This window comes from Aegilops tauschii, chromosome 3, assembly GCF_002575655.3.
Source record: "Aegilops tauschii subsp. strangulata cultivar AL8/78 chromosome 3, Aet v6.0, whole genome shotgun sequence".
Lineage (NCBI taxonomy): Eukaryota > Viridiplantae > Streptophyta > Magnoliopsida > Poales > Poaceae > Aegilops > Aegilops tauschii.
Genome location: NC_053037.3, coordinates 137,675,288 through 137,747,376, shown reverse-complemented (window position 1 = coordinate 137,747,376; position 72,089 = coordinate 137,675,288). Strand labels below are relative to the sequence as shown.

Here is a 72,089-nt window from a genome sequence, read left to right as displayed (position 1 = left end):
CCGGGATTACTTTGGTACCTTCCTACCAAACTTACGGCAAGGTTTACATCAGGTCTGGTACACAGCATGGCATACATAATAGACCCTATGGCCGAGGCATAGGGGATGACACTCATCTTTTCTCTATCTTCTGCCGTGGTCGGGCATTGAGCCGTGATCAATTGCACACCTTGCAATACAGGCAAGAACCCCTTCTTGGACTGATCCATATTGAACTTCTTCAATATCTTGTCAAGGTACGTACTCTGTGAAAGACCAATGAGACGTCTTGATCTATCTCTATAGATCTTGATGCCTAATATATAAGCAGCTTCTCCAAGGTCCTTCATTGAAAAACACTTATTCAAATAGGCCTTTATACTTTCCAAGAATTCTATATCATTTCCCATCAATAGTATGTCATCCACATACAATAAGAGAAATGCTACAGAGCTCCCACTCACTTTCTTGTAAACACAGGCTTCTCCATAAGTCTGTGTAAACCCAAACGCTTTGATCATCTCATCAAAGCGAATGTTCCAACTCCGAGATGCTTGCACCAGCCCATAGATTGAGCGCTGGAGCTTGCATATTTTGTTAGCATTCTTAGGATCGACAAAACCTTCCGGCTGCATCATATACAATTCTTCCTTAAGGAAGCCGTTAAGGAATGCCGTTTTGACGTCCATCTGCCATATCTCATAATCATAGTATGCGGCAATTGCTAACATGATCGGACGGACTTCAGCTTCGCTACGGGTGAGAAAGTCTCATCGTAGTCAACCCCTTGAACTTGTTGATAACCCTTAGCGACAAGTCGAGCCTTATAGATGGTCACATTACCATCCGCGTCTGTCTTCTTCTTAAAGATCCATTTGTTTTCTATGGCTCGCCGATCATCGGGCAAGTCAGTCAAAGTCCATACTTCGTTTTCATACATGGATCCTATCTCGGATTTCATGGCTTCTAGCCATTTGTCGGAATCCGGGCCCGCCATCGCTTCTTCATAGTTCGAAGGTTCACCGTTGTCTAACAACATGATTTCCAGGACAGGGTTGCCGTACCACTCTGGTGCGGAACGTGTCCTTGTGGACCTACGAAGTTCAGTAGTAACTTGATCCGAAGCTTCATGATCATCATCATTAACTTCCTCCCCAGTCGGTGTAGGCACCACAGGAACATCTTCCCGCGCTGCGCTACTTTCCGGTTCGGAAGGGGTGACTATCACCTCATCAAGTTCCACTTTCCTCCCACTCAATTCTTTCGAGAGAAACTCCTTCTCCAGAAAGGACCCGTTCTTGGCAACGAAGATCTTGCCTTCGGATCTGAGGTAGAAGGTATACCCAATAGTTTCCTTAGGGTATCCTATGAAGACGCATTTCTCCGACTTGGGTTCGAGCTTTTCAGGTTGAAGTTTCTTGACATAAGCATCGCATCCCCAAATTTTTAGAAACGACAGCTTAGGTTTCTTCCCAAACCATAATTCATGCGGTGTCGTCTCAACGGATTTCGACGGAGCCCTATCTAAAGTGAATGCGGCAGTCTCTAAAGCATAGCCCCAAAATGAGAGCGGTAAATCGGTAAGAGACATCATAGATCGCACCATATCCAATAGAGTGCGATTACGACGTTCGGACACACCGTTTCTCTGAGGTGTTCCAGGCGGCGTGAGTTGTGAAACTATTCCACATTTCCTTAAGTGTGTACCAAACTCGTGACTTAAATATTCTCCACCACGATCTGATCGTAAGATTTTTTTTTTCCTGTCACGTTGATTCTCAACCTCACTCTGAAATTCCTTGAACTTTTCAAAGGTTTCAGACTTGTGTTTCATTAGGTAGACATACACATATCTACTTAAGTCATCAGTGAGAGTGAGAACATAACGATATCCTCCGCGAGCCTCAACACTCATTGGACCGCACACATCGGTATGTATGATTTCCAATAAGTTGGTTGCTCGCTCCATTGTTCCGGAGAACGGAGTCTTGGTCATCTTACCCATGAGGCATGGTTCGCACGTGTCAAATGATTCGTAATCAAGAGACTCCAAAAGTCCATCTGCATGGAGCTTCTTCATACGCTTGACACCAATGTGACCAAGGCGGCAGTGCCACAAGTATGTGGGACTATCGTTATCAACTTTACATCTTTTGGTATTCACACTATGAATATGTGTAACATCACGTTCGAGATTCATCAAGAATAAACCATTAACCAGCGGGGCATGACCATAAAACATATCTCTCATATAAATAGAACAACCATTATTCTCGGATTTAAATGAGTAGCCATCTCGAATTAAACGAGATCCAGATACAATGTTCATGCTCAAAGCTGGCACTAAATAACAATTATTGAGGTTTAAAACTAATCCCGTAGTTAGATGTAGAGGTAGCGTGCCGACGGCGATCACATTGACCTTGGAACCATTCCCGACGCGCATCGTCACCTCGTCCTTCGCCAGTCTCCGTTTATTCCGTAGTTCCTGTTTTGAGTTACAAATATGAGCAACTGCACCGGTATCAAATATCCAGGAGCTACTACGAGTACTGGTAAGGTACACATCAATTACATGTATATCACATATACCTTTGGCGTTGCCGGCCTTCTTGTCCGCTAAGTATTTGGGGCAGTTCCGCTTCCAGTGACCACTTCCCTTGCAATAAAAGCACTCAGTTTCAGGCTTGGGTCCATTCTTTGACTTCTTCCCAGTAACTGGCTTACCGGGCGCGGCAACTCCCTTGCCGTCCTTCTTGAAGTTCTTCTTACCCTTGCCCTTCTTGAACTTAGTGGTTTTATTCACCATCAACACTTGATGTTCTTTTCTGATCTCCACCTCCGCTGATTTCAGCATTGAATATACCTCAGGAATGGTCTTTTCCATCCCCTGCATATTGAAGTTCATCACAAAGCTCTTGTAGCTTGGTGGAAGCGACTGGAGGATTCTGTCAATGACCGCATCATCCGGGAGATTGACTCCCAGCTGAGACAAGCGGTTATGCAACCCAGACATTCTGAGTATGTGCTCACTAACAGAACTATTCTCCTCCATTTTACAGCTGAAGAACTTGTCGGAGACTTCATATCTCTCGACCCGGGCATGAGCTTGGAAAACCATTTTCAGCTCCTCGAACATCTCATATGCTCCATGTTTCTCAAAACGCTTTTGGAGACCCGGTTCTAAGCTGTAAAGCATGCCGCACTGAACGAGGGAGTAATCATCAGCACGCTGCTGCCAAGCGTTCATAACGTCTTGGTTCTCTGGGATTGGTGCTTCACCTAGCGGTGCTTCTAGGACATTAACTTTCTTGGCTGCTATGAGGATGATCCTCAGGTTCTGGACCCAGTCCGTATAGTTGCTGCCATCATCTTTCAGCTTGGTTTTCTCTAGGAATGCGTTGAAATTGAGGACAACGTGGGCCATTTGATCTACAAGACATAGTGTAAAGATTTTAGACTAAGTTCATGATAATTAAGTTCATCTAATCAAATTACTCAATGAACTCCCACTCAGATAGACATCCCTCTAGTCATCTAAGTGAAACATGATCCGAGTAAACTAGGCCGTGTCCGATCATCACGTGAGACGGACTAGTCAAGATCGGTGAACATCTCCATGTTGATCGTATCTTCTATACGACTCATGCTCGACCTTTCGGTCCTCCGTGTTCCGAGGCCATGTCTGTACATGCTAGGCTCGTCAAGTCAACCTAAGTGTTGCGTGTGTTCCGAGGCCATGTCTGTACATGCTAGGCTCTTCAACACCCGTTGTATTCGAACGTTAGAATCTATCACACCCGATCATCACGTGGTGCTTCGAAACAACGAACCTTCGCAACGGTGCACAGTTAGGGGGAACACTTTTCTTGAAATTATCATAAGGGATCATCTTACTTACTACCGCCGTTATAAGCAAATAAGATGCAAAACATGATAAACATCACATGCAATCAAATAGTGACATGATATGGCCAATATCATTATGCTCCTTTGATCTCCATCTTCGGGGCACCATGATCATCTTCGTCACCGGCATGACACCATGATCTCCATCATCATGATCTCCATCATTGTGTCTTCATGAAGTCGTCACGCCAACGATTACTTCTACTTCTAAGGCTAACGCGTTTAGCAACAAAGTAAAGTAATTTACATGGCGTTATTCAATGACACGCAGGTCATACAAAATAATAAAGACAACTCCTATGGCTCCTGCCGGTTGTCATACTCATCGACATGCAAGTCGTGATTCCTATTACAAGAATATGATCAATCTCATACATCACATATATCATTCATCACATCTTCTGGCCATATCACATCACATAGCACTTGCTGCAAAAACAAGTTAGACGTCCTCTAATTGTTGTTGCAAGTTTTTTACGTGGCTTGTATAGGTTTCTAGCAAGAACGTTTCTTACCTACGTAAAACCACAACGTGATTTGCCAATTTCTATTTACCCTTCATAAGGACCCTTTTCATCGAATCCGTTCCGACTAAAGTAGGAGAGACAGACACCCGCTAGCCACCTTATGCAACTAGTGCATGTCAGTCGGTGGAACCTGTCTCACGTAAGCGTATGTGTAAGGTCGGTCCGGGCCGCTTCATCCTACAATACCGCCGAAACAAGATACGACTAGTAGCGGCAAGAAGAATTGGCAACATCAACGCCCACAACTGCTTTGTGTTCTACTCGTGCATAGTAACTACGCATAGGCCTGGCTCATGATGCCACTGTTGGGAATCGTAGCATAATTTTAAAATTTTCCTACACTCACCAAGATCCATCTATGGAGTATACTAGCAACGAGGGGAAAGGAGTGCATCTACATACCCTTGTAGATCGCGAGCGGAAGCGTTCCAATGAACGTGGATGATGGAGTCGTACTCGCCGTGATTCAAATCACCGATGACCGAGTGCCGAACGGACGGCACCTCCGCGTTCAACACACGTACGGTGCAGCGACGTCTCCTCCTTCTTGATCCAGCAAGGGGAAGGAGAGCTTGATGGAGATCCAGCAGCACGACGGCGTGGTGGTGGATGTAGCGGGTCTCGGCAGGGCTTCGCCGAGCTTCTGCGAGAGGGAGAGGTGTAGCAGGGGAGGAGGGAGGCGCCCAAGGCTGTAATACTACTGCCCTCCCTCCCCCCCTTTATATAGGCCCCCTGGGGGGGGCGCCGGCCAGAACCCATCTGGATGGGGGGGCGGCGGCCAGGGGGGTAACTTACCCCCCAAGTCAAGTGGGGCGCCCCCCACCCTAGGGTTTCCAACCCTAGGCGCAGGGGGGAGGCCCATGGGGGGCGCCCCAGCCCACTATGGGCTGGTTCCCTTCCCACTTCAGCCCATGGGGCCCTCCGGGACAGGTGGCCCCACCCGGTGGACCCCCGGGACCCTTCCGGTGGTCCCGGTACAATACCGGTGACCCCCGAAACTTTCCCGGTGGCCGAAATTGGACTTCCTATATATAATTCTTCACCTTCGGACCATTCCGGAACTCCTCGTGACGTTCGGGATCTCATCCGGGACTCCGAACAACTTTCGGGTTTCCGCATACTCATATCTCTACAACCCTAGCGTCACCGAACCTTAAGTGTGTAGACCCTACGGGTTCGGGAGACATGCTGACATGACCGAGACGCCTCTCCGGTCAATAACCAACAGCGGGATCTGGATACCCATGTTGGCTCCCACATGTTCCACGATGATCTCATCGGATGAACCACGATGTCGAGGATTCAATCAATCCCGTATACAATTTCCCTTTGTCAATCGGTATGTTACTTGCCCGAGATTCGATCGTCGGTATCCCAATACCTTGTTCAATCTCGTTACTGGCAAGTCTCTTTACTCGTACCGCAATGCATGATCCCGTGACTAACGCCTTAGTCACATTGAGCTCATTATGATGATGCATTACCGAGTGGGCCCAGAGATACCTCTCCGTCATACGGAGTGACAAATCCCAGTCTCGATCCATGCCAACCCAACAGACACTTTCAGAGATACCCGTAGTGTACCTTTATAGTCACCCAGTTACGTTGTGAAGTTTGGTGCACCCAAAGCACTCCTACGGTATCCGGGAGTTGCACGATCTCATGGTCTAAGGAAAAGATACTTGACATTGGAAAAGCTCTAGCAAACGAAACTACACGATCTTTTATGCTATGCTTAGGATTGGGTCTTGTCCATCACATCATTCTCCTAATGATGTGATCCCGTTATCAATGACATCCAATGTCCATAGTCAGGAAACCATGACTATCTGTTGATCAACGAGCTAGTCAACTAGAGGCTTACTAGGGACACGTTGTGGTCTATGTATTCACACATGTATTACGATTTCCGAAAAATACAATTATGGCATGAACAATAGACAATTACCATGAACAAAGAAATATAATAATAACAATTTATTATTGCCTCTAGGGCATATTTCCAACACAAAATACGTAACGTGCAAGAAAACGGAGTCCGGAGAGCGCACGAGGTGCCCACGAGGCAGGGGGGCGCGCCCAGGGGGTAGGGCGTGCCATCCACCCTCGTGGAGCCCTCGTGTCCTTCCCGGACTGCTTCTTATTTTTCTATTTTTCTAAATATTCCAAAACGAAGAAAAATTGCCATTAGAACTGTTTTGGAGTCGGTTTACATACCGTACCACATACCTATTCCTTTTCGGAGTCTGAAACTTTCCGGAAAGTGTCCCTTATGTATTCCTTCGGGGTTACGGTTTCAATAACATTGGTTTCAACATTTATAGGATTACCTGAGATATAGTGTTTGATCCTTTGACCATTCACCACCTTTGGATTTGTGCCTTCGAAGTTGTTGATTTTTATGGTACCGGAACGATCGACCTCCTCGATAACATAAGGACCTTCCCATTTAGAGAGAAGTTTTCCTGCAAAAAATCTTAAACAAGAGTTGTATAGCAATACATAATCACCTACATTAAACTCACGCTTTTGTATTCTTTTGTCATGCCACCTTTTAACTTTTTCTTTAAACAACTTGGCATTCTCATAGGCTTGGGTTCTCCATTCATCGAGTGAGCTAATGTCAAATAACCTCTTCTCACCGGCAAGTTTGAAATCATAGTTGAGCTCTTTAATAGCCCAATAAGCCTTATGTTCAAGTTCTAGAGGTAAGTGACATGCTTTTCCATAAACCATTTTATATGGAGACATACCCATAGGATTTTTATATGCAGTTCTATAGGCCCATAATGCATCATCAAGTTTCTTGGACCAATTCTTTCTAGATCTATTAACAGTCTTTTGCAAAATTAATTTGAGTTCTCTATTACTCAATTCTACTTGGCCACTAGACTGTGGGTGATAAGGGGATGCAATTCTATGATTAACATCATACTTAGCAAGCATTTTATGGAAAGCACCATGAATAAAATGTGAACCACCATGAGTCATTAAATATCTAGGGACCCCAAACCTCGGAAAATAACTTCTTTAAGCATCTTAATAGAAGTGTTATGATCAGCACTACTAGTTGGAATAGCTTCTACCCACTTAGTAACGTAATCAACAACAACTAAAATATGTGTATATCCATTAGAGGCAGGAAACGGTCCCATATAATCAAATCCCCAAACATCAAATGGTTCAATAACAAGTGAATAATTCATAGGCATTTCTTGATGTCTACTAATATTACCAATTCTTTGACATTCATCACAAGATAAGACAAACTTACGGGCATCCTTGAAGAGAGTAGGCCAATAAAAACCGGATTGCAATACCTTATGTGCAGTTCTATCTCTAGCGTGGTGCCCTCCATAAGCCTCGGAGTGACATTTGCGTAGGATCTGTTCATGTTCATGCTCAGGTACACAACGTCTAATAACACCATCTACTCCTTCTTTATAAAGATGTGGATCATCCCAAAAGTAATGTCTCAAATCATAGAAAAACTTTTTCTTTTGCTGGTATGTGAAACTAGGTGGTATAAATTTAGCAACAATGTAATTAGCATAATCAGCATACCACGGAGTAGTACGAGAAGCATTTATGACATTTAATTGTTCATCAGGGAAGCTATCATCAATAGGTAGTGGGTCATCAAGAACATTTTCTAACCTAGACAAGTTGTCTGCAATGAGGTTCTCAGCTCCCTTTCTATCAATAATATGGAAATCAAATTCTTGTAACAAGAGAACCCATCTAATAAGTCTAGGTTTAGCATCTTTCTTTTCCATAAGATATTTAATAGCAGCATGATCAGTGTGAATAGTTACTTTAGAATCAACAATATAAGGTCTAAACTTATCACAAGCAAATACAACCGCTAAGAATTCTTTTTCAGTAGTAGCATAATTTCTCTGGGCATTGTCTAGAGTTTTACTAGCGTATTGAATAACATTTAATTTGTTATCAAATCTTTGCCCTAGAACAACACCTACAGCATAATCACTAGCATCACACATAATTTCAAAGGGTAAATTCCAATCAGGTGGCTGAACAATAGGTGCAGAGATCAATGCTTTCTTAAGTATTTCAAATGCTTCTACACAATCATCATCGAAGACAAATGGTATATCTTTTTGTAATAAATTAGTCAGAGGCCGAGAAATTTTTGAGAAGTCCTTAATGAACCTCCTATAAAAACCGGCATGACCAAGGAAACTTCTTATACCTTTGATGTCCTTGGGACATGGCATCTTTTCAATAGCATCAACCTTGGCTTTATCAACCTCAATACCTCTTTCAGAAACTTTATGCCCCAAGATAATACCTTCATTAACCATAAAGTGGCACTTCTCCCAATTCAAGACAAGGTTAGTTTCTTCACATCTCTGCAAAACTCGATCAAGGTTGCTTAAGCAATCATCAAAAGAGGATCCATAGACGGAGAAATCGTCCATGAAAACCTCACAAATCTTTTCAAAAAAATCAGAGAATATAGCCATCATGCATCTTTGAAAGGTAGCAGGTGCATTGCATAAACCAAAAGGCATACGTCTATAAGCAAAAGTACCGAAAGGGCAAGTAAAAGTGGTCTTTGATTGATCATCGGCTGACACAGGTATTTGAGAGAAACAAGAATAACCATCTAGAAAGCAAAAATGTGTATGTTTGGATAATCTTTCTAGCATTTGATCAATAAAAGGTAAGGGGTAATGATCTTTTTTAGTAGCTTTATTTAATTTGCGGAAATCAATTACCATCCTATAGCCTGTAATAATTCTTTGCGGAATCAATTCATCTTTATCATTAGGAACGACGGTAATACCTCCCTTCTTAGGGACACAATGGACAGGACTTACCCACTGGCTATCAGCAACGGGATAAATTATACCTGCCTCAAGGAGCTTTAGTATTTCCTTTCTTACTACCTCTTTCATTTTAGGATTAAGCCGTCGTTGGTGATCACGAACTGGTTTGTCATCTTTCTCCAAATTTATTTTGTGCTGGCATAGAGTGGGACTAATGCCCTTAAGATCATCAAGAGTATATCCAATAGCAGCGCGGTGCTTCTTCAGAGTTTTCAATAATCTCTCTTCTTCATGCTCTGAAAGGTTAGCACTAATAATAACAGGATATATCTTTTTCTCATCAAGATAAGCATATTTAAGGGTATCAGGTAACGGTTTAAGCTCAAACACGGGATCACCCTTGGGTGGAGGAGGATCCCCTAGGATTTCAACAGGCAAATTATGTTTCAGGATGGGTTCCTGTTTGAAGAATACTTCATCTATTTCCCTTCTTTCATTCATAAACATATCATTTTCATGGTCTAGCAAATATTGTTCTAAAGGATCACTAGGAGGCACGACAATAGAAGCAAGACCAATAATTTCATCTTTACTAGGCAATTCCTCTTCACGGTGTTGTCTACGAAATTTAGAAAAGTTAAACTCATGAGACATATCACCTAGACCAATGGTAACAACATCCTTTTTGCAGTCTATCTTAGCATTAACAGTGTTCAAGAAGGGTTTACCAAATGTAACGGGACAAAAGCTATCTTGTGGGGAACCGAGAACAAGAAAATCAGCAGGATATTTAGTTTTCCCACACAAGACTTCAACATCTCTAACAATTCCTATGGGTGATATAGTATCTCTATTAGCGAGTTTAATTGTGACATCAATATCTTCTAACTCAGCAGGTGCAATATCATGCATAATTTCTTTGTATAGGTCAATAGGTATTGCACTAGCACTAGCACCCATATCACACAAGCCATGATAACAATGATCTCCTATTTTAACAGAAATAACAGGCATGCCTACCACAGGTCTATGTTTATCTTTAGCACAAGGTTTAGCAATTCTAGCAGTCTCGTCACAGAAATAAATAACATGCCCATCAATATTATCAGCCAAGAGATCTTTAACAATAGCAATATTAGGTTCAACTTTAACTTTCTCAGGAGGTGTATAGGTTCTAATATTTCTCTTACGAACCACAGTTGAAGCTTTAGCATGATCCTTTATTCTAACAGGGAAAGGTGGTTTCTCTACATAAGCAGTAGGAACAATGGGATCATTACAAGTGATAGTCTTTTCTTCAACTTTAATAGGTGCAGCTACTTTTACTTCTATGGGAGGATGATATTTAAACCACTTCTCCTTAATGAGATCAACATGAGTAGAAAAAGATTCACAAAAAGAAGCTACTATCTCAGAGTCAAGTCCATATTTAGTGCTAAATTTACGGAAAACATCGGTATCCATAAAAGATTTAACACAATCAAACTTAGGTGTCATACCTGACTCCTTACCTTCGTCGAGATCCCAATCTTCAGAGTTGCGTTTAATTCTTTCCAATAAATCCCATTTGAATTCAATAGTCTTCATCATAAAAGAGCCAGCACAAGAAGTATCGAGCATGGTGCGATTGTTATCAGAAAGCCGAGCATAAAAAATTTGAATAATTATTTCTCTTGGGAGCTCATGATTGGGGCATGAATATAACATTGATTTAAGCCTCCCCCAAGCTTGAGCGATGCTTTCTCCTTCGCGAGGCCAAAAATTATATATATAATTGCGATCACGATGAACAAGGTGCATAGGATAAAACTTCTGATGAAATTCCAATTTCAATCATTTGTAGTTCCATGATCCCATATCATCACATAGCCTATACCATGTCAATGCATCTCCCTTCAATGATAAAGGGAAGACCTTCTTCTTAATAACATCATCGGGCACACCTGCATGCTTAAATAACCCACAAACTTCATCCACATATATTAGGTTCTCATCAGCACTACAGGAAACAGCTACTTTGCCGTCTGCCACGGCGGACGGCAAAGACCTTTGCCGTCAGCCGCGGACGGCAAAAGGCTCCGGCAAAGAAGGCTATGGTAAACAGCTGCTTTGCCGTTTGCTTCCTGGCGGCGGAAGGCAAAGGCTCTTTGCCGTCTGCCGCGGACGGCAAAGAGGGCGGACGGCAATAATTGCGCTGTCAGTCCGTTAAGTGGCTAACGGCAGACCTTTGCCGTCCGCCGCTGACGGCAAAATTTCTCTGGTCTTTGCCGTCCGCCGTATGATGTCATCTACACGTCACTAGATGGCAGGTTCTTTGCCGTCTGCCGCTGATGGCAAAGTGCAGGTTCTTTGCCGTCTGCCACGGATGGCAAAGTCTTTGCCGTCTGCCACTGTAGGCAAACTGACCAAATGGGTCAGCTCCCAGGAAGCACAGTTGGCTGCCACGTGGCTTCTTTGCCGTCCGCGGCAGACGGCAAAGAGCCTGCATATTGGGTTTTTTTCTTCTGTTTTTTATTAAATCCCACAATTTTCACAGAAAATATATATGACATATAGATATATTTCACAGGCATTCATAAGCAAGTCCATAAGCAAGTTCCATCCGTACATATTACATAAGCAAGTTCCATCCATCATTTCATACATAAACAAGTTCCATCCATACATAAACAAGCACTCCATAGCTAAGGTGACTAGAATGAGAAGACAAGAATGAGAAGACAAGAACAAGAAGAGTAGAACAAGCACTCCATCCAGCACATAATGAAATCTGCAAAATGGCAAAATAAGAAAGTTAGAAATGGATCGTTTTTTAGCTCACTTAGGTGAAATGGATTGTTTTTGAGGTAACTAAGGTGAAATGGATCGTTTTTTAGCTCACTTAGGTCAAATGGATCGTTTTTGAGCTAACTTAGTTGAAATGGATCGTTTTTTAGCTAACTTTGTTGAAATGGATCATTTTTTAGCTAATTTAGTTGAAATGGATCGTTTTTGAGCTAACTTAGGTGAAATGGATCATTTATGAGCTAATTTAGTTGAAATGGATCTTTTTGAGCTAACTTAGGTGAAATGGATCATTTAAGAGCTAATTTAGGTGAAATGGATCGTTTTTAGCTCACTTAGGTCAAATGGATCGTTTATGAGCTAAATTAGTTGAAATGGATCGTTTATGAGATAACCTAGGTAAGATGGGTCATTTTGGAGTTAACCTAGGTGAAATGGGCCATTTTAAAGCTAACGTAGGTAAAATGGATCATTTAGGAGCTAATCTAGGTAAAATGGGTCATTTTTGAGCTAACTTGGATGAACTGCATCATTTATAAGCTAACCTAGGTAAAATGGGTCATTTTGGAGGAAAAGAAGCTAACTCTAGGTCATTATGGTAAGCATATTGGAGGAAATAAAGCTAAGTCTAGGTCTTTATGCATTTGTTAAGCAAAACACTAGAGAAACTTACCGTGATCAGGGAGGTGTAGGAGCGGGGTGGCTAGTGCCGCTACCTGGAGAAGGATCGTGCGATGCGTTTCTGGAGTTAAGCTGCACCAAAGATCATTTCCAATGTCTCGTTAGCATTACGACACTCAAATGTTAAGACTAGCAAGTAATGTCCATTCAAATTAAACTCACCGTGCTCCCGGGAGCAATCACTGGCATCGGCGGAGCGGGCTGACCGGACTTCTCGCACACAGACTGCACATTTGGTTTTCAGAACAGAGTCATACTCGTTAGTAATGAGACTCAAATGTTAAGACTAGCAAGTAATCTGCAGAAGAAACTTACCACAAGGAGCTCGTACATGGCCCTTGCCTGCATGTCATTCCATGCCCTCTCCTCCTCCATCATCTTTCTCGTCCTCTCCTCCATCTCCCGCTGCCTCTCCGCCGCCTCCGCCAGAAGTTTCTCCGTTCTATCTCTCTCAGTCTGTATAGCAGCCTGCAACACCACTCACATGACCATTTGTAATCATTGATGGAAGCGCACACAATGTAATGGAGAAAGATAACTGAGTACGTATCACTAACCTTGATGGCGAGTTGCACTGGCCGTTCACGAGGCCTTATCTCAGGAGCGGAGCTCGACTGGCGCGCCTTGATCTCCGGGAGTGTGCTAGGACAACGGATAAGTCCATCTCCAATGGCTATGGAGCCATGGGACCTCCCGCCACCAGATATCATCACCAGCTCTGGATCAATGGGACCCTGGCTCGGGTTAAAGTCCTCCCCTTTCCTCGCCTTCCCCTCATCTCTATATCTCACGAGCTTGTTGTGGGAGGAGATGTTGGTGAAGTTGTTTGCATCATCGAGGTCAGACTGAGAGAAAGCCTTGACTTTCTTGAAAGAGCCAGTGTGGGCCATGGCATACAGGTCGTACACCTCTGGCACCTTATCCGCCTTATTGTAGCATGCCTGAAAGAGAGAAACAATGAAAATTAGTAATTAAAGGGCTCAAGCTAGCATGATGAATGAATTGCATGAATCATGAAGCAAACCACATACCCAGTTGCGCCCGAACTGATATAAGTTGGAGCTGCCTTGATGGTGTGGCACACCTTCCATTTGGGCACGTTTGTCCTTGGCCTGGTTGTGGAGGGCTAGCCATTCTTTTGAGCACCACTCATCGACCAACACCTCCCAACAATCCATCCGATCCGCACACCATCTCGGAGGCGCCTAAGTTAGCAAATAGAAACTTGAGTGCTACGGCTAAGAATTACTAAATGAAGGAACTTAAGTAGAAGGCCTTAAGAATTACCTTCATGTACTGCTCCTTACTCAGGAACTTATCGCGGCACGCCGGCTTGGTATTCTTGATACCACGCAAGGCGTAGTAGTCTCGAACAGCCTGCACCCGAGCCTCGTGCCGTAAGTTCTGGAGTAGGCGCTTGCAGACGTTCTGGATAACATTTGCGCTGTCCTCCTCGTATCCCTCCTCACACCTGTAGAATGTCTGCAATCAAATGAGACAATATTGATTAGTACAATTAATAACTAGCTAGTTGAAGATTTTGAAATGTGTAAAGGAGAAATTACCCAGAACGTCCTGATCACCATGTCTGCCCTCGTGTCGCACACGACACCGTCGATAATGACATCCGGCGGGGCCGGGGCAGCCACGTAGTGCTCCCAGCTCAACCCAAGCTCTGGAAGCCGACCCTCACCAGGCAACGTGACAAACCCCGGGAAGTTTTGCCGGCAAAGAACTCCAAGGACGGAGTTGGGCCGGCGGACACTATGATGGTGGTCCCAACCCCTGCAGCATGACAAGGCCAACGCATTAGTTATTTGAAGAAACGTGAATGCAGAAGGTACAAAAATATTAAATGCACTTACGTACCTCTCCCCATCAGGGAAGATCAACCACCTCTGCTCGCGGGTCGCCGGCACGGACGGGAGCCGTGTAGCACCACGCTGGTAGACGGTGCCACCCTCCTCCTCAAGATCAGTCGGCTCCCCGCCATCATCAGCATGGCCACTCGGCTCCTCGGGCTGATCCGGCCAGGTACCCCATCCGGACGTGTGCTCCTCCGGGGTCTCGTGGGCCGAAGGCCAGTCGACCCGAGGCTCGTGGGCCCAAGACCCGTGGACCGGAGGCTCATGGACCGGAGTCCGTGTAGCCTCCTCCTCGGACGAGTTCACCCTAGCAGTCACGTGCTCGGGTGAAACAGCTGGGGGTGGCGGCGAGGAAGGCGCCGTAGCAGTCACCCTACCTCCTCTCTCGCGACCACGTGCCCCACCTCCTCTCTTCCTACCTCGTCCCCTGCTGGGCACCGTGGTCGACGAAGAAGGGCCCGGCGGTGTGGACATACTGTCCAGCAACGCTCGGCGGAGAGGTGCGCTGGAATCGAAGACCTCAGACCACGCGCCGACGAAGAAGGGGCCTTGGCGCGTTCCCGACCAGCGCCCACCATCTTTCAACACCTGCCATGACAAACAGTAAACGAAATTAGTACAACATAAAAAAAAGACCGACATGAATAATAATATGTGTATCACTTAAGTGTATCATCATCAAGTACAACATTACAAAATTTAATACCTAACACTACTAATAATCTCGATCAGTATCATCAATAAATGCATAATCATCATCATCACTATAATCAATGACGGGCTCATAGGGTTCAGTGGCATCAACATGTGCAAGGCCACCTTGACGTAATCGGTCAAGCAATGACAGGTCATCCGCAGCAGTAACCTCTTCTTGTTCCGGCTCTTCTTGTTCCTCCTCTGGGGTGATGTCGGATTCACTGTCGCTGTCTACTTCAATGTTTTGGGGTGAAGTATAGCGGTTCTTGAAACGCTTTTTGGAAAGACGTGTCTCTTGGAAGAATTCTCCTTCATATGTGTCTGGGTTAATGTGAGGTTCATAATCCTCTTCCTTTGGGGGAGATAGTCTAGCACGTGGCGGCACTTCATAAACGACATCCCAACCTTTCAGATTTGGATTAGTTTGGCAGGCCCACGGTAGATAGAATACTTGGGTCGCCTGTTGAGCCGTAATATAGACATCAGGAACATCTAAATGGGTGCTTTGGTTGATTTCAACTAGCCCTATATGTTCATGAGTCCTTCTAGTCTCCTTCGGCTGAAACCAATAACATTTGAAGACTACGACATTCGGTGAGTTTTCACCATAGAATAGAAGTTCATAAATTGCTTCAACTCTCCCATAATACTCGGTACCTCCTTCGCCGATAGCAGATACACAACAATTTGTAGACTTTCGATCGGCCATAGATAGCTCTTTGCCATAGGTACGAAAGCGATACCCGTTGATGTCGTATTTGTTAAATGAACGGACCTTATAGTCAAAACCATTAGCGACTTGTCTCAATTCGGCGTCCATAGACTCTGAATTAGCCTACAAGTTTAATATGAAAGGATTGTTGCATTACGCACAAATTAGCGAATGAAACCGGGATAGCCGCCTACAAATTAGCCTACAAGTCTAATAGAAATTACCGTTTGTTTGAACCAAGAGATGAAACCGGGATAGCCGCCTCCTTGCTTTGCGAGAAGCTCATACTCTTCGACAGAATCCTTTTGGATCACCACTCCATACGAGAATAAGGCGACGTATCGACTGTATGAAATATCCAGGAATAAGAGCAGTTCAAAGGAAATAGAAGTTGTGAAACTATGTACCGAGAACTAACTCGATGTACGGCCGCACTTCTATCAGGTTGTTGAAGATATACAACGAAATGGTCCGCCATTGTTCGTTATCCAAAGATACTGGATTTGAAACACTGGCTGGTGCGAGATTCCCTTTGAATAGGCTGAGGTTGGATCCACCCTTTTTAGGGTCGTCAGCATTGTACCGAGGCTTCGGATTATGCAAATGACGATTTTTGGCTTCGTAGTGTGCTGTCACGAAGTTTGCTGCCTCCTCAATGACGAATGCCTCAGCCATCGATGCTTCAATTCTACGTTTATTTTTACATTTTTGTCGAAGCGTCTTCTGCATCCTCTCAGTTGGGTAGCACCAACGATTTTGCACGGGCCCCCCAATCTTGCCTCGGTCGGGAGATGCAAAATCAAATGTTGCATTGGATTAAAGAAGCCCGGTGGAAAGATCTTCTCTAACTTGCAGATCAACTCCGGCGCCAACTCTTCCATTTCTTCTAGCACGCCAGGCGATAGTTCTTTCGCACAAAGAACACGGAAGAAATAGCTGAGTTCTGCCAGTACTAGCCATTCATCCTTAGGGATGAAGCCACGCAACATCACCGGCATTACCCGCTCAATCCATATGTGCCAATCATGACTCTTGAGACCAAATATCTTCAATTTATCAAGACTGGCTCCCCTCTATAGATTCGCTGCATACCCATCGGGGAACATCAACTGCATTTTCACCCACAAGATAATTTCCCGCATAGCTAGCCTTCCAAGATTGAACCATGCCTTTGGCTTCGTCCAGTTCTGCTTTCCTTTTGGTTCTTTCATGTTTTGTAACGGCCTATCACATAGCGCCTCCAGATCGACTCTAGCCTTAGTATTATCCTTTGACTTCCCATCTATGCCGAACAATGTACCAAAAAGTGCCTCGGCGATATTCTTCTCAGTGTGCATCACGTCGATGTTGTGTGGGCAAAGGAGGTCTTTGAAGTAAGGCAGATCCCATAAGCATGTTTTGTGAGTCCAGGCGTGCTTAGAATTATACCCCTTGAAGTACCCTGGACGCTCTGGATCTGGCTCGAGAGCGTTTAACTGATCCAGGGTCTGTTGGCCTGTCAATGCAGGTGGTGCAGAGTTTTTGACAACTCAACCTCTGATGAAGTTCTTCTTGTCTTTCCTGAACTTGTGGCGAGGATTCAGGAACTGTCTATGCATGTCGAAGCAAGAAACTTGCAACCGGCCTGAAGCCAACGAAACTCAAGAGCTCCCTTGCATGTGGGGCACGGGAACCTTCCATGCACACACCAGCCAACGAATAGCGCACACGCCGGCAAGTCATGCGTCGAGTACATGTACCAGACACGCATTATGAAGTTCCGTTTGCTATAGGCATCGTATGTCTTGAACCCATTATCCTAGGCTTCTTGCAATTCGTCCTTAAGCGGTTGCATGTACACATTCATATTTTTCCCCGGATAGTTGGGCCCTGGAATTATCAACGTCAGGAAAATGTTCTTTCTTTGCATAATCTGTCCGGGGGGGAGATTGAGTGGAAAGACAAATACGGGCCAACAACTGTATTGGGCTGCCGTCATACCAAACACACTGAACCCATCCGTGCTGATGCCGACTCGAGGATGCCTCGGATCTGCCGCTTTGTCACCATGTAATTCATCAAACTTTTTCCACGCAACACCATCCGATGTGTGTACAATCATCAGATTCCCATCTGCATCTAGTTCGGTTCTTTTGCCCGTTTTGTGCCATGTCATCTGTCTGGCCGTCTCTTCGACCATGAAAAGACGTTGAAGTCTTGGTACGATTGGCATATACCGAAGAACACTAACGGGGATTTTGGTCTGTGTCTTCTCACCCATACCGTTGTCTACCACAACATACCTGGAAGACTTGCAAATGGGACAATAGTTCAAGTCCGCATAGTCAAGCCTAAACAAGACACATCCTTTCTCACAGGCATGTATCTTATCATAGGGCATCTTCAGTGCACGGAGGATTTTGTCCGACTGGTACAGGTTTGCAGGCATTACATGGCCTTTGGGTAGAAAGCGTCCAAATACTGTCATCATTGCATCGTAGCATTCTCTGCCCAAGTTGAACTGAGCCTTCAGAGCCATTACTTGTGAGATGGCATCCAACTGACAAAGCTCAGTGTGCTCATGGAGCGGACGTTTTGAAGACTCCAACATTTCATTGAAGGCCTTTGCAGATTCCTCCATCTCCTCGTCCGAATCCCGAGCATCATCAAAGTCTTGCACCATGTTTTCCATCCCGGTACCATGCTCGTCGGTGCGACGACGATCCACCTCAGCTCGGCCACGTTGGGTAGACTCACCATGAAATGTCCACACCGTATAATCGGGCGTAAAACCACTCTTCTGCAGGTGTTTGCCCATTTCAGCCTCTGTCCTCTTTTCCCAATTGCCGCACCGTAAACAGGGGCACCCGGTTTTCCTCTGGCCATTTGCAAATGCGGCTCGCACAAACCCCTTGGTTTTTGTGAACCATTCAGTGCTCCATTTGTTCTGACCAGTGTGACCGGTGTACATCCACGCACGATCACTCATCTTGACTTTCAGAGCTACTAGACACACAACAAATATATATATATATATATATATATATATATATATATATATATATATATATATATATAATTCACCATGTATATATTCATCAGTTGATCTACTTTGTCAATTTTATTACGTCCATGCAACCTACACTCTAATAGGTAATGATAGGTCCTAATCCCACCCGAGTATGTTTAGATTGGGTTCATTTTCCCATGCTATGCCCCGGATCCTACGCAAAATTTCGGCAGCACCTCCCCGTTGTTCTCCTGATACACGTCTCTGCAATAAACAGAGAGGATGTGTACCCGGAGAACAACAGGGGAGGCACTGACGAAATTTATGCGTCGGATCCGGAGCAAAGCATATGGGAAAACGAACCCAATCTAAACATACTCGGGCTGTCCATGGATAGCGTTGGACAATTCGAAAGAATCAAGGTTATAAATATGCAAATGCATGCATATTTATAACTATGACGCTTTCGAACGGGAGACACATATTGGTTACGCATACTGATGATTCAAGACACATATGTAGCTAGCTATCAAGTTTCATCGGAATAGATCAAATAATTAATGGGGGAGGAGGACATGTCATTTGTGCTCACCCACGAACGAAGGGGCAGAGCTCATCAAACGCACGGCGAGGTCGTCGAACACCAAACCTCGCAGCGATGAAACAACTGCACATTTAAAACTACCCGATCAACACAATTATATATATATATGATGTTTTTCATAACAAAATCGAAAGATATATGACCTAACTAATAATTCACAAATATATGACCCCGTCGGCTTCTGGAAGGCCAAAGAACACCTTTTCGGGAGGTGTCGGGGGTCGGGGTGTCGTGTCGGTCTCGGGGTGCCGTGTCGGGGTCGGGGTCGGGGTCTCGGGGTCGGGGTGTCGGGTCGGGGTGCCGGGTCGGGGTCGGGGTGCCGTGTCGGTGTCGGGGTCGGGGTGTCGGGTCAGGCTCGGGGTCGGGGTATCGGGGTTGGGGTCGGGGTCGGGGTGTCGCCTCCTCATCCTCCTCCTCCTCTCCTCTTTCTTCTTCTTCTTCTTCTTCTTCTTCTTCTTCTTCTTCTTCTTTCTTCTCCTCCTCCTCCTCCTCTCCTCTTTCTTCTTCTTCTTCTTCTTCTTCTTCTTCTTCTTCTTCTTCTTCTTCTTCTTCTTCTTCTTCTTCTTCTTCTTTCTTCTCCTCCTCCTCCTCCTCCTCTTCTTCTTCTTCTTCTTCTTCTTCTTCTTCTTCTTCTTCTCCTCCTCCTCCTCTTCTTCTTCTTCTTCTTCTTCTTCTTCTTCTTCTTCTCCTTTTTCCTCTTCTTAAACCTACCAGTAAGTAACCTAAAACAAAACTAAAACTAAACTAAAAGTAATCTAAACTAAAAATATAAAACTAAACTAAACTAAAACTAAAACTAAACTAAAAGTAATCTAAAACTAAAAATCTAAAACTAAAAAACTAAACTAAACTAAAAAAACAGAAAAAACAGAAGAAAAAAAGGAGAAGAGGGGTGGGGCTCACCTGCGGCAGGGGTGGGGCGCTCGCCGACGGAGGGGCGTCGGAGGGGCGCTCGCCAACGGAGGGGCGGAGGGGCGGCGGGGTGGCGCTGGCCGGGCGGAGGGGTGGGGGCGACGGGGCGGAGGGGTGGGGGGCGACGGGGCGGAGGGGGCGACGGGGCGGCGCCGGGCGGCGGGTGGGGGGCGACGGGGCGGAGGGGGCGACGGGGCGGAGGGGTGGGGGCGGAGGGGTGGGGGGCGGCGGGTGGCGGGGTGACGGGGCGGCGGCGGGCGGGCGGGATGTGCACGGTGGCGGGGCGCGTCGGGGAGGAGAGAGAGGAGAGAACAGAGAGTAACGGGCGGGGGGGTACGGGCCGTTAGGTAATCGGCTCTTTGCCGTCCGCTAATCTTTGTCGTCCGCCTTTTTGCCTCTTTGCCGTCCGCTGGCGGACGGCAAAGAGGCAGAGGCGTTAAGTTTTTTTCAAATGGGCGGGGGGTGGGGGCCACCTCCCTCTTTGCCGTCCGCCAGCGGACGGCAAAGATTCTTTGCCGTCTGCCAGCGGACGGCAAAGAGCTGGCTGATGGCAAAGAGCTTCTTTGCCGTCTGCCATTTCTTCGCCGTCCGCTTTTTGGTAGCTGATGGCAAAGAGCTTCTTTGCCGTCAGCTAGCAGACGGCAAAGAGCTGGCAGATGGCAAATTAGCTGATTCCAGTAGTGCAGGATGCATTGTTCCGTCTCCTGCAAAAGGATTAGCTAGCAGTTTTTCTATCATACCCGAAGGAATCTCAAAGTAGACATTTTCATTTTCAGTATGTTCAGTAGGTTGAGGAGCAACTCTTTGCTCTACTGGTCGGGGTGAAGATACCCCGAACAAGACCCTCAGAGGATTACTTTCCATAGTAACAAGTGACAGTAAATTTCAGCACACTATATAAATTTTTCCTTACCAAATTCCACCTACCAAAGGCACTTCACTCCCCGGCAACGACGGCAGAAAAGAGTCTTGATGACCCACAAGTATAGGGGATCTATCATAGTCCTTTCGATAAGTAAGAGTGTCGAACCCAACGAGGAGCAGAAGGAAATGATAAGCGGTTTTCAGCAAGGTATTTTTTTCAAGCACTGAAATTATAGGTAACAGATAGTTTTGTGATAAGATAATTGGTAACGAGCAACAAGTAAAAAAAGTAAATAAAGTGCAGCAAGGTGGCCAAATCCTTTTTGTAGCAAAGGACAAGCCTGGACAAACTCTTATACAGAGAAAAGCGCTCCCGAGGACACATGGGAATTATCGTCAAGCTAGTTTTCATCATGTTCATATGATTCGCGTTCGGTACTTTGATAATTTGATATGTGGGTGGACCGGTGCTTGGATGCTGTCCTTACTTGGACAAGCATCCCACTTATGATTAACCCCTATTGCAAGCACCCGCAACTACAAAAGAAGTATTAAGGTAAACCTAACCATAGCATGAAACATGTGGATCCAAATCAGCCCCTTACGAAGCAACGCATAAACTAGGGTTTAAGCTTCTGTCACTCTAGCAACCCATCATCTACTTATTACTTCCCAATGCCTTCCTCTAGGCCCAAATAATGGTGAAGTGTCATGTAGTCGACGTTCACATAACACCACTAGAGGAGAGACAACATACATCTCATCAAAATATCGAACGAATACCAAATTCACATGACTACTAATAGCAAGACTTCTCCCATGTCCTCAGGAACAAACGTAACTACTCACAAAGCATATTCATGTTCATAATCAGAGGAGTATTAATATGCATAAAGGATCTGAACATATGATCTTCCACCAAATAAACCAACTAGCATCAACTACAAGGAATAATCAACACTACTAGCAACCTACAGGTACCAATCCCAGACTTAGAGACAAGAATTGGATACAAGAGATGAACTAGGGTTTGAGAGGAGATGGTGCTGGTGAAGATGTTGATGGAGATTGCCCTCTCCCGATGAGAGGAGCGTTGGTGATGACAATGGCGATGATTTCCCCCTCCTGGAGGGAAGTGTCCCCGGCAGAACAGCTCTGCCGGAGCCCTAGATTGGTTCCGCCTCGTGGCGGCGGAGTTTCGCCCCGAAAGCTTGCTTATGATTTTTCTTCGGACGAAAGACTTCATATAGCAGAAGATGGGCACCGGAGGGCCAACAGGGGGCCCACGAGGCAGGGGACGCGCCCCCCACCCTTGTGGCCAGGGTGTGGGCCCCCTCTGGTATTTCTTCCGCTCTGTATTTTTTATTATTTCCAAAAATAACTTTCGTGGAGTTTCAGGACTTTTGGAGTTGTGCAAAATATGTCTCTAATATTTGCTCCTTTTCCAGCCCAGAATTCCAGCTGCCGGCATTCTCCCTCTTTATGTAAACCTTGTAAAATAAGAGAGAATAGGCATAAGTATTGTGACATAATGTGTAATAACAGCCCATAATGCAATAAATATCGATATAAAAGCATGATGCAAAATGGACGTATCAGTGGTCGTATCTGATGTCGGCATGGTTGTTCGACTTTGCTGGCAGGACTGATGTAGCTCCTCGGACTTCTGCAGCTCGGCTGCCCTCCTCCCCAAGCGTCTGTTTTCCTTGGTAACCTTATTGAGGGTCTCCGGGACTTTCACTCGGACTGCCTGTTGTGCCATATTGTCCAGGATTGACTCGTCAATTGCTTCAATGTCACCATCATTAATTTCCTCCACCTCGCCTCTTTCCTCCTGGCTAGGATCCGGCATGCCCACCATGCAGCAAGCCTGGACAAGGTCACCTACCATGGGCAGAGAGGCATTATGGCTGGCGGGTGACTATCGGCTGAGCCGCCCATCTCCACGTTGGGGTCGTCCGGCTTCTCAGCCCCCTCGAGGATGGTTGTGAGTTAATATGGTGGAGATGAAGTGGGTGGTGTGTGGGTCAAAAAATTGGCATGCCGCTCTGGGTCCCAACATGACATTAGGCCTTCGAAGACAAGCTCGCAACATGAATCCACGATGTATTCCGGATTGCAGAAGTGAACGATTCAATATGGAGCGTAGGTCTAAACTTAGCCAAGCCGGTCGGCTGAGTCGGCAACATAGCACATGGTGCCAAAAACAAAGATATTAGCCGACATGCAGATCTTGCCGACGTCAACTGGAGATCCCTGATACGTCTCCAATGTATCTATAATTTTTTATTATTCCATGCTATTATAGTATCAATCTTGGATATTTATTAAGCAATTATATGCAATTATATATAATTTTTGGGGACTAACCTATTAACCTAGTGCCCAGTGCCAGTTCTTATTTTTTGCTTCTTTTTGGCTTTTCAGAAAATAAGTACCAAATAGAGTCCGAACGCTACGAAACTTTTTGATGATTTTTTCTGGACCATAAGGGACCCTAGAAGCTCTGAGAGAAGACCTGAAGAGTCACGAGGCAGCGACAAGCCTGCCAGGCGCGCCCCGGGGGCGCCCCCAGGCTTGTGGGCCCCTCATGGCACCTCTTGAACTAATTCCAGCTCTATAAATTTTCAAATATTCCTAATACATCAAATAGCCACCTAAAATACTTTCTTCGACGCCGCAAATTTCTGTTCTTCGGAGATTCCATCTGGAGACCTTTTCCGGTCCTCTGCTGGAGGGGGAATCGATCACGGAGGGCCTCTACATTAACCTTGCTGCCCTTCCGATGATTTGTGAGTAGTTTACCACAGACCTACAGGTCCATAGCTAGTAGCTAGATGGCTTCTTATCTCTCTTTCATCTTCAATACAATGTTCTTGGAGATCTATTTGATGTAACCCTTTTTACGATGTGTTTGTTGGGATCTGATGAATTGTGGGTTTGTGATCAGATTATCTATGAATATTATTTGAGTCTTCTCTGAACTCTTTTATGCATGATTGTTATAGCTTTGTATTTTGCTCCGATCTATCCTTTTGGTTTGACCAACTAGATTGATTTATCTTGCAATGGGAGAGGTGCTTTGTGATGGGTTCGATATTTCCTTGCTCAATCCTAGTGGCAAAAAGAGACATGACACATACTTGTATCATTACCATTAAGGATAAAAAGATGGGGTTTATTCATATTAATTGGGTTTACTTTGTGTACATCATGTCATCTTGCTTAAGGCGTTATTCCGTTCTTTATGAACTGTGATGCGTGGTTCTTTCTAGCCCTCACTGCTGGCCTCCGCACCACACTAACACCACTGAGAACCAGCACGACGAAGCCGCCCCGCTTCTGCCATCTTGTTCAATAAGTAGCTATAACGTTCTCATGTCTGTTCGTTGATTCCTGAGGAGACTGGTTGATATTGCGGACAATTTTTGAACGTATTTAAATTGGCAAGAATTCATTCAATGGAGCAAGGTGGGACTATGCAAGATATATGACCACGCATCTTTGTTGACGCAGAATTTTTACCGCGGGCGCTGGCCTAGCCTGGCCCATCTAAGCAACGGAAGAAGCCAGGTGGCAGTCCACACATACGGAATTACCCTACAATCGAAGAAACGAGATCAGGACCACGGATTGAATACCTAAAACAACATGTACTATTCTATAAAATTGCTGACGGTGAATCGGGCAGAAGCAATCAGTACTATATTAGTGTAGTATAAATATTACAAAGGTGAGTCGGGAAGAGGCAAGAGGAAAGAAAACTAATTAACAATACAAAAGGGGAGCGAAGGAGGGAGAAAAGTGCAAGGGGAAGTTCACAAATGAAATGAGTGAAGCGAAAGGAAGAGAAAAGAAAACAAAAGCCCAGATTCCTCTCCAAACAGGTCCTATCCTTTTCCCCTCTCTCTCTCTCTCTCTCTCTCATTGTTGTTTTCTCTCACTGGACCCTCCATTTCTAAAAAAGAGAGAGGAGATGAGGACATGCAAAGCTACCATACCATAAAGATTTGCATAGGAATTTGCGGCAGCCAAGATCCTCTGGAAATTTGATTGGTGCAGCCGCAAGAATTATTTGTTGTCAATTGTTTGGTGCTCAAGGATGGTAGGTGGAGGAGAATTCAAGGGCACCATGGTGCAACAGATGGTGTGTGGTGGCACAAGCAACGCCAACAATATCATGAGTGGGCTGAGGCCTTGTGCCGTGGAGGAGCAAGAGGAATCCACCAAGATGCCTATCCTGTCTTCTTCTCCTTCTATGGCTTGCTCCCATGATCATCAGCTCCTTCACCACTCGTCAGGTCAAGTTCCTGAGGTTCGTGACAGCGCTGCAACTTCCCCTGCAAGTTTTCAAGGTGGGCAGGAGGAGGGCCAGATGCCAGAATCATGGAGCCAGATGCTTCTGTAAAGACCTTCGTCTATACCCCCCACCCTCGGTCCTCTATGATTTACTTACTACTAATGCAAGAATTAGTGCTAGCTAGGGTACCCTTCAATTCATGCAGATTTCTTCATCAGTACAAATTAAGTAGCTGCGCGCTTTGTCCTGTTATTGATCAACCCCCTCTCTAATGGTCTTTTACTGAAAATCTCACATGCATGTTTCTTCTTCCTAGTACTAACTTGTTGTTTTTTCCTGTATGGATGATGCATGTGTACGTACTCATGCGTCGCTAACCACAAAGCAGAGGGGGATTAGTTGCAGACCATAAGTCAGATCTACTGTCAAAAGGATTAGAGGGTCCTATGGCGGCTCAGGCTGGAGCCCCAGCTTACAGTTTCTATGGCCATGGCGGTGGTGAGGAGATCCAGCCGTCGGGGCCCAACTCTCGACTGAGCCAGATGCTCTTGGCTTTCTCTCCAAGGTCATGCATCACCTCGAACCTCGACGGCGGCTTGCTGGACTTCTCCAAAGGCGCGGCGCCGGCGCCCGCACCGGAGCTGTGGAATCAACAATCGGATAACTCGTCTGAGGTGATCAACTGAATTTCTCTTCGTGGCTGAAATCCCCTATAAACTGTTTGTCGTTTCCTCCAATTAATTGCAAGCTATATTTCTTTGCTTGCAGTTGTTCCACGTACAATTCTATGTGTTCTTAGATGCTTTTAATTAGTAGAATCGATCTTTGCTTGATCATACAATATTAAATCTTTAACTCTATATGTGTGACGTCTACTCTCTCTCTCTCTCTCTCTCTCTCTCTCTCTCTCTCTCTCTCTCTCTCTCTCTCTCTCTCTCTCTCTCTCTCTCTCTCTAAAGCTATTGTCCCAAATTCTCAAAAAACAAAAGAAACTTTTCATTTGCATACTTCACATATATCTTCATAAGGGTGTAGAGATCCTTTCTTTTTCTTGTTCGTGGTGGAGGCCGTAGAGATCCACTTATATATGTAGTGTCACATGGATTCAATCCGTGTTAATTTGGGCAGAATCGATCATGGGATTAATTAACTTCTGTTCTTTTGAAAAAATAATTAACTTCTGTTGACAGTTTCTTTTGTACTAAGATGAAATAGCTAGAGTCATGATTCGATTTTGCTTTTTTTCTTTCTACCTTCCAGAGTAACAGCACTACAACTGGATCAACTCCCAAGAAGGCTAGGGTTCAAGCCGCTTCTTCTTCGGGACAGTCTATTCTGAAGGTTTTATTCTTCACGCACTCCTTTCTGATTACTAGCTTAGAATCTCGATTCTCTCTCAGGAGTATGTAATTTTCTGTTTACTAGCATAAGGACCTGTCAAAGCTTGTGACTCATCTCACTAGTAGAAAAACGACTTTTAGTATCGGTTCGTAAGGACCTTTAGTACCGGTTCTGGAACCGGCACTAAAGAGTGGGGACTAAAGGTCCCCCCCTTTAGTACCGGTTCAACACGAACCGGGACCAAAGGCCCACCACGTGGCACGAGGTGCGCCGTGGTCTGGGAGACCTTTAGTCCCGGTTGGTAAGGATTTTTTTATTTTTATTTTTGAAATAAAGCAAAAACAGCCGGCCTACTGGGCCGGCACGGCCTGCATACGACTAGAAACCCAATCTCTAGTTGGGCCAGGATGCAGGCCCGTACGGCCCAGTAGGCCCCACAAGGCAGAAGACTTGCAATAGGCCCACAAAGACCTGCTTAGAGAGGAGCTCGACACGGTAGCCGCGGCGGGGCTTATAAACCGGTGCGAGCTCCTCTCAACTAGCGAGGTGGGACTAAACATTGTGCACTGCGGGTGGCAGCGCACCACCTTTAGTACCGATTGATGGCTCCAACCGGTACTAAAGACCCCCCTTTAGTACCGGTTGGAGCCACCAACCCGTACTAAAGGCCACCACCTCTTTAGTACCGGTTCGTGGCACGAACCGGTACTAAAGGGTTGCCACGAACCGGTACTAATGAGCGCCGCCCGTCTGGCCGTTGGAACCGGCACTAATGTGACCATTAGTGCCGGTTCAATTACAAACCGGGACTAATGAGTTTCACATTAGACCCTTTTTCTACTAGTGTCTCCCCCTCCTAGATATATAATACATTGCACATTTGCACCACATATAAAAATGTAAACCCTCTATCGATAAATGTAAAACCCACCAAAGTGCGGAAAGTCAATCCTGTGAGCATTTGCTCCCGGGGCCAAAAAAGATTTTTGAAATGAAAAAAATCAAGACCATTTTTTGTGTGTGTACTTAGTCACATCCAAATGCTATCTGCATATTTTGAGGCAAAAAGATTAAACATTTTGGCTTGTACAAAAAACAAATCGAACACCAAAAGTTACCCCAAATCTGTTTTTTTTTTCGACGAAACACCGCCGCTCCGTTTCACATAAAAATTGTCATGGATGTTTGCGACACTAATACAATCATCTACAAATAATTTCAGAATTTTTTGAAAACATTTAATATTTCTTTCGTGTTACTGTTCAGCCGGGAGCAAATGCTCCCGGGAGCCAAAATGCCAGCCCCACCAAAGTGTGCCAATGTTCAACTTTGCGTGTAAAAATCTGATGGAATATTTTTCCCGTAGTCACACAAGGATCAGGTAGTGCTTTTTAACTGGAATGCAACAACAAGTATTTTTTTGTATCCATGCAAAAATAAAAAAGTATTTTGTATCACACAATCCGCATATTATTGTACACCTCCAATCCGATCCATGGATCGAGGGAGTACTGCTTATTGACAAAATGAGAAGACCATTTATCCAGAACAATAGCTAAGGTTGCCCCGATCGATACTATCACTTGGATCTCAAATCCAGAGCTATTAATGAAATGTTCAAAACGTGATTCAGTTTAAATGTATTGATATTCTAGATTCGCTAAAAAGGGGATATATGAAGTTCAAGGCCTTGCCATAGCAAAAAGGTCAATAGGTTGGCTTTATTTGGTAATATCTTTGTTTGATTGCGTATGGCTTCGACCATTCCTAGCGCAAGGCAATTACTTAACCATAGGCATAGATAGAATTATTTGTTCACACAGGTTATCTAGTTGATATACCAAATTCCCGCTGCAAAGCTCAAGAAACTAAGAGCTTTCATCCATATTTTCTCATTAACGTATCACAAAAGGATCTATAGTAAGATTGTTTTTCTTTTTTTCCTAAATTTTACGTACCAAAGTGATTAATTTAAAAAGAATCACCCTTGGAAAACATGGGTGTGTATGGCCTCTGTTTATGCTGTTTATACTACTTCGGATATTGGATACTCTATTTTAATAAAGATGGTTGTGTGCATCACACGAAACACATACCGGAATTTTAACCTCATTTTCAAAAGAAAATTTAAACATATATTTTACTGCACAAATATGCTGACAGTTTCAGATATATGGAAAAGATATAGAACACAATAAGATACAACAAAATGTCCTTGTTGCCTTACATATGCATATTGGCAAAAAAACAGTGTGTATTCATATTTGCATCCCATCAATTTTATCATTTCAGGTAAGGAAGGAGAAGCTCGGGGATAGAATAACAGCGCTTCACCAAATAGTTTCCCCATTTGGCAAGGTATTACACAATTTTAGTTGTACGTTAATGTTAAACCTCACTGCCCTGCACTCTAGCCAGCACTTGATGTCAAATATGCTTATGCATGATCTCACCTGCGAGCTCATCCCTCTAGTGCATCAGTGTGTAATTAAGCTTCAGGTCCCAAAAAGCTAGCAATATATTCTTTTGCGGCCGCTGACACATAAAATGGGAACGCATATATGTGCAGCTTTTGCCCATGCCCTTTATTTTTAGCTGCACATTCTTTCACTTTATTCAGCAAAGGAAGTACACTGACATATATGCACACTTGTTCCCATTTTACCAGACCGACACTGCGTCCGTGCTGCAAGAGACTATTGGCTATATCGGATTCCTCCTGGGTCAAATAGAGGTCCAACGTCCTTAACTTGTCTCTCTCTTCCCCACGAGCGCCCCTAACTTTTTCTTCATATTCATAGTGTGTTTGATTCCTTAAGAGTTGAGATTTTGTTCGTCTCCTGGTGTCTGCGTCAAAGGGTGCAGACAGCGGCTTGCCATTGTTTGATGCAACTTTTTGATATTCAGTTCCAGTTGCTAGCTTCTACGTATAATTTTTACACATGCATGCATGCAATGCTTCCTTTACTTTAATATTGGTGGCATTTTCATGTAATATGCAAGTATGTGTGCTAAACAAATACGCATGACACCTACCATGCAAATGGTGCAGTGCCAGGGTAATGTATAGACGTGTGTGTGGGGCGGCAAATTTTACCTGTGGTGCCTGGCTACCTGTAAAAGCGAGACGTGAGCTGCAGGCGAAACAAAAAGGGGGAGGGGTGGGGTTGGGTGTAAGAGCACGCTCTTAAAGTGCGTGCGTGGAAACCAGCACAACAGCAAGTTGCATGTGCGTGTGTGCCTGTGTTTTCATGCTTTGGATGTGCTTCGTCTATAGCTCTCTCTATTCTTCTCTACCGCTCGTCTCTGTCTCCCTTCTTCACAATCTTGTTTACGTTAACTACGACTTCATGTGCATGATTGATGTTCACTCGTTCTTCCGTGTACATGCATGGTGCGCAGGCGCTCAGCTACCCATACTTGGGACATGGCACTGGTGCCTCCGTACGTCACCAAGCTGTAAGTAACCCATGACTCTCTCTCTCTCTCTCTCTCTCTCTCTCTCTCTCTCTCTCTCTCTCTCTCTCTCTCTCTCACACACACACACACACACACACACACATTTATGGATGTTTTTCTTGAGAATGACATATTTATGGATGTTGTTAACGTCATTGCTTTAACTAATTGTGACACAAATAGTTCAATTAAGTTGCCGAGTCCTTATTATTATTATTTGAGAAAATCCTACATAGTATATATGACACCCACTGACCTGGGCATACCTTGGGCCGGGTTGGGTTCATGCCAAACTTATAATAGTCGAGGATGCATTACATGCACCCGCCAAATTTATGCACGGATGGCCCGATTCTAGTGCAGCCATTGGATGTGAAACCGAGGGAGAGGATCAAGTTGGAAGATGGGTAGATGGCCTATTTGCAAACTAGTCCTTCTGTTTTGTTTGAATTGACCCACACTCCACATCCCTCTCCATTAATAATTCCATGTGTTTAAATTTTGGTCTAACTATAAAAAGTGTGGGTCATATATGCCAGATTTTTTGATCCGTTTTGACTAACATGTTCATCTTGAGAAGCACTTAAAAATAAGATCGGTGTTGAATATATTTTTGAATTATTTTTCTTGCCTTTTGAAACTTGATAGGCCAGTTTTGTAAATGGGGAGCTTACATAAGAACTTAATAAGTACACATGTTTTAGTAAATTTAATGAAACACTATCCTACATTTTGTAGTTGTTTCATAAATATTTCGGTCAAGTGTCAAAATAATATTTTGAAAATGTTTCAAAACATATTCAATATTGGTCTTGTTTCGAACATTTCATCAATACAAAACAAAAAGGATGGTCAAATCAGATCTAAATTTGGGCTTGTGGTTTTAAATATAATACCCTTTTGTGTTTGGGACTAGAAATAAAGGCATACATTTACTAATGTGATTGGGGCAAAGTGTGGAGTGTGAGTTAAATTTTATATATTATGAGGTATGTTTCGTAAAATGCCAACAATCCATCTTCTAGCCCGACTATGCATGTCTCTTAGATGTCCATTCAATGGTCTCAAAAGCTTTGGTGCATAGTGTGCACGGATTGCTCCATTTCACTAGATACGTTCTCTTTAATAGTCAGTCCTGAAATGTCAAGCTCAGTCGAGCTCAGCTCAAAACATACAAACGGGGGCTTTACTCAATTAAAATATATTACTAGCAGTCATATTTTGAATATAAAATACATTGCTACATCTATATTTTACTAAAACCCTAGATTTTACCTTGTTAAAAAAAGAACCCCAGATTTTAGGTAATTCGATATTTTATTGGGCTTTCGGGCCAAGCCTCGACAGGAAACTAGAGCTTGAGTCCGGCCCAGCTGTCCGACATTTGGGCTCAAGTGTTAGGCCAGGTTGCCCACACATAGGTTTACGTACATGAGACATAGCTGCAAGAGGAAGTAAAAAAACTAATTAGGCGTCATAGTCACAATATATGCTAGATTTCACTAATTATGGGCAGTCGTGGACCTGGCAGCATGACGTACTCTAACAATGACCTAGATTAAACGAAATAGTTATCATTGACGGGCACCAATAAAAGGGGCCACCGGTGATGACATTGTGTGGACTGTCACTATTGTTCAACTCAGTAGTGGCCATCATGTATAATAAGACATGTTAGTAGCAACTTCGTCCAACTGAAAAAGCCTGTCCGAGAATGGTCCTCTCATCTAGTTGCCTTTGTATACAAGCCTAACTAACCCTAACCCTAGCCTATCTATTGAGATGATCCCTCTCCACCACCACTCCTCGTGATCTCCTTCCTCTATTACTCTTCAGAACCCCTCTGCTCCCATTTCCTTCCTCCATTACTTATCTCTCATCTACCTCTCATCAACGCCACTACATCGACTTCCTTTATGCCAATGTCAAGATCACGCTCCTCTGCCACAACTTCTTCTTCCACGACGAGATCAACGTCGTGTGTTGAGGAATCGTCGGATGCGGCACGTAAGGAGGAACGACCGGAGTCGCGTATAGTGTGTCATGTACCATTGTGGCCTGGGCGCCATGGGCTCGTCACCAAGGTTGACAAGAATTTCCTTTGCATTTGGCCTACTCTTCAATGTCTATGACCTACACCAAACGTCCATGACACCTTTGGCCTCCACCAACCGAATTCGACATCTCCAACATCCTCCTCGAATAGTACAATGGGTGGCTAAGACAGTGATGTATTCTTGAGTGACGTTGGGCCTGCCATATAGAGTGGCCTCGATTGAGCGGCGGCTTGACCTCCTCCGGCTAGCGATGGTGGAGGATAGTGGCAACACAAGATGATGGATGAAGCACCCCCTTGGCATGGTTGAAAACCCGATCCATGAGTTTTATGCACTTAATCACCAATGGCACGTGCATTGTGTCCTTTAGTAGTAACAAATATCTGCAGTAACATTTTGTCGATGGCCGCAAAATGCCAACTCATAAATGTAGACGGTGAAGTGTGGTTCGTGGTTAAGTTGTAGAAGAAAACCTCTCACTTCATGAAAGGAGAGCTCAAGGGCAGACATTGCTTTTTAAGCCTAGCCATTGGTAACCAACTGAACATCACAAATGGAAACTAGTGACAATCTTAGAATGTTTATCATAAAGTTCACAAAAAATACTATTCGTCATTAATTTGCTATGACTCTTTTTACCATCAAAAAAGTTTTTACAATCTTTTTCATCATGGACTAGATGCCACGTGGACTCACTATTTGGACTGGATGACGTGGTAGCCACGTCAAACCATACACCCTACACAACAAATAATGATGATAACCAATTTCATCACAAAATTAGATGGCCCAATCCATCTAACATAGCCTAATTTAATTTTTTTAAAGCGATGTCATAGAATTTTTTGGAGGATTTGTGCTCTTATGGTTTTTTCCTATATAAATCATTTAATTTGCGGGGTTGATATCTTTACAATAAATGCCCCTGGATTGCCTTGCACCCTAGTTTTTGGAAATTCCCATCCATTCAAACACCTTAGTACGTACAGTTCCTTTGTTTTTCCTAGAATCTCTCTCTCTCTCTCTCAAATTCATGTGGCTTGAATCAAAGAAGCTTTAAATATTTATTACTCCCTCCGATCCATATTAATTGCCGATGATTTAGTACAAGTTGTACTAAATCAGCGACAATTAATATGGACCGGAGGGAGTAGCTATAGCTGTGAGCCTGTGATGATGATCCAAGCCCATTTCACAATCCAACTTGTGAAATGGGTCATGGATAAGGCCAAATGGTTTTAGGAATATAAAGAATGGGTAAATAGACTTAGAGAAAAGGTATGTGTGTTTTACAATTAATAGAATGTTTGAATTTAGAGGTAGCCACTTCAAACTGGACACTGGGTGCACCTATCTAGCGTGGACGCCTCTCCACTAGGGCCCACATGCCACCTGTTTTCAGTCCAAATTAGATGCCAAAAATGTACATTTTTTGTAAACATGGTGAAGTTGAAATGAAAATTACGAACTGATCACGTTTATGAAAAATACCTACTGACCAGAGTGGTGAAAATCTGAATTCATTGACAATTTCACTATCCACAAGTCCAAAGTTTGTAATCTGATAAAACACAAAATAATGACCAGAAAGGGTTACTCCTCTGGTCAGGTGCATAGGGCAATGTGTGGTTACAGGTCACCGAATTGGCTAACTAAATATGTGGCATGTGTCATCAGAAGCATACCATTGGATTCATATATGGATAATGTTTTTAAACATATGTTTTTCTTCATATGTAATGCATATTTGATTAGTCAAACTGCCGACCTTGAAGCACGTGTACGCCCTATGCACCGTGGATGGGGTATGCTTTTACCCCTAAACTTGATATCAGATTGCCGGAGGTTTGTATTTTTATCTATCAAAGATGCAGTGCAATTTATCGATTTAAAATTTAAACCTGATAAAAAATAATATAACATACCCAATATCTCATTTTTATAATAATTTAGAGCAACTTCAACGCAGCGACCCAAATCGTCCGCCTGCGTCCGTTGGGTCGGCGTGGACAAAAGTGGAGGCCCAACGCGCCGACCCATTCCCAAAAACCGTCTGCTTCGCGTCCGCGCGGACGCATTTCCGGCCCAAAATTGCGCCTAAAATGCGTCGGCGTGGACAAGACACGGACGTGCCGTGCGTCCCCTCGGTGTCTGCCCCGGCCCCACATGTCGGCCGCCCAACTACCACCCGCGGTCATATGTATGACGCCACCGACACCGGGCCCGCCTGGCAGTGTGCAGAAGGGTCGCGTGCCCATCCTTTTTAATGGACGCGTGCGGCGGGGCTGGCCTCATCCACAACCCCCGTCCGCGTCTAGCCACATTTGCTCCCTCACCGGCGACCAGGAAACCCTAGCCAGCCAGCAACAAAACCCTAGCCACCCAGCCATGGGACTCTTCAACGGGAAGGGAGGAAAGAAGGGGAGGTTCAGCGCCGGAGCGAGCTCTTCCAACGGGCGCTCTGCATCGTCGCCGCCGGCTAGGCGCGGCACGCCACCGCTGGAGCGGGAGCGGCTCCACATCCCAATCCACCAGGCACGGGGGCACTGGCAGTACCGCCAGTCCTTGCCGTATCCAGATGTGAACTTGCCGCACAGCTAGCATCTGGACCCAAAGCGCATCCCCATCCCGGCGGCGCCACGGTCCGCGCGGGCGCACGCTGAGGAGGTTCGCCGGCGGCGCGAGCTCCTCACGCCGGAGCAGCGCGCCATGCGTGACTACGCGCCAAACTCCCCCAACTGGGAGCACTGGTTTGCGCTAGAGCGCGAGGAGGAGCGCCGCCTCGACGTCCACATCGACCACGACCTTCCACCACCCACCCTGCGGGTAGAGCCGGAGGAAGAGGATGCAGAGTACCAAGCCACCCTCGAGGTGGCCCTGCAGCACGCACGGGAGGCGAGCCGGATCAAGGAGGACGCCCATTGGGATGGGCTGGTGCAAGCCCTAGCTTTGTCCATGGTGGGGGACTCCGTCCAAGCGCCCCTGTTCATGCCACGACGGCCGCCGGCGCCACGCCTCGTCGAGACCAAGGCCGAGCCAGAGCGCAAGCCAACTCCCACACACAAGCGGTCACCGTCGCCCCCCACTTGGCCGGAGGAGTCCTATTCGTGGACCGTCCAGCTCCGCGAGTGGGTGAGCGCGTCTCCCTGCTATTTCGCCTCCACGTCGGAAGAAGAGGCGGCCCACCTTGAGCGCTGGAAGGCGCATTGGCTTGCCGAGAAGAGGGCCGACGGCGAGCGGCAAATGCATATGAGCGGATGCTGCGCCGTGACGAGGAGGCTCTACGACTTGAGGAGGAGGACGAGGAGGAGGAGGAGGAGGAGCGCGCCTGCCTCGCTGCTATGCTGCCACCATAGCAGACGCCGGAGGAGGCTGCCCTAGCAGCCTATCACGTCGCGTTCGGGTGGGCTGGGCCTCCCCCGTCTTCATTGACCTCACCGGCGGCGACGACGGTGACAGGAAGGGCAAATGCAAGGGCAAGGCGGTCTACTAGGGCAGCGTGCGGGCGTTTATTAGAGTTTTTTTAATTTTTTTATGTTTAAGTGGACTTTGGCCGGCGTTTGACCGGTCATTTATGTATAATTATGTTTAATTCGTTAGTTTCGGTCACGTTGGCATAAATGGGTCAGTCTCCCGTTGGGCGAACCTGCCAACCCAAATAAAAAACTGAACACACATGTCCGTTTAGCCGACCCAAACGAACGAAAAGCGGACAAAGCACGTGTCTGTTTGGGTCGGCGCGTTGGAGTTGTTCTTAAAGTGTTTAAGTTGGATTTTCACGGAATTCCCACCAGTGGTCATCTTCGTTTTAGGGCGCCAACTTTGGCGTCCAGATTTTTAGCGGGTAACAGTGATTGACCGGTGACAAGATACCACAGCGTGCATATTGCCGGAGCAATTAAGGTAGGGACATGCACGCGTGTGCTGCCTACCGCATGTGAGCCAATGATGTATGCACGTCCGCTAGATGCCTATATCATTTCAGGCAAACTTTTTGCACGCCTGTACGTGCAATGCTGAAATGCGGATTGTGCACATGCTTCTGTTGGCTAGCTTTAAAAGAGAGCATGTGCACATTTCTAAGAATTGCGAAATAAACCATACGATATACTCCCTCCGTTCTCAAATATTTGTCTTTCTAAACATTTCAAATAGACTACAATATATAGACATATTTTAGAGTATAGATTCACTCATTTTACTTCGTACGTAGTCACTTGTTGAAATCTCTAGAAAGACAAATATTTAAGAACGAAGGGAGTACATAAATAGTGCAAAAGTAAGTTTGGTAGCAAGAACTTGTTACAAAATGTATGCCCGTTTCTGATGGGTCGGAGAAGATATTAGGTGAATGACTGCCTACTACTCCCTCCGTCTAATAATATAAGAGCATTTTTACACTACTACTTCCTCCGTTTGATAATATAAGAGCGTTTTTGACACTGTCAAAAACGCTTTTAATTATCAGACGGAGAGAGTAGTATATGAGGCACTATAACTTGTTACAAAATGTATGCCCATTTCCATTTCTAAAGCGAGAGAGCGCACGTACTTCTATCCAACTTTGCTCCGAATATAATCAACCTTAACTATAACTGGTCTTTCTTTTGTGCGTGCAGCAGCTGAACCATGGCGATCACATAAATGCCTCGGCAGAAGCAGCCCGTCCCCAGCAGGTTTGTACAAACATGTGTAGACGCATTTGCACTTGTTTGCTTCGTATACGTTGATATCGATCACATCTCCAAATACTAATTAAACTACTCGATTGGTACATATGTAGGATGCACAAGATGGCGAGGGCAAGAAGTCGGATCTGAGGAGCAGAGGGATGTCCCTGGTGCCCGTGTCGTGCATTACCTCGCGTCTGGGCGCCGACAGCGCCTCCGACTTCTGGCAGCCGGCGCCGCCGCTCGGCGGCATCATCCTGCGATAGGATCGTCAAATTGTCTACACACCGCGCGCTTGTGTGCGCGCGTAAATATATACCATTGATTAGCATTCATGTATCCATTGTTGATATACATATATAGTTGTTGAGGTATTTGGAAACACATATCATTAGGAGCAGTCATTCTTTGTGCAAGAGTGATTGCTCATGATGCTATGCAAGATGTATGTCTGCACACACAATATACACAAACTGCTGTTCTCCACCTGTTGTGTATGCATGTAGTACCTTTTTCTACGGAATATGTGTGTCTACTTTGCAACGGACGGTTGACTTATTTTAGGACCCGGGAAGCTTTATTGATTCACAAGTTGAATATGAGCAACTCCGACTGAGGTTTTAAGGGGATTTCCTGTACGAAGCTCACCACGTCAAAGTGATGATCAAACGCACATCGGATACGCGCACTTGGCTGGACCATTTGTAATCGCTTTTTATCTTTTTTTTCTTCCTTTTGGATTTTTTATGGTTTTTGGTTGGGTATTCTTCGGGCTTTTCTTCTTTATTTTCTTTTTCTCATTTTTTCAATTTTCCCATTAAGTCTCTTCTACTCTCTTCGTCTTATTATTTTTATTGCTTATTGTTTTATTTTTACTTACTGCAAAATATATAGAATTTTATAAAATTATATGAATATTTAGTAATTTGTGTAGACACTTTCTAACATAAGAGAACAATTTTAAAGATGTGCAAACTTTTAAAATTACATGAATATATTTCAAAAATACATGAATAGTTTTAAAAGGTTTGAACACTTTCAGAATTATACATGAACATTTTTACACAGGTGGTACACTTTTTATATAATATTAAAATAAATTGAACACTATTAATTACATGTTTTTTTAGAAAAATTATCTAAACAATTTTTAGTTACACTGCCATTTTGAAAAAATGCGAATAAATTCTAATTACTTGAAGCTAATGTTTTTCAAATTACATGCATTTTTCAAAATAACATTATAGCTTTTATTTTTATTTTTAATATTTTTGAAACAACATATTTGAAATATATATTTTGGAAAAAATATAAACAGCAGAAATACTAGCTAATTGCCCCCTCATTGCAATGGGGGCATACATATTCTGGTGGTTGAGTATCAGTTTTGTCCGACATATACCTTACGACCACCATATTCTATAATTTGGTAAGATTTAATTTGATTTTGAGTACAGGTAAGGGAGCCAGTGAAAGTTTTGATATAGTTGGGATTTATTATGATTTAATTTTATTTGATTGAGTTAAGGCATGACGTGGTTTTGGTAAAGTACCGCTTTGCTTAGATTATTCGTTGATTTCTATTTTGTGCGGCATCAGTTGAGATTATTAAAAAAAATCAACAGAAAAATCAAAGTGGGGGAGTGGGTGTTGGGCGAAATACCAAGGGAGACGGTGAGGTGAACCTACCAATCCCCCTTTAATTATAGTAGAGATATAGCAACAACCATCTGCTATGGGCCCCTATTTGAGGGCTCGGTTGAGAACTACACTTGACAACCGAGCTCTTACTCAAAAGCTTTAAGAAATTGTTATATAAATTTAAAATGATAAAAAAATAAAAAATCTATAACTTCGATGGCATTCCCTGATTTTGATTGTTTTTGTTTTATTATTTTTCTTTTTTCTTTCGTCAATTCTTTTTTATATATTTATGATTTTTTTGAGATTTTTAAGTTTATGAAGTTGTATTAAATTCAAGAACATGTTTTCAAGTATATGAACAATTTTAAAATTTATGAAGATTTTTTTAATTCGAGAACTATTTTGAATTAACAAACATTTCTTAAAATTCACGAAAAATTTCTACATTTTACGCACTGGGAACTTTTATGAAGATGACGATTTAAAAAAATCCATGAACCATTTCAAACATTTACAAGTACTTTATAATTCACAAATTTTCAAATCTATAAGAAAAGAATAGACGGGTTTCATAGGAACTGGTATCTGGCGGATTTATTTTCGTATGTGCGACCTAGAAATAACAAGCGAGACATTAGCGTAGCAAGCGATGGTTGTTATTCGATCTGGGTGGAGTGTGTGTGCTTCGTACCACTAGTGGTGTATCCGGCGGCTGAGGCGCCAAGGTTGACTGAGATCCCATCTCACGCTCTCTGCAGCCAATAGCTACCCAAACGCACAGGGAGGCCACGATGGGGCCGACCCATTTGCCGCGGAATGTAGGAACATGTCACTGTAGCAGCGATTCCAGGGTTTTTTAATTTCCGTTTGGCTTATTGAAGTAACATGAAAAAAATATTTATTTTAAAAAAATTAGAACTATTTTAAAAATGTGAGAACATTTTTTGCAAATTGTAGGACGTTTTTAGGAAAACAGGAACAATATTTTAAAACCTGGGCATTTTTTGAAATACTAAATATTTTTGGAAACACAAACATTTTTGAAATTGTAAACAAGAAAAACCAGGGTCGCTACAGTACTTCTACAGGGATTTTCCCCAAACAATGTTTGCATTGTTTTTTGAAAAATGTTCACCACAGTGATGCTACTCGGAAAAACTGTAGTGCTACAGTAGGGAACCGAGTCACTACAGGCAATGCGCTCTATGCGGGGAGCTCCTATAGGGCGCCTTATGCGCCGGTTGACCCAACTGGCGTCCACTGCAGCACGCTAGTGTGCCGGCCCATGAATATGCAGGGCAGTGCAAAAATGTATTTATGGCGCGAAAAAACCCTCAAAAAGTCGCTCTCGTTAGGATTAGAACCTAACCACTAGAACTACTAGGCCCTAGTGAAACATTGCAACGCGAACTGCTTAAGAACTAAACTGTAGCCCTGCTATTTAGAAAAACGTGATTTCTTTTGAAAAAGAATGTGAACAAAATTTGAATGTCCACAGATTTGAAAAAAATCACGAATTAGGAAAAAATTAAAAGTTAATTGATTTTTAGAAAAAGTTCGTCAATTCTGAAAAGAGTTCACTTATTTTGGAAAAAGTTGATGGATTTTAAAAGAAATTTCACGAACTTAAGAAGACAAATAAACAAAAAAATTAAAAGCAGAAAACGGAAAAAATAAAAAGAAAGAAAGAACAAAAAAGGGGAGAAATGGAGAAAGTTATCACAATATGTGTTGTGTCCCAGTTGGTCAGCGTAGTTTATCTCCGAATAAGATATCGTGGGTTCGAGTCATCGTCGCACCCACGCTTTCTCTGTTTAACAAAGAAAAAATAATCTAAAGCCGGGTGGCCTGCTCGGAAGAATGGGTATGCGCCCGATTGCAGAAACTATACTAACGGGCGCTTGTTTAAGAATTACCCTCTACGCGACGAGTGCGCCACTCGCTGACGCGGAATGTTGATCCATGTGCGGCTGGGCGGCTCATTTATTCAACTCCAATCTACAAACTATATCTTTGTTGAACGTGGCTAGCCAGCGCCTGGGCGCTCATTGGTGCGATCGAGCGCCTCTATCATAAATGGAATGGAATAACACCATATATAAATGCAACTTCTCACTTGCCCTTCCGAAAAAAGAAAAGACATTGGTCCCTCCACGCCATCTTCCCCGAGCCCACGTGATTTTGGGACAACCAGCAAGATTTTGTCCCATGTGCATTAATTTGGGGTTTTAATATTTTAAAGCCTTAAATTCTGATTCGAGTGTCAGAATTCAGAAATGTTTTCACCGCTGGGTTTCTCACGACGAGTTCTTCAAAACTAGATCCCATATGGATAGGTTTCGTTTGTTTTTTTTTCTTGGGTAACTTTGCGTGCAAGTGAGGCAACTTTAGTGTTGTAGGGAAGCTACTTCTTCTTTTTTGCCTAGTAGGACTTCTATTAGGTTGGTTTGTGTAAAAGCAAGAAGAACCAGACAAGACGTGAAGCACCTTTAGTTCTACATACAAGCAACTTCACTACACTATGGGTACCTATGAATTTTGCTAACATTATCCCAACTTGCATATTCTGGCTGCTCAGTTGCCTATTGTTGATGGTGAGTTTCCTACGGTTGATGCTCAGTTACCTACAAATACTATGAAATTGCCTACCGTTGCTGCCTAGTTGCCTGTTATTGGTATTAGTTGCCTATTAGTGTTGCTCAGTTGCCTTACTTTACAAATTAGTTGCCTACAATATTATAAAGTTGCTTAAAATTGTTTTTTTAAGTTGCCTACAAACACTATGAAGTTGACTACCAGTGATGCTTAGTTGTTTGCCATTACTTTTTCAGTTGCCTACAATACATTGAAAAGTATTGAGTGCAACCTAGGATGATGTAGGCTACTCACTCGCCAGGCCAGGCAACTTAGGATAATGTTTAGGCCACCTCAAAAACTAAATTACCTACAATACTATCAACTTGCAGGTGACGCTAGTTATGGTAGAATACTTAGAGGTAAAGCTAGTTAACTTGGTAGTCATGGTAGTATTGGCGGGCAGACTCCCCTAGAAAAGGAAAGCACAAGGATCTCATACCATCCATCCCACGTGGTTTACAAATTTGGAATCATGACAGAGAATTTAGATCCCACAAAAACTTTTGACATTGCTGGCAACTTAGGTCACTTTATGGACAACTTTCATAGTGGTGTAGGCCATTGAGGATTACCTATAGGCAACTTGGTTTCTGAGGTAGACAACTTCGAAGCCATGTTAGTGTTGGGGAACGTAGTATTTCAAAAAAATTGCCTACGAACACGCAAGATCTATCTAGGAGAAGCATAGCAACGAGCGGGGAGAGTGTGTCCACGTACCCTCATAGACCGAAAGCGGAAGCGTTTAGTAACACGGTTGATGTAGTCGAACGTCTTCGTGATCCAACCGATCAAGTACCGAATGCACGGCACCTCCGCGATCTGCACACATTCAGCTCGGGGATGTCCCTCGAACTCTTGATCCAGTTGAGGCCGAGGGAGAGTTCCATCAGCACGACGGTGTGGTGACGGTGATGATGAAGTTACTGACGCAGAGCTTCGCCTAAGCACTATGACGATATGACCGAGCTGTAAAACTGTGGAGGGGGCACCGCACACGGCTAAGAGATTGTCTGTTGTGCCTTTGGGGTGCCCCCTGCCCCCGTATATAAAGGAGGGGAGGAGGAGGCCGGATACCAAGGGGCGTGCCAGGGAGAGGGGAGTCCTACTAGGACTCCAGTCCTAGTAGGATTCGGCCCCACCCTTTTTTCCTTCTACCGGAGGGGGAAAAAGGGAAGGAAAGGGGGGTGGCGCCCCCTTCCCAAGTCCAATTCGGCCTCCTCCCTTGTGGGGGGCTCACCAGCCCATTGTGGGCTGGTTAGCCTCTCTCCTATGGCCGATAAGGCCCATATCTTTCCCCGGGGGGTTCCGGTAACCTCCTAGTACTCCGGAAAAAATGCCCGAATCACTCGGAACCATTCCGATGTCCGAATGCAACCTTCCAATATATGAATCTTTACCTCTCGACCATTTCGAGACTCCTCGTCATGTCCGTGATCTCATCCGGGACTCCGAACAAACTTCGGTCATCAAATCACATAACTCATAATACAAATCGGCATCGAACGTTAAGCGTGCGGACCCTACGGGTTCGAGAACTATGTAGACATGACCGAGACACATCTCCAGTCAATAACCAATAGCGGAACCTAGATGCTCATACTGGCTCCTACATATTCTACGAAGATCTTTATCGGTAAAACCGCATAACAACATACGCTGTTCCCTTTGTCATCGGTATGTTACTTGCCCGAGATTCGATCGTCGGTATCATCATACCTAGTTCAATCTCGTTACCGGCAAGTCTCTTTACTCGTTCTGTAATGCATCATCCCACAACTAACTCATTAGTCACATTGCTTGCAAGGCTTATAGTGATGATCATTACCGAGAGGGCCCAGAGATACCTCTCCGATACACGGAGTGACAAATCCTAATCTCTATCTATGCCAACTCAACAAACACCATCAGAGACACCTGTAGAGCATCTTTATAATCACCCAGTCACGTTGTGATGTTTGATAGCACACTAAGTGTTTCTCTGGTATTCGGGAGTTGCGTAATCTCATAGTCAGAGGAACATGTATAAGTCATGAAGAAAGCAATAGCAATAAACTAAACGATCATTATGCTAAGCTAACAAATGGGTCTTGTCCATCACATCATTCTCTAATGATGTGATCCCGTTCATCAAATGACAACACATGTCTATGGCTAGGAAACTTAACCATCTTTGATTAACGAGCTAGTCAAGTAGAGGCATACTAGGGACACTCTGTTTTGTCTATGTATTCACACATGTATCAAGTTTCCGGTTAATACAATTCTAGCATGAATAATAAACATTTATCATGATATAAGGAAATATAAATAACAACTTTATTATTGCCTCTAGGGCATATTTCCTTCAGTCTCCCACTTGCACTAGAGTCAATAATCCAGTTCACATCGCCATGTGATTTAACACCAATAGTTCACATCACCATGTGATTAACACCCATAGTTCACATCGCCATGTGACCAACACTCAAATGGTTTACTAGAGTCAATAATCTAGTTCACATCGCCATGTGATTAACACCCAAAGAGTACTAAGGTGTGATCATGTTTTGCTTGTGAGAGAAGTTTAGTCAACGGGTCTGCCACATTCAGATCCGTATGTATCTTGCAAATTTCTATGTCTACAATGCTCTGCACAGAGCTACTCTACCTAATTGCTCCCACTTTCAATAAGTATCCAGATTGAGACTCAGAGTCATCCGGATCGGTGTCAAAACTTGTATAGACGTAACCCTTTACGATGAACTTTTTGGCACGTCCATAACCGAGAAACATATCCTTATTCCACTAAGGATAATTTTGACCGCTGGACTGGTACACAGCATAACATACTTCATAGAACCTATGACTGAGGCACAGGGAATGAATTTTCATTCTCTTTCTATTTTCTGCCGTGGTCGGGTTTTGAGTCTTTACTCAACTTCACACCTTGCAGCACAAGCAAGAACTCCTTCTTTGACTGTTCCCATTTGATCTACTTCAAAATCTTGTCAAGGTATGTACTCATTGGAAAAACTTATCAAGCGTCTTGATCTATCTCTATAGATCTTGATGCTCAATATGTAAGCAGCTTCACCGAGGTCTTTCTTTGAAAAACTCTTTTCAAACACTCCTTTATGCTTTCCAGAAAAATTCTACATCATTTCCGATCAACAATATGTCATTCACATATACTTATCAGAAAGGCTGTAGTGCTCCCACTCACTTTCTTATAAATACAGGCTTCTCCAAAAGTCTGTATAAAATCATATGCTTTGATCACACTATCAAAGCGTATATTCCAACTCCGAGATGCTTGCACCAGTCCATAAATGGATCGCTGAAGCTTGCACATTTTTTTAGCACCTTTAGGATTCACAAAACCTTCTGGTTGCATCATATACAACTCTTCTTTGATAAATCCATTAAGGAGTGCAGTTTTGTTATCCATTTGCCAGATTTCATAAAATGTGGCAATTGCTAACATGATTCGGACAGAATTAAGCATCGCTACGAGTGAGAAAATCTCATCGTAGTCAACACCTTTGAACTTGTCGAAAACCTTTCGCGACAAGTCGAGCTTTGTAGATAGTAACACTACCATCAACGTCCGTCTTCCTCTTGAAGATCCATTTATTCTCAATGGCTCACCAATCATGGGGCAAGTCAATCAAAGTCTACACTTTGTTCTCATACATGGATCCCATCTCAGATTTCATGGCCTCAAGCCATTTCGTGGAATCTGGGCTCATCATCGCTTCCTCATAGTTCGTAGGTTCGTCATGGTCAGGTAACATGACCTCCAGAACAGGATTACCGTACCACTCTGGTGCGGATCTTACTCTGGTTGACCTACGAGGTTCGGTAGTAACTTGATCTGAAGTTTCATGATCATCATCATTAGCTTCCTCACTAATTGGTGTAGGAATCACTGGAACTGATTTATGTGATGAACTACTTTCAAATTCGGGAGCAGGTACAATTACCTCATCAAGTTCTACTTGCCTCCCACTCACTTATTTCGAGAGAAACTCCTTCTCTGGAAAGGATCCATTCTTAGCAACGAATATCTTGCCTTCGGATTTGTGATAGAAGGTGTACCCAACAGTCTCCTTTGGGTATCCTATGAAGACACACTTCTCCGATTTGGGTTTGAGCTTATCAGGCTGAAACCTTTTCACATAAGCATCGCAACCCCAAATTTTAAGAAACAATAGCTTAGGTTTCTTGCCAAACCACAGTTCACACGGTGTCATCTCAACGGATTTAGATGGTGCCATATTTAACGTGAATGTAGCTGTCTCTAATGCATAACCCAAAACGATAGTGGTAAATCGGTAAGAGACATCATAGATCGCACCATATCTAATAAAGTACGGTTACGATGTTCGGACACACCATTACGCTGTGGTGTTCCAGGTGGCGTGAGTTGCGAAACTATTCCACATTGTTTCAAATGAAGACCAAACTCATAACTCAAATATTCACCTCCATGATCAGATCATAGAAACTTTATTTTCTTGTTACTATGATTTTCCACTTCACTCTGAAATTCTTTGAACTTTTCAAATGTTTCAGACCTATGTTTCATCAAGTAGATATACCCATATCTGCTCAAATCATCTGTGAAGGTCAGAAAATAACGATACCCGCCATGAGCCTCAACACTCATCGGACCGCATACATCAGTATGTATTATTTCCAATAAGTCTGTTGCTCGCTCCATTGTTTCGGAGAACGGAGTCTTAGTCATCTTGCCCATGAAGCATGGTTCGCAAGCATCAAGTGATTCATAATCAAGTGATTCCAAAAGCCCACCAGCATGGAGTTCCTTCATGCGCTTTACACCAATATGACCTAAACGGCAGTGCCACAAATAAGTTGCACTATCATTATTAACTTTGCATCTTTTGGCTTCAATATTATGAATATGTGTATCACTACGATCGAGATTCAATAAACCATTTATATTGAGTGTATGACCATAGAAGGTTGTATTAATGTAAATAGAACAACAATTATTCTTTGACTTAAATGAATAACCATATTGCAATAAACATGATCCAATCGTATTCATGCTCAACGCAAACACCAAATAACATTTATTTTAGGTTCCACACTAATCCCGAAGGTAAAGGGAGTGTGCGATGGTGATCTTATCCTTGGAATCACTTCCAACACACATCATCACCTTGCCCTTAACTAGTCTTTGTTTATTTTGCAACTCCCGTTTCGAGTTACTACTCTTAGCAACTTAACCAATATCAAATACCGAGGGGTTGCTATAAACACTAGTAAAGTACACATCAATAACATGTATATCCAATATACCTTTGTTCACTTTGCCATCCTTCTTATCCGCCAAGTATATAGGGTAGTTCCACTTCCAGTGACCATTTCCCTTGCAGTAGAAGCACTCAGTTTCAGGCTTGGGTCTAGCTTTGGGCTTATTCATGGGAGTGGCAACTTGCTTGCCATTCTTTCTTGAAGTTCCCTTTCTTTCCCTTGCCCTTTTACTTGAAACTAGCGGTCTTGTCAACCATCAACACTTGATGCTTTTTCTTGATTTCTACCTTCGCCGATCTCAGCATGGGGGAGAGCTTGGGAATTGTTTCCGTCGTCCCTTGCATATTATAGTTCATTACGAAGTTCCAGTAACTTGGTGATAGTGACTAGAGAACTCTGTCAATCACTATTTTATCTGGAAGATTAACTCCCACTTGATTGAAGTGATTGTATTACTCAGACAATCTGAGCACATGCTCACTAGTTGAGCTATTCTCCTCCATCTTGTAGGCAAAGTACTTGTCAGAGGTCTCATACCTCTAGACTCGGGCATGAGTCTGAAATACCAATTTCAGCCCTTGGAACATCTTATATACTCCGTGGTGTTCAAAACGTTTTTGAAGTCCCGGTTCTAAGCCGTAAAGCATGGAGCACTAAACTATCAAGTAATTATCATACCGAGCTTGCCAAACGTTCATAACGTCTAAATCTGTTCCTGCAAAAGGTCCGTCACCTAGCGGTGCATGAAGGACATAATTCATCTATGCAGCAATGAGGATAATCCTCAGATCACGGACCTAGTCCGCATCATTGCTACTATCATCTTTCAACATAGTTTTTCTCTAGGAACATATCAAAAATAAACGGGGAGCTACATTGCGAGCTATTGATCTACAACATAGTTATGCAAATACTATCAGGACTAAGTTCATAATAAATTAAAGTTCAATTTAATCATATTACTTAGGAACTCCCACTTAGATAGACATCCCTCTAGTCATCTAAATGATCACGTGATCCATATCAACTAAACCATGTCCGATCATCACGTGAGATGGAGTAGTTTTCAATGGTGAACATCTCTATGTTGATCATATCTACTATATGATTCACGCTCGACCTTTCGGTCTCAGTGTTCCGAGGCCATATCTGCATACGCTAGGCTCGTCAAGTTTAACCCGAGTATTCCGCGTGTGCAAAATTGGCTTGCACCCGTTGTATGTGAACGTAGAGCCTATCACACCCGATCATCACGTGGTGTCTCGGCATGACGAACTGTCGCAACGGTGCATACTCAGGGAGAACACTAGTACCTTGAAATTTAGTGAGAGATCATCTTATAATGCTACCGCCGTACTAAGAAAAATAAGATGCATAAAGGATAAACATCACATGCAATCAATATAAGTGATATGATATGGCCATCATCATCTTGTGCCTTTGATCTCCATCTCCAAAGCACCGTCATGATCATCATCATCACCGGCTTGACACCTTGATCTCCATCGAAGCATCGTTGTCGTCTCGCCAACTATTGCTTTTACGACTATCGCTACCGCTTAGTGATAAACTAAGGCAATTACATGGCGATTGCATTTCATACAATAAAGCGACAACCATATGGCTCCTGCGAGTTGCCGATAACTGTTACAAAACATGATCATCTCATACAACAAATTATATATCATCACGTCTTGACCATATCACATCACAGTAAGCCTTGCAAAAACAAGTTAGACGTCGTCTACTTTGTTGTTGCAAGTTTTACGTGGCTGCTACGGGCTTCCAGCAAGAACCGTTCTTACCTACGCATCAAAAACACAATGATTTTTCATCAAGTGTGTTGTTTTAACATTCAACAAGGACCGGGCGTAGTCACACTCGATTCAACTAAAGTTGGAGAAACAGACACCCACTAGCCACCCGTGTGCGAAGCACGGCGGTAGAACCAGTCTCATGAACGCGATCATGTAATGTCGGTTTGGGCCGCTTCATCCAACAATACCACCAAATCAAAGTATGACATGTTGGTAAGCAGTATGACTATTATCGCCCACAACTCTTTGTGTTATACTCGTGCATATAACATCTACGCATAGACCTGGCTCAGATGCCACTGTTGGGGAACGTAGTATTTCAAAAAAATTGCCTACGAACACGCAAGATCCATGTAAGAGAAGCATAGCAACGAGCGGGGAGAGTGTGTCCACGTACCCTCGTAGACCAAAAGTGGAAGCGTTTAGTAATGCGGTTGATGTATTCGAACGTCTTCGCGATCCAACCGATCAAGTAACGAACGCACGACACCTCCGCGATCTGCACACGTTCAGCTCGGTGACGTCCCTCAAACTCTTGATCCAGTTGAGGCCGAGGGAGAGTTCCGTCAGCACGACGGCGTGGTGACGGTGATGATGAAGTTACCGACGTAGAGCTTCGCCTAAGCACTATGACGATATGACCGAGGTGTAAAACTGTGAAGGGGGGCACCACACACTGCTAAAAGATTGTCTGTTGTGCCTTTGGGGTGCCCCCTGCCCCCGTATATAAAGGAGGGGAGGAGGAGGCCAGCCAACAAGGGGCACGCCTGGGAGAGGGGAGTCCTACTAGGACTCGAGTCCTAGTAGGATTCGGCCCCACCTGTTTGTCCTTCTACCGGAGGGGGAAAAAGGGAAGGAGAGGGAGTAGGCGAAGGGAAGGGGGGTGGCGCCCCCTTCCCAAGTCCAATTCGGCCTCCTCCCTTGTGGGTGGGGGGCGCACCAGCCCCTTGTGGGCTGGTTAGCCTCCCTCCTATGGCCCATAAGGCCCATATCTTTCCCCGGGGGGTTCCGGTAACCTCCCGGTACTCCAGAAAAATGTCCGAATCACTCGAAACCATTCCGATGTCCGAATGCAACCTTCCAATATATGAATCTTTACCTCTCGACCATTTCGAGACTCCTCGTCATGTCCGTGATCTCATCCGGGACTCCGAACAAACTTCGGTCATCAAATCACATAACTCATAATACAAATCGTCATCGAACGTTAAGCGTGCGGACCCTACGGGTTCGACAACTATGTAGACATGACCGAGACACATCTCCGGTCAATAATCAATAGCAGAACCTGGATGCTCATATTGGCTCCTACATATTCTATGAAGATCTTTATCGGTCAAACCACATAACAACATACGTTGTTCCCTTTGTCATCGGTATGTTACTTGCCCGAGATTCGATCGTTGGTATCATCATACCTAGTTCAATCTCGTTACCGGCAAGTCTCTTTACTCGTTCCGTAATGCATCATCCCGCAACTAACTCATTAGTCACATTGCTCACAAGGCTTATAGTGATGATCATTACCGAGAGGGCCCAGAGATACCTCTCCGATACACGGAGTGACAAATCCTAATCTCGATCTATGCCAACTCAACAAACACCATCGGAGACACCTGTAGAGAATCTTTATAATCACCCAGTTACATTGTGACGTTTGATAGCACACTAAGTGTTCCTCCGGTATTCGAGAGTTGCATAATCTCATAGTCAGAGGAACATGTATAAGTCATGAAGAAAGCAATAGCAATAAACTAAACGATCATTATGCTAAGCTAACGGATGGTTCTTGTCCATCACATCATTCTATAATGATGTGATCCTGTTCATCAAATGACAACACATGTCTATGTCTAGGAAACTTAACCATCTTTGATTAACGAGCTAGCCAAGTAGAGGCATACTAGGGACACTCTGTTTTGTCTATTTATTCACACATGCATGTATCAAGTTTCTGGTTAATACAATTCTAGCAATGTACAGTACGTGGTTTCTATCTCCTTTTTGTTGTATATGGTAATGGTAATACTCAATACATGCTTATGGTAGTACTAGTATGTATGCATGAATTTGATCTATCGATGATGCATGTACAAATCAATTACCATATGCATGCGTGCAGATATTCCATACTTTCTTTTTCATGAATGCATGGTTCATGGTTGACTGCTGAAGTGCGTAAGAACAAGTACAATAGGATGACATATATGAGCTATGAGAGATAGCACATCAGATTTTTGCCTAGATGGAGAAGAGAGAAGAGGAGAGAGAGAGAGTAGAATCGGGCTGTAAGATTAGAGCTGGCTGTAGCACATGCTCCAACACACTTTGTGAGAGAAAAAGATGGGCCACATATTAATGACATAGCATGCTAATATGACTAACTATTGTACTAGTGGGATATTAGATTGGCTATAAATGATGTGGCCACTCCATATAGCCGGCTCTTGCCTATACTATTGACCATGCTCTAAGTGCTAATTTGCTCCATAGGCTGTAACTAAGTGACGAATTAAAGTCACAATCACACCATGTGGTGTAATGATGATTGGTATGTAGTACTCCCTCCATAAAGAAATATAAGTATAAGAATATACAAGCATTTAAATCACTACTTTAGTGATCTAAACGCTCTTATATTTCTTTACGGAGGGAGTAGGTGTCAACAGGCTAATCCTCGGCTAGGATCCGTTGACTCTATAGTTGTCCACAACGCATGACCACTCTATCGCTCATACGTGCTCCTCCTTGCGTCACATCTCGTGAACCACAAGTTCCCTTATGACATACGCAACGTTGCTAGCAGTAGCTCCCTGGCGCTGATTCATAATGTTGGCTCGGAACAAGATGTCATGTCTTGCAGCACCGACTCATAGTAAACACCTTCACCCAGCAGCACTACCCCTTCGTTCTTCAAGCAATGAAGCATGTTGGCGACTGCCTTGCAGCACAGAGTGATCAACTTATAGCATTGAGCCCTGGCTTGCGGCTGCACCAATAATGCCCCCTTGAATCATCCAAGTCTCCCCGTTGCAGCAGCTGCATCTGCCCTTGCAGTGCTTGCGGCCGGCTTGTAGTAGTGTGAACACCGACAACCACGTTAAAGCACTAGCAGTGTGCCTTGTGGCACCAAGTGCCACCTTGCAACACCGATGGTCATAGCAGCAGGCGGCGAGCGATGGCCGACTTTGTGCCATAGCAGTGCTCGCTGCCTTGTAGCTTGCGATTCACAAGTGGCGTGCTTCATCAGGATTTATGTGTCACCCTCTCTAGAGGAAACAATAATATGTAAATCTTAATTATTATTATGATCAAGCTCATATATGACACAGCCGTCCATATGCAAAAGAGAAAAAAACTATGTGGTATGCATCATACCTTATGCATATACGTGGACATACATATGTATACTATTCATGATCGTGTAGGTTTTGGATTGCTTTTTCAAGGTTGTCTAGCCACGCCACTGCGTAACAAGCGTAGAGTTCTTTATCATCAAGGTTGCGAGGTTTGTAAGTGTCTCCCATCTCTCCTGCCTTGAGAAACTTGTCCCCCAAACGGTGTCTCTTTTGGGAGACAATATATGCACTAAGTTTGCTGCGGGTATGGGCGACCCACCCATCCTGAACTCTCATAGGAGCACCTTTGCTCGTACCTTGCCACCCTTGTACTCCTTGCAGAGTCTCCCATCAGCATCCACCAACCAACACTCCTCACTAGAGGACCAGTAGTATACAACCCTCTCGCATTGGCCCGCGGCTTCGGTCTTGTTGTTGCAATTGAGCTAGCAGTAGTGGCACAGACAAAATATGCACGTTATTGGAGTCACTAGAAAAAAAGACACATCCATGACATTTTGGGCCGAACGAGATTTTTTTCCTGTCATGCTTATGACACTTCTATGACGATAATTGTGACCAAACTCGGTATCATCATAGATGTGGTGGGCTCCTACTTCTATGACAAAAAATCATGACAAAAATGAGCTTTTCATCCTGGGCGGGCCGGAGACGTAGCTGCATGACATTCTTTGGGCCGTCCATGACGGAAAAAATCATGGTAGAAGCGAGGGCGAGGAAAATATCACGGAGTTCCCGGTTACGGTGGGTGGTCGGGGCCGAGCGATGCAATGTGGTTTGCACGTTTCTCTCGTGTACGCGCGTGTGTGTGAGGCGTTGGCTAACTGAAACCGGAGCGATCGCACGTTACTGAACCCGAGCGATCGATCCCTTGGCTATTAACTAAACCCGAGCGATTCATTCGCTGCCGACTGAACCCGAGCAATTCCTTCGTTGCTGCTGCTAACTGAACCCGAGCGATCGATCACTTCTGCTTCTTACTGAAGCCGATCGAGCCCCCGTGCGAGATGTAGCCAGCCGGTGTTGGGTTGCCTCTCGATGAACAGTGACCGTTGCTACCGTGCGCGCGGTACGTAAAACGAGTCGAGACGTGGTGAGTCGAGCCGGTATGTTGGCTGTGGATGAACAGTTCTCGGTGGGGGTTGGATAAACAGGACCCCGTGGTAGTAGGCCGTTGCTGCTGGATGAACAGGACCCCGAGAAGGCCGCCGCACCCCAGCCGGTTGGGGGTGGATGAACAGGACCCCGTGGAGGGCTGGATGAACAACAACCGAGTGGAGGCTGGATGAACAGTAGTCGTGGATGAACAGTAGCTCGTGGAGGCTGGAGGAGGTCGACGGTGGATGAACAGTAGCCCGTGGAGGCTGGAGCGAGGCGGTAGACGGTGGATGAACAGGACCCCGTTTCGACCGTAGGCGCTCCAACACAAGTCCGTTTCCTCCGTTTTGCGGTACGCCACACCCCTCCCGATCAACAGGACCCCATTTCGACCGTAGGCACTCGAACACAAGTCCGCTTCCTCCGTTTTGCCGTATGCCAGACCCCTCCCGATGAATAGGATCCCATTTCGACCATGGCCGGTCGAAAAGAAGGCCGTTTCCTCCGTTCTGCGATATTCCAGACCTTGTTTCGGTTGTTCCGTCCAAGCCGGTTGGCTCCCGTTGAACAGGACGCATTCCGACCCAGTCAGTTGCCTCCCGATGAACCGGACGCTATTTCTCCATTCCGACCCAGCTGGTTCGCTGCCCGATGAACATGACGCCGTTGCTGCCGTCCGTTGCCTCTCCATGTACACAAGCCCTGGCCGTCCGTATATATGTGCGGGTACGCGCTCGAGACCCCACCCATATGTACGTACGTGGCTGTATTTTTTGCCCTGTGGCTGTACGTACGTGTACAGGACTTAGACGGGACTGCGTGAACTGCTATGTCGGGTGCTCTACAATGACACGTGCCGCTACTTACTCGACCACGGTTCATACTCGCAAAGAGATCGATCGACCAGTATGTACGTACACGTTCGCGACCAGATAGACAACGCTACATACGCTTTGACCGGGTGGGTCCCAGCGGTCAGGGAGGATAAGGACGCACTTCCTTGCGTGCGAAGATATAGCTGGTCGGCCCCAGCTGTCAGGGGGAGGAATCGTTTTTATTTTGTGAGTAATAAGGAGGCACTTCCTTGTGTTCAAAGATGTAGCTGGTGGGTCCAGCTGTCAGCTTCACCGCCTAAAGTCCTCTTCCGATGGCTGTCCTTCGTTGACCACGCCGCGCCGAGAGCACCAAGGTGGTGGACGACGGCGAGGCCTAGGAAGGGAATGACGCGGAGCCGGGTAATACGCGACAGTGGATGCCCACGCGGAGGGGAGTACGTGGGTTGACTACTTCAGCTGTGGTGTGAGGCTGCCGTCACCAGAGAATAATAGGAGGTGTGGGTGAGTATAGAGGGATGCCATGGCCAGCGGTGGCAGCACAACCGGACATGGGAGGCAGGAGCAGGCGGCACAGTCGGCGCTGGTTTGGGTGGCTGGAGTAAGAAGACCAGAGGTTGAAGAAGCATGACGGCCGTTGGATGGACATCGTACGGTCACTGCAGCTAGAATCATTTATATTGACTAAGTTGACAAAGCCCTTGGTACGCCTCAACTTAGTAGGCCCATAGGCCAGCCTCCGGAACGGTGCACCCCAGATATCAGGGGGAGGAATCATTTTTTGGGCGGCTGAAGCAAGAATATTCGAGATTGAAGAAGAAGCACGACATCCGTTGGATGGACATCCAACGGCCACTTCTGCTAGAACCGTGTGTTGACTATAAGTTGACAAAGCCTTGCATACGTGTCAACTTAGTTTTTTTAGGGGACGCGTCAACTTAGTCGGCCCACAAGTGTGTGGCAGAGAACATATAGCCCATTTATGATTTGTAAGAATGTACATCCCATTTTTGAATTCTAATGGAATTTACTACAACCCATTTACAGTTTGTTGAAAGTACATCCCATTTTCTAGCTAGGACAACGATTAATAATTTCAACCAACCGCTCAAAACAGAATTCAATAAAATTCCACACATTTTGATGGGAACCGAAATATCTTTATCCTGAAATTTCTAGTCAGATTAAATATAATTTCAAAATAAATTTGTATTACGTAAAAATCCAACGAAATATTGCCCGCGCAACAAGTAATGAAATTAAAATTTTCAAAATCCAAAAATATTAAAAAAAACTAATTACGTGTTTGGAGCATTTTTTATAGTTACTTCCCAGTTTTTATAATTACATCCCATTTATTATTTCTTAAAGCCCATTTTCTTGTTAAGCCTAATACATCCATCCTAGGAGAGATTTGCAGCCCAGCGGGACGGAGAATAACAAGTTGACCCGAATATTGTGTACAACTGTCGGCCCAGTTGCATTGCTGATGTTCAAAAAAGGCATGTGTGGTACAGTACAACTTTACATGGCTACTCAGCCCACGTTCAGCGATGCCGGAAAGGCCCAAACAAGGCTTATGTACAACTTTTTGAAGTCACTGAGCTCAATTAATAACTTAAGAAAAAAGTTAGAGTAAAGTGGAACCAAATTAAAAGCTGTCACAAGCGAAGAAATAATTCAACGGGTCCCACTTGTGCGCGTGTGTGTGTGTGAGAGAGAGACCCATCAGTCGATGCTCGTAAATATATCTTTCAGCCATATGCATTGCTGATGCTCAGTAAAAACTTATATAGTTGACACAATCATATAGAACATCATAGCACACTTAACTTGCATACAAAAATTTCACGCAGGCGGCACAATCATGGTGGAAGCAGTGGATCGCTACGGGTAGGGCTATGTTGAAACCAATGAACTCGTACATAACGATTCATCGTCTTTATCAATGACGGGGAAATATCTTGAATGTTGCGCAAAGAAAACAGACAGACAACACAATAAGTTCTGCTAGCACATTAAGTTGACGTACAACCCTTTCTAAAAAAAGTTCAGGTACAAAAATAGAACAGGTCACAATCAGATGTACTGGCACATCAGTGCTTCACAGCCATAGCTCGGATTTAACTAGTATCTGACAAGATTCAGTTGTTACCTCAAATTAGAGCACATCCAGGCAGCCATCGCTGCCTCTTCTCCCAAAGAAGGAGTGGCCTCCGCCGCGCGATGGAGTAGGCCCTGTGCCATCCATCGTTCCGAGCAACACGGGGAAAGTCTGACGTTGACTCCTGTAATGGTTGTCGTCGACGGACCCTGGCACCAGCGGCGACGGCAGGACTTCGATTGATGGATTGACCACTTCTTCGACATGCACGAACACCCGATACAGGTACATCCCTAACGTGGTCCGCGGCGGCCTCGGTGGCGACGAATAGTTCAACCCCGGTTCCTGCACCGGTATCTCAACACGAATCACCTTCGGTATGGTGGACAGCTTCTTCATCCATGCCATAACCGTCAGAGCCCAGCTATCTGGAGGAACAAACATACTTACGAGCTCACCTCCAAGGTCGTTGATAAGCTCATTAATGGACTCACTGTTCCAAGCACATCGAGGCATGCCGTGGAAGGTAAGCTTTGTTAAAAACTCAAGCTCAGAGGGCACCGAGCCCCATCCTGGGTGCCACCGATCAAAGCTCAGCAGCGCACCATCACAGAACAAACGCCGGGAAGATTCGAACACACGACAGCAGTCGAAAGTTGTTTGGAACCTGACGAAGAAATCAGCCGGTGGCGGACAGACTTCGATGAGCAAGTCACTTATTTGGATGCCGTGCGCAATGCCAAGAGCTTTGACAAGGTCGTCCGACGAGATGGGAGGCCGGTCGCCGTTGATGGTTACCATCAACACTTTGCCAGCAAACTAGTCGTCAAGCGCCGCCATGCCACTGTTGAGCAACAGCACGCATCGCCCAAAGGCAGGACGGACCTAAAGATCTCCGGCTTGGAGATCCGCATTGACCGGCGACATGATAGTGCGCTTGAGTACAGGGAGTACATGAGGGGGATTTCGGGGAACTGGAGTAGGAATCGAGATTCCAGAGGTGGGGGAGGGACGGGAGATTGGGGATGAAAAGGTAGCATGAATTTTGAACACGCGCCAATATGCTCTCAGCGCGCAAGCGCACGAAAACACCGGTGGCGCCCACATGTCGGCCTAAGAGTCCTTATTGTTTCTTTTTTTGAGAGACCGGCTCGAGAGTCATAATTGACCCGTTTGGCATTGCTTTACTACTCGACCCATATTCAATGACACCTCACTGGCCCAAACAAGTGTACATCATCGAAAAGACACTGAGCTCAAATTATAACTTGAAAAAAGGAGATATACTCTGAACACTGGAGAATGGTGATGCCCTCATTTAGCCCACCAGCCGTTCGAGACAATAAACAGTTTGAAACAACGATATATACAACATTCAAACACTGACCAGTGACTACTACTAACATAAACAACAAGACATGATAGTTCATAAGAAGTCTTGCTACACCACCAAAACGCACCCATCTGCAGCGCTTAGACTCTCGTGATCCAGACGAGAATGACTTTCTAAATAGAGGCAAGTATTACATAGTAAGAGTGACATAGACGAGGATGACCAAATGAGAAGGAATATGCATAACAAAAGAGAGAACTACCCATCCAGAACAAGCAGCAAAGACAACAAGTCATTTGAAGAGGGATGATCCAACACCATCATAATTTGCAGCCCTGCTTCAGCGACCAGTGATCCAGAGACACCAGTACTCCACCCTTTCGATGCAACAACCCAATTACCTATCATCCTGAAGGCTTGAACCACATCACTGCCTGTCGGACTTGAGACATCCAAGGATCAAAGTTAATATAGATGCCTTTGTCATTCTCACCTTCTTTTGGCTGCAGGATGTATCATTGACAATCAGGGGAGTTTGCTCCCGAAGTCCTAGGGCTCGCAGTGTAGACACAATTTTCCATAGCAAACAGAGCCTCTCTGCCATCAAGGTCCTTGCCAACGGTGATCTCCTGGTTAATCGGATAATTGAGTCCGAGAAACAGAGACTGTGAACCAAGGCTTTTACCCGCCTCCAACTCAAAAATCCTGAAGGCCCCAACAAGCTGGTATCCTGCTCATAGACGTAACAGCCACTGTCTGGATACTCACGTATTTCACGATGCTTGTACATAGTGGGATTTTTGCAATATAACTTTTCCGACTCATGTGTCCGAATGATCATTAGTCTTTTGCCGTCGTCTGATTGAGCGAGGAACCAGTTGTGCTTCCCTGTTTTTGGCAAAGGTGGTGTGATTACAAAAGGCAGTAACTGTAGGGACACTGCATCATATCAAAAAGGACATGCATTGTTAATGTAAGATCAGCATTGTTCAGATTATGAGTAGGATAATGCAAGAAACATCATTGATATGTCCCTATTGGAACTGGGAGCACTACAAAAAAAATACACTTCCGTGATGATACATGTTTGTCATAGTAGGTCGCATTTTTTGTCATGCATGTACATCCATGACAAATTTATGACAGAATCAAGATAGTCATACCTGTGCTGCCGTAGAAGTGTTCCATGACATTACCAAAATTATCATCACAGAAGTGTCCACTTCCATGATGATAAATCGCGCGTCACATAAGTGCTTTCGTCAAGGGTGACCGACACGTGGCATCCACCGTAACGGAACGCCGTTAAGCTATCGGGTCGGATTTTGGATCTGATAACCCGTTAACAGCCCTGACCAATGGGAAATTTCCACGTGTAAAATTCTGATTGGCCGAAGGGAACACCTGTCAGCTCGTCAGTGGGCCAGATGTCGCCTGTCCATTGGAGGAGACATGCCAATGATACGTCGACACGTGGCTGGGCCCAACAGAGGCCCATATAGGTTAAAAAGGCCGGCCCAGTCAAAGGCCCGTAGAACTTAATCAGGTACTAGTGGGCCAGCCCAATAACGACCTGCTTAATAACGGCCCATTTACGGCCCGAAGCCAGATCTGGGCCGTTAATTGTTCACCCAATATTTGGGCCCATTTACGGCCTGAAGCCAGATCTGGCCCGTTAATTGTTTGCCCCATATTTGGGCCCATTTGCGGCCCGAAGCCAGATCTGGCCCATTAATTGTTCGCCAAATATTTGGGCCCAACTACAGCCCAGTGACTTTCGGCCTGTTAGAGGCCTGATGTAGACATGGGCCCATTTCAGCCCGGTGTGACTTTCGGCCTGGGAATGGCCCGTGCTGCCCATGGGCCATATATGGTCCGACGGGACATCGGGCCCACTAAAGGCCCGTGCTAAAGGTGGCAATAGTTAGGCCCAACGTGACTTTGGGCCTGTTAAAGGCCTGTCGCGTAATTCGGCCCGTTGATGCCTGTGCTAAGCTTTCGGCCTCTTAAAGGCCCATGATCTCAGTGGGCTAACTAAGGCCCGAGATATTTTTTGGCCTGGTAATGGCCCGTGAGCTAACTGGGCCCAAAACGGACCGGTCTACATTTCGGCCTGCTGAAGGCCCGTCGACGACTAGTGAAAATTGAGGCCCAACATGCATTTTGGCCTGCTAAAGGCCCGTGGTTTCATCTGGGCCGTAACAGGCCAGTACAATATTCAGCCTGTTAATGGCCCAACGCTACCTGGGCCAAACTAAGCGCTGGGTCGACAAAAGGCCCAACTAAAATATAGGCCGGTGTAAGTTTGGGCCTGGCGCAATGTGTGAAGGCCCCAATCATTCGGGCCCAAGAAAGATGCAGGCCGGCCCAATTGTGGCTCGCTAAAAACCTGGCCCGTTAGAGTCGAATGTTTCGGTCCGGTCGACTACATCTGATTTTTTTTCAGATAGCGAATGATGGCAGTAACTAGTAGGAATTAATAACAAACCTACTCTATACAATAAAGAAATTACGGCATAGTAAATAAGAATAAACCTACACTATACAATAAAGGATTTAAGGTATATTACATCCACTGGGCATCGAAGTTCGCCACCAGTGATCATAAAGCGCAACGAAGAAGCAGATTACAAAAACTGGGCACCATTGCAGCGTAACAAAATAATACTGAACCGAGACCACTTCCAAGACAGTTCAAGAAAGGTTAGCCTTGCGGGGGAACTGCTGCGCAAGCTGCTGAGCAAGGCTGTGAGACCGGCCTAGCATGTCGGTCATAGCTTCCAGGTGTAGCTGTTTAGCGATGAGGTTCTCATTGGTGTTCTCCGCAATCTTTCTTAGAGATAGGACTTCAAGTCGAAGTTGAGTTGCAGAATGCCTTTCTGCTAGAACTTGGGACTGAAGAAGTCGAACTGATTCAGACAACGAATTCTGTGAGCTTGTCTGATTGTTAGTCTCAAGTAACTTGAACACTGCATCAAGACAAGACTTTGGGGTTGTCTCGCTATCTTCAAGATGTTTTGCCTTCTTTGCTGCAATATATGTTGGGTTTGTCTCACAGCCTTCAGCAGACTTGTGCATGCCATCAGGCATATCACCCTGAAACAAAGCAGAGAGATGACAGGTTTTGCACGTGTATAAACAAAGATGATAACTGTTCTGTCAATTCTATCCAATTTCAAATTAGAAAATAAAGAGTAAGTTCAAAATATCAATAGCATAATTTGGCATTGTTCATAATGCGGGTAGCTTCACCACACTACTGGATTACCATGTCAACATAACAAGCATAGATGAAGGGCAAAGAAAATCATTGTATCTATTTTGGATAATGTGCATGGCATGTTGTTCATATCATCAGCCACATCAGTAAGATAAAACAGGAGATGACAAGGTGCAAACGTGGGCTGCTTCACCACACACTGGATTATAGATCCACAAAAACAAGCATACATATAGGGAGTATTAAGTAATGTGCATGGTATGAATAAGGAATTTGTTTTTACAAGTAAATCTTAGAACTTACGGTTCTTACGAACATGCATTTTGGTAGAAACAGCAAACCAAACAGCAGTAAACGATAGGGAGTATGAGCAAATTAAACAGCAGTTGAGGATAAAGGCTTTAGAAGGACTGACTTACATTAACAGTTAACACCGGCTTTATAATGCCCTTCTCCATGTCAAGGGAAGGATAACTCAAGAATTTCAGCACAAAATCTTCTTCATAAGCATTGCCTGTACTCTACATTTTGTAGAGAGTAATTATAGATATGATAATACTGGAAGGGATAGAGGATAATGAAGATAAGATGCAGATTGATGCTACATAATCAACTACCAATCCCTGGAAGTACAAGCGTTACAGGACAAAATGTACTGACAAGAGCAATGGGCTACACTTCTGCACTGGCATTGTCTGTGTTTCTACTTGTTGGTAAGATTAAATATAGATCTGATCTTTTTTAGTAAATGGTGGGCGAGGGAGATAAGATGCAGAATGCTACAAAATGAACCAATCCCTCTTCCCATAATACAAGAGTGTTTTGAACACTGGTGTACTGTACAAAACGTTCTTATATTATGGGACAGAGGGAGTAGCTGTTATGTAAGTACAGTGATAGACCACGTTCAGTCCTTACAAGAGGACTGCAGAGCTAAACCTCTTCAAAAGCATTGGGTTGATTCTAAATTTATGTAAGAGTCCATATGGATCTTATAATGTCCACCAAATGGACGATTACGAGGCTAACATGTGTAGTGATGCTACATAATCAAATAGCTATGAAAGTAAGTATGGTCATACAGGGCAAGAGGTACTCACAAGAGCAATGCAGTGTGAAGTATAGTTGCGAGATTCTGTGGTCCCTTGAGAACGAATGTTCTTCTGCTAACAGTTTTCATACAAGTGAGACATTAAGGCAAATGCAGAAATGTAGTTCAAATTGTGATGTGATATCATAGACAGTACCTTACGCTGCAGCCGAGACCAATGTGTAACAAGATTATTCCAGTCACCGTCGGATAAATGTAGCACTGGAGACTTTACAGAAATTTCGTTCAGAGGCTTGCCATCGAAGTGCGCTTGCCTCAGGTAGGAACGATACTTCATCAACGAGTGCTTGAAAAGCGCAACCAACCCTTGCTCGTCATCACAATCAAGTTTGCTCCTCGCCTATTTAAAAGAATGAAATCTTGTGTCTTCTGTCAGCAGAAACATATGCAGTAATGACCATGAATAACATTAGTACATTACTTATGCGTAAGTTGCGGAGGAAGACTGGAAATTGTTCTGTGTCTGCGGTATAATCTTTCCATGAAGGAAAGATGCGCACAAAGTTCACAACAACATAAGCTTCGTCTTCTAAACTGGGAAGAAATGGAACAGGGGTCCTATTTGCTGCAATTGGGGCTCTCTCTGGTTCGAAAAGGGATTTGGCAACTGGATTTGGTGTACTCTTTGCTGGAATGGGGGTTTTGTGTCGTACAGCTGGTGCTATGTCAACTGGCATAATCATACTGTTTGCTGCAGTTGGGGTCTGCTGAGTTGGGGCATCAGAAATGACCAGTGTAGTAGGGCTAGAGTCTGCTTGAGTTGGGGTATTTTGTGGGTCAGGTGATATTGCAACTACACCTAATGGGCTATTTGATTTATCAGGTGCCACTACCTTTTCCAAATACTTTGCTTGTGCTCCTCCACGATCAGCAATCGCCCTCTTCCTTTTGAACGTCTGATACACAAGAACAACATTTGAATGGATAAATATGGTATGATGACAGATGGAATATGTACTGAAAATGGATAGGCAGGGCGTATTCACATACACGATGTGTAAACTAGGCTAATGGCAGTTCAACAAAGTAGAAGCAATGCAAAGCATCAGTTGCAAGATATGTGCGAGCAATGTAACCTTGGAAAGTTAGAGCAAGTACCTTGATGGGTGAATAAGATAGGGCATCTTCCTCTGACTCCTCCACTAGGGAGCTACATTGACTTAGGTCTCCCTCTAGCTCAGAATCACTGTTAGGATCATATTCTGAGCATGAATCTGTAGGTGGAGAGCGTTTGCATTGCATTGCATCCAGACTTGATTTCAGTCCCTTAATGCCAAGTTTGACAGCCATGGCATTGTTCTGCTTTATTCTTTTCATGCGCGCAAGCTCATAATCATTATGATGCTGTTCAGAATCTGAGATTCATGAAAACATAAAAAGTAGTCAGATTATCTATGGAATGCATTGCGGATTCAACTCGGAGAGTGTATCCCTATAAACCCCTGCATATGCAAAGTTCACCTCCCCAACCGTGCTGACCAGACCACACATAGAAATACAAACCCCTTATGTCTCTATAACAGGCAGGCACACATTTCAAAACTGAAGTAGGAACATTAGAATCATATGAAATTCGTATTTGAACAAATAAACTAAGTAATTATGAGTGGCGTAATGTTTAGCTTCAAGGGTGGAGTGTTGGTAGTGCGACACAAAGCAAGTAGGCAGATTGTATTCCATGTAAAAGATCGAAACCTATGTAAAAAGCTGGAAATGACACTTTCTTTCTATACAATGCAGTGTTCGTTACCCACACATGATGGAAGAGATCACATAGAGAAATACTATTCACTCATGTCTACGGTTCCAGTATTTAGAAACAGGGTGGTCCACCCTAAAAGAATATTGACAACAAATATGACAAGGCAAGCATAGATGTAGTGAATCAATCATTTACTTGTGAGCTTACTAGGACAAGTATGCATAATTGTAACTGCAGTAAGAGACCGTCCAAAATCTGAATGAAGAAGTTTGTCTAACACTTATTGTTTGCAACTAATCGACGTGAATAATTGGATATTATATCGAATGAGTAAGAAAGACAAGTAAAATTGTCAACAAACCTAGCCTGCAGTAGTAATCTGGGTCAATGTCACTACCACCAACAATCCAAAATGACTAGTTTCTGTTCCGAGGGCCGGGATTTTGAAAACCCTGTGAACTTTAGAGGTACTAAAGATTACCGAAATACATCTGAACCATTAACTGTAGGTAGCACTGAGCACACAACAAACCCTAATGACAGTCCTGCCTAATGAGTAATGAATCAATTAGAAAATGGGTGATGAGGAGTGGCTGCTGAGTGTTGAGGACGTATCTCAGGATAAATCGGGTTGTCTTGGTGGGTGCTGCACGCCTAAGCCCTGAACGGACTGGGAAGGTAGGCACGGCGGCGCGCCCGGGCAGCGGTGACGCTGTTGGCTGAGCGGCTCCTGGCCTCCTATTAGTCCGGCATCTCCTCCTAGAGTCATGCCGTTCGGGGACGGCAAGTCGCCGGCGAGGCAGGCGGCTGGGGGTGAGTAGAGATCGGAAGCGCGCAGCAGAACAGAGGGGAATCGGGGCCTGGGACGACCCAAAATCCCAGGGTGGGCCGACCCGCCGTGGGCACCCTGTAGAGATACACACCCGTGCGGCGAACATGCATTTTCGAAACTAATTTAGGAACATTTAGCTGACCAATTGAACAACTCTGTTTTAATAATATCAGATTCGTATTTGAACAACTAAGCTTGTTTAGCTTGATGGGTAGAGCAGTGTTATTATGACACGAAGCACGTATTCTGATCGTATAGTGATCATAAAAGGGGGAAACTCTAAGCATATTTTTTTAGCAAAAGAGTGTTTCCCCTCCGATTTCTATTAAAGAAACCACCACGGAACCAACATGATCAATTAAACCCTAAGCATGATCAATTAAACCGTATTATGGCTGTGCCATGGCAGATTTGAAGCTGCAAACCGGAGAAATGATATTTAGCATCCATTGTTTGCTTCGAACTAAGAACTAAATTCTAAGAGCTGAAAAGAAAGTAGAGTAACCAAGTTAAGATCTATTTTCTGGTTGAGATCAAAAAGTTGAGGAGATATGAAGTACCACCTCTCTTGCGGCGGCGTGTAGGCATCGGGGGTGCGATGGCTGTCGGTGGCGTTGAAGCAGATCTGCGATGGTAGACGGGTGCATCGGGGGATAAGTCCCGTTGCGGTGGAAGAGAAGGTCGTGTGAGCGGCCCCGGCAAAGAGGACGACGGCGCCGATGAAGCGAGAGGACGCGATGCAAGGCTATTGGTCCGTCGCCGTGGATGAGAAATGTCCATCTCTTGCAGTGGACGACGCGGTCTTGGTAGGCGCTCCGGCATGGTGGAGGATGGTGGCGATGGATGTGGTGGAGGACGGCGGCGATGGATGGGGTGGCGGACGGAGGCTGGTGTGGGGATGGGGTGTTCTAGCGCGGACGGTGTATGAATGGGAAAATGGAGGGAGAGGTATGGGGAACCATGTTTTTGGGACGCGCCTGTCTGAAATATGGGAAAGTTACGAACTTAGCCCCCGTTTAAAATTTGGACGTCTCGTCGGTTGGGGATAGGACGGTAATCTCGCATCTCGCCAATATTTGCCCAGAGCGATTTCGGGCGAGGAGAGGGTGGTTGGCGCCCATGGTTGGCGCCCATGGTGTATGAACGGGGCTGACAGGTAGGGCAGTTGTGTCACGTCTGAGTGAAGTTACAAACCAACCCCTATTGAAAATATTTGCCTACATCGATTTCTGCCGAGTCGAGTTTGTTTTGCCGCCCACCATGTATGAATGGGGAATGGAGGGAGAAACAGAGGTCTTTCGGACGAGCTTGAATCAAATGAGTTTTGCCGCCCATGTTTGACGCCCACCGTGTCGGAATGGGCTCAGAGGCGGTCGCGTCACGTCTAATTGTAGTTACTAACCTACCCCTATTTAGAGCAGTGGAAATCAGGCCGATGGATTGTCCGTGTAATGGGTAGACAGTAATTTCCATCTCCCAAACACTTGGCTTCGGGCAGCCGACGTGGGAGTGGACATTTTGCTACTTCTTTCGAATTTTGGGACAATAAGCATCCACGTTTACCCTGGCAACTAAATTCGAATCCATTTTGTATTCCTATATGAATCTTTATAAATCATTCTGTGTGTTTTTATATATCTTCAAAAGGACGACAAAGATGTATTCCACTGTCATATATGAATATGGTTTACAAATGCCGATACTCAAATTCAGAAACTAGAATCCAGTTTAAGGTCAATTCGAATATTTGGAACACTTCATGTCCAACTCAAATGTCACACGCAGCATAATGTGTACTCCCATTTAGATATGTACACAAGCGATGTATCAAGATTCAAATACGGAGTCAATCAACCAAGAATGTACAGAACTAACAGACGTATAAACACTTATAGAGTATATGGATCAATAATATCAACTAACATACATAAGCCAGGCCGCTGTACTTTTTTTGGCTACAACAACATCCTTTTTTTAGCCAACATCTTGGCCCTTCCCGATGCGTGCCATTTATGGTCCATCTATACTACTATTGCTGAATGCACATTCAGCCCGATTGGCATATTTGTAGGTCTGGCACAGCAATCCAAATGAAATGTCTCCGAGTCTTATCAATTAATACAGACTTGTGCTCAAATAAAATTACAAACCAAAAAACAAAAAAACAATTATTACATGATCTGTAAAACAAATGGTTTGATTGATTACATGAACAGACAACACAAATGTTATTCAACTATGGAAAGAACATTTCACCTATGATTTACCAAGTAGGAATTTAATTTCCTTTTTTCCATCAGGACCTTAACAATCTGGTCAGTCTCAGCTTGCTTCGTTTTGAAATCCACCAAATATTTAATGGTTGTCTTGAGTACTGCTTGTGATTGTGCTGTTTGCTTCCTCAACATGTCAACTTCATCTCTAAGTGCAGAAGCAGAATCTCTTTCTACCACTAGTTTAGCCTCTAGAGCATCAGCAGTTGGCAATTCATAATGCACGATTGGGCCGGTGCCACTGCTGTGGGATGATGCAACGTCCATGGGGACCTCGCTCTTTGATCTTGGGCTAACCTATTTTGCCATTAAAGTTCCGATTGGATTCAGAAAAGTTGAAGTTAGCAAAACATCTCAATTGGGAGTTATAACAGCAAACCAGTTAAACAAACAAGGAATTAAAGAGTTTCAATTGGATGCTGAAAAGTAGTTATTAACATCATTGTAACCCGCTGTTGCAGCAGCAAAGCAGTTAAACAAACAAGTAGATATTTAAGTTAAGGCAAACAGGTAATTCTTAACAATAAGTATCAAACACATAGATAGGCGCAGTCTACAATATGATTAACAGGCTGTGCCATTATGTAATCAGTAGCAAACTAAATTAAGCCAAGCAACGTAATTGAACAATTTTGCAATAAGTGGCTAACTAAAATTCCGAGAAGCAGGTAACTGAACTTACGCTAGTTCTTTGTACAGGCACACTGCAACTTCTTTTTCGCTTACAAGGTTGTACGAAGGAGTCCATGGCATCAATTGCTTGGATACGCAGTCCCAATACTTCTTTCTTCCCACACTGCATGGGTAAGTCGAATGGTTAATCTGGTAAGATGGTGCGTCCTTGATATGTTATATGAGGACGTGTAGTCAGACTAGTTGTAGCCAAACATATCACACTGGCTTTTACTGTATATTTCATGCGATTACTTTTGGCACATCGAGATCTAAGCAATCTACAATAGGATGAAAAGACTGGCATCCTTCACATTATTGGCGAACTCAGTTCATAGAAACAAGCAATTCAACCATTCTGTGGGTAAATCAAAAGCGCCACTGGAATATTTTTCACTATCCAATCATACACGCAAAAAGGGGCGACGCCACCATAGGGGCTGGTATGGGCGGCCGCCTCAGGTGGCTGGAAAGTGTGCACCTAGTTTGAGTCGTCCAGGTTGGCCCACGCTAGTTTTGTTCGTCCCAATGCACGAGCAGGCAATGTAAAAAATGAAGAAAAATGTTTCAATTTGGATGGGCCAATAACATAAGTGCAAGGCAGGCCCTATAGCAGGCTCGCGGCCCAAACCAGCGCCTCCCATATTGATCGACAACAGGAAAAATCCCAATTCATTCGCTCCAGCCTCCAGTCTGGTTCGCTCCTAACCTAGCTGCCGCTGGACAGACTGACACAGCACTTCCTCGCGCCCTCGTTGGAGGGCGGTCGCCGAGCTTCAAGCGAACGGAAGGACAAGAAGATGAAGATCCAACCCTGGGTGTAGCCTGCGTGGGAGGCAGCGGCGACAGCACGGGCATGGCATCGAGCTTGCGCAAACGGACAGTCGAAGCTTGCAAGAGTAGCATGCGCAACGAGCAGGTACATCACATCCCTGATTATATCTAATTCAACTCTTCAATTTCTGGCCAATAGTTAAACCTGACGATGTTGTAAAAATGCTTGTATGCAGGGAATCTATGAGAAAATGAAACCAATTTCTACTTATTTTATAACTCCCCCAATCAATACTGAACTGACTGAATCTGATGTATCTAATCAAGTTTCCGGTGCAAACATACAAGCTCATGTTGTTCTTGAGCCTGAAGTGTCTAATGAACAGACTTCTAATGAAGGATTTGATGCAAACATTTTACATGCTCCTGGTGATGAACATATAGTGTCTAATGAGGGATCTAATGCAAGCATTTTGCAAGCTCATTGAAGGATTTAGTGTCTAATGATGATCTACTATGTTGAGAGAGACAGAGATTTGCAGGCATTGATGACAAGCAAATTATAGTGCATTTTCATAGCTTGAGGAAACGTTGAGGCCATCTACCAGAAAGTCCCCGTATCATGACAACATAGCATAAATATTTTTCTAATCTGTTGTTTGAAACTATTGGCATACTTGTGCAGGATAGATATATTGATATGCAGTTTGCGCACTGGTTATACGTGCAATTACACTTCGATATTTTCAGCCAGAGAACGAATAATTCAAGCAGGTACAGACCATGTTTGTAGTCCTTGTACACCATGTTGCATTTTGTGTTTTTTGGTGCTTGCATCATTTAGTGTTTATAATCTGAACTACTTTGGATCATTAGCTGGTTTTCAAAGTGCACGTAGCTGCACATTTCTCAAGTTATGTTGATTTCCGGAGTGCAAGTGCCTTCGTATTTTTTAAGTTAAATGTTCGCCCTGGTAACTTGAATTCGTGGATCAGCCACTGCACACAAATCATACACGAATGCCAGTACGAATTAAATGAAATGCAGGGACTTACGCTAGCTCGTTGTACAGGCTCACTACAGCTCTGCTTGCGCTTGGGATGTTCCATGTACAAGTCCATGTTACCACTTGCTTGGATGTGCAGGCCTTGTGCTCCTTGCATCCCCCTCTGCATTTTTGACACGGCGAATGGTTGATCAAATAAGAGGAATCGGCCTTGATGTTGTACCAGAGGACAGATACTTACAAGGTTATACGGGTGTGCAGGATGTGTACCAGATCCCGTAGCGCCGTCATGCTTCGCTAAAAAATGGATTTGCTTGTTTCAGATGATATCTCCAGAAGAAATAAGAGTTAAAGTCAGAGTTGCATAGGCGTGTAAGCTAAGAGAGCAGTGAAAGGATATCCAAACATCATCGGAACAGTGCACAAGGGAGTGATGTGTGGATACCTAGTTCGGGCCGGCGTTTGGGCATGCTCGCCTAGCTAGAGTGCGGGTCACTTCAGAGCCGTTGAGGGTGATGCGCTGGCGTTGGCTGGCCGCGCACGGATGCAGATCTTGAGTGGCAGCGGAGTGCTACGATGCGGTGGACGAGACCGTTGGTGAAGCCCCAACGGCCTCGGGGGCGGAGGTGCGACCTTGTGCTTGGTGAAGTAGCCCCGGTGAGCAAGCGCACCTGATGCGGTGGAACTCAGTGTCTGTGAGGCACGTCGGTTGCGGCGGCCGACGTTGTCGGTGGACCACCCGGTGCGGTGGACGAGGGCGTAGATGAGGTAGCTCCGGTGCGGTGGTGAAGCGCGACCGTCGTCTTCGTCGTCGTCGTCCGGCACATAGGTGGGGAACGGTGGGGAAAGAGACGAGACGAGAGGCGATTCGAGGGTTGGCGGCGAATTAGGGATTTGAGCAATCTGGGCGCCGAAGGGGATGGTGGAGAAGAGAGATTTTGCAGGGCTGGAATTGGGGCCGCCAGATATTTCAATCCGAAACATGGAAGCGCGAACTTATATTGTCGTCGTCCTTTTTTTGGGGGGGAGGGGGGGTGGGTGGCTGGGTGCTACGCGTCTGTCCGACACACGCGACCACCCCGACAGGACTATGCTTCGGTGCCTTAAGGCACCTGCCTTTGTGTCCAAGACATGTGGGCCCAACAGGTGGCTGGCCCACATGTCAGTGACCCAGAGGCAGTTGCCTTTAAGGCACCGAAGCAGCGTCCACCCCGACACGACCCTGGTCTGCCTGGTGCGCCTACATTTGAGAATGCAAATGAATCTTCTTTCATTTGCAAACGAATCTGTATGTATTACCATGCCCGTGTTTTCCTTGCAATAATTAGTCATTCGAAATGAGATACTCTATCCATTCACTTTTGTAAGTCGTTTCAGACAACTTAAAATGAACTGTTTTGCACATTGTCTGAAATGTCTTCAAGGTCTTATAAAAGTGAACAGAGGGAGTACTATAAATTAATTAATGAGGAGTTATTTGAAAAAAATCGAAACGGTACCCACGCTAACGTGGATTGGAGTGTGTGTCACATAATTAGTTATTTGAATTAGAGTGTGTGTCACGTAGTTAGTTATTTGAATTAGAGTGTGTGTCACGTAGCGATCTCCAATTCTAACGTGGATTTCGCATTTCACTGTATCCACGCTACTTTTTAATACAAATTCATATGTATATGATGAACACCATGGTAGTGAGAAAACTTTTGGATGGATTCAAACATATGACCTACAAAATAGCACAACAAACTGAGTCAATGTCAACTTTTCGAAACTTAGTATGGCACGAATTCGAAATAATTACCCATATGCCGGGTCCTCGGTTCAAATCTTACAATGTACACCGAATTGAAACATCGATATTAAGTCTTGTACTATGTACATTCAAATGTTGTTTTTAGCCCCCCCCGCACAAACGCTACGCACTTTCTGTATCGGTCAATCTTCCTCTCCTAACCACCTTAGGAAGCTATTGGTTTCCAACACACGTTCATTCTTTCTATCCATGTTTCGATCTCTAAGTCTCTCAACTACACAACCCCCTTTTCCACTCTGTTACCAAATGTATTTACCTCACACACCCGCCATTGCACCCCATGCCGAGCTCTCTCTCTCCCCCCTCTCCCTCTCACCCTCTCGCGCTAAATACATGCATTGCCTATCTAGCCCCCAATCTCTCGTGCGCACGCACGCACGTTGTATATCTAGGTCACTCCCTCGAGACTGTCTCACTCTTTCTTCCGCACGGCGGGCCACACTCGCTCAATCTCGCTCTCTTTATCTGAGTCTCGTTTAACCTCGTTTTCTTTCAGACACAAATGATATATCTCCCTGTTCGGGCCTCAATCGACACACTCTATACTCTCTCACGTAGATTGTCTATCTAGGTCAGTCCATCCAAGCCGCCGCCACTCTTTCGACCTCATGGTGGGCCACGCTCACTCAATCTCTCTCTCTCTCTCTCTCCGTATGTCTCGATTGACCTCGCTCTTTCTCGGACAAAAACGATATATCACCATGTTTGAGCCCAATTCGACCTATTCACATTGTATACCCTCTCACGCACATCGTCTATCTAGGTCACTCTCTCCAACCCGTCTCACTCTTTCGATCGCACGACGACCCTATGTGATCGGTCGACCTTCCTTCCTCCCACGCACAAAATATCTCTACATGTCTGTGACTGGATCATCTCTCAAGCTCCATCTTATAGCCCTCACCCTTGCCAAAAAGCTCAATCGGACAATATCTCTCCAGAGCATATATATTTGTTCAATGAATGTCGGACCACACTCACTTTGTCTCTCTATCTATATGTCTCTCGATTGACCTTGCTTTCTCACACCGTATCTTCCACGCGTTGAAGCTACTACCTCTCCATCCCTTGCAAAGCCGGAGCTATTTACATTGCGAGGGGGCACTCCAACCTTGGATTAATTTGTGTATGCATTTATTCCGGTCGGTTTAGATTATATTTTCGTAGCATTCGGCCCACAACTACTCCAAACACCGTTGCAACCCATGCAACTCCCCTAGTTGATTTCCCTCTGGCTCGGTCATGGCTCTCTCGCACGTCCTTTCTCGCCTTCAACGTCGCACCATGGTATTATTGAAAAAACTATGTTGTTCTCTTTAATTATTATAAATAAGCTACAAAACTACACACCGATAGTCCACTTGGAATGGAACAAATTTTGACCCACAAATTAAAGTGCTACAAACTACACACCGAGGGGCCCACATGTCATGAAACAAATTTGGACCCATATACAA

The 72,089-nt window shown here is 44.6% G+C and overlaps 1 protein-coding gene across 2 annotated transcripts; it reads left to right on the top strand.

Moving 5' to 3' along the window:
* Positions 1 to 25,146: 25,146 nt before the first annotated feature.
* LOC109771587 (uncharacterized) lies at positions 25,147 to 37,628 on the top strand. Of its 2 annotated transcripts, none has more exons than XM_020330287.4 (8): positions 25,147 to 25,719; positions 26,004 to 26,289; positions 26,876 to 26,956; positions 29,249 to 29,314; positions 29,625 to 29,690; positions 30,359 to 30,415; positions 37,092 to 37,148; positions 37,256 to 37,628. In XM_020330287.4, exons 1-8 carry the CDS (start codon positions 25,418 to 25,420, stop codon positions 37,406 to 37,408), a joined length of 1,068 nt encoding a protein of 355 aa, XP_020185876.1. In that variant the 5' UTR covers positions 25,147 to 25,417; the 3' UTR covers positions 37,409 to 37,628. The 2 variants fall into 2 exon arrangements, with proteins under 2 accessions (XP_020185876.1, XP_020185883.1); XM_020330294.4 differs by having other exon boundaries at positions 25,217 to 25,719; positions 37,095 to 37,148.
* Positions 37,629 to 72,089: the final 34,461 nt, after the last annotated feature.

Excerpts from the sequence above, each read along its gene's own strand:
- LOC109771587 (XM_020330287.4), top strand. The coding sequence starts at position 25,418 with ATGGTAGGTGGAGGAGAATTCAAGGGCACCATGGTGCAACAGATGGTG. Across the intron at positions 29,315-29,624 it reads TAGTTTCCCCATTTGGCAAG|ACCGACACTGCGTCCGTGCT; the intron begins GTATTACACAAT and ends CCATTTTACCAG. Across the intron at positions 37,149-37,255 it reads AAGCAGCCCGTCCCCAGCAG|GATGCACAAGATGGCGAGGG; the intron begins GTTTGTACAAAC and ends GTACATATGTAG.